This window comes from Taudactylus pleione, unplaced genomic scaffold (genome assembly GCF_031769625.1).
Source record: "Taudactylus pleione unplaced genomic scaffold, aTauple2 ptg000435l, whole genome shotgun sequence".
Taxonomy (NCBI): Eukaryota; Metazoa; Chordata; class Amphibia; order Anura; family Myobatrachidae; genus Taudactylus; species Taudactylus pleione.
Window position 1 is genome coordinate 2,057,240 of NW_028284837.1, and position 64,517 is coordinate 2,121,756.

The window sequence follows — 64,517 nt, forward strand, 5'->3', positions numbered from 1 at the left end:
ATGACTCATCAGTCTAAATAACATCACATGTCTGAGTAAATATTATTGGGGTATTCCATAAGAAGGTGACCCTGACCATAGTTTTTTCTGACTCATTATCAAGGTTTAATTTTTAATTATTTTGTTAGTAAATTCCCCAAATTTAACATTCTATGAAAGAAAAATATTTTTGCAGCACCTTTTATTGTCTTACTGAATAAGTCTTGTTCCCAAAATTGCGACCGTTACATATGCATCTGCTGTTTATGTTGTGTGTAAATTTTGATCAGATTCTTGCAGTGTTACCTACACCAGTTCTTTAAAAAGTGAAAGGCGGTATTTTCTATGAGTTTCCTGCTATGGTAGTTGTGTTTGAACTAGGGGTGTGCACCGGCCACTTTTCGTGTTTTGTGTTTTGGTTTTGGATCTGGATCTTTCTTTGTGTTTTGGATCTGGATTGGTTTTGCAAAACCACCCTTCCGTGTTTTGGGTTCTGGGTTTTGTGTTATGGATCTGTATTTTTTTTTTAAAAAGCATAAAAACAGCTAAAATCACAGAATTTGTGGGTTTTTCTGCTCCTATGCTATTATTAACCTCAATAACATTAATTTCCAGTCATTTCCAGTCTATTCTGAACACCTCACACCTCACAATATTGTTTTTATGTCCAAAAGGTTGCACCGAGGTAGCTGGATGACTATGCTAAGCGACACGAGTGGGCGGCACAAACACGTGGCCCATCTAGGAGTGACACTGCAGTGGCAGACAGGATGGCAGTTTGAAAAATTAGGCCCCAAACTGTACATAATGCAAAGAAAAAAAAGAGGTGTAAGATGGAATTGTCCTTGGGCCCTCCCACCCACCATTATGTTGTATAAACAGGACATGCACACTTTAACAAACCAATCATTTCAGCGTCAGGGTCTGCCACACGACTGTGGCTGAAATGATTGGTTCATTTGGGCCCCCACAAAACAAGCTGGCAATTAATCTGTCCCTGCACAAACTGGCTCTACGTAGACAAGATGTCGTCCTCGTCCTCCTCATCCACCGATTCTTCACCCTCTTCAGTGTTGTGTACATCCTCATCCTCACATAGTATTAATTCGTCCCCACTGGAATCCACCACCACAGGTCCCTCTGTACGGTCTGGAGGCTGGTCTCCCTGGAAGAGTTGTTAATTAATTTTTAAGAACATCATCTTCTCCACATTTTGTGGAAGCAACCTCCTACGCCTTTCGCTGACAAGGTTCCCGGCTGCACTAAACACTCTTTCGGAGTTCACACTGGAGGGGGGGCAACTCAGGTAAAATAGAGCCAGTTTGTACAGGGGCCTCCAAATTGCCTCTTTTTCCTGCCAGTACAGGTACGGACTGTCTGACATCCCTACTTGGATGCTGTCACCAATGTAATCCTCCACCATTCTGTCAATGGTGACAGTATCATATGCAGTGACAGTAGACATGTAAGAAATTGTTGGCACATCCATCAGTACGGACCAGATGTCCAAACCGGCCTTTGACTTATGACACAGGCGCACGTTACTGTGTTGATGCACGTGCGGCTACAGCGCACACAAGTCACAAACACAGAATTTTTTTTATTATTATTTTTTGGAGCACTTTGGGGGTTACACCATCCTTTAACAGACTTATGGGACACAGGCGCATGCTTGGCGCTGCTCCTTTGTTGATGCATGTGCAGCTATAGTGCACACAATTCACAAAGACAGAAAAAAAAAAGAATTTTTTATTTTTTGTGGAGCGCACTTTGGGGGTTACACCACCCTTTAACAGACTTATGGGACACAGGTGCATGCTTGGCGCTGCTCCTTTGTTGATGCACGTGCGGCTACTGTGCATACAGTTCGCAACGCACAAACACATCAAAAAAAGAATTGTTTATTTTTTGTGGAGCGCACTTTGGGGGTTACACCACCCTTTAACAGACTTATGGGACACAGGCGCACACTTGGCACTGCTCCTTTGTTGATGCACGTGCAGCTACAGTGCACACAATTCACAGAGACAGAAAAAAAAAAGATTTTTTTATTTTTTGTGGAGCGCACTTTGGGGGTTACACCCCCCTTTAACGGACAGACGCACGCTTGGCACTGCTGCTTTGAGGATGCACGTACAGTGCAGACAATTCACAAACACAGAAGAAAATGTTTTATTTTTGTTGGAGTGCACTTTGGGGGTTACACCACCCATTAACAGACAGACGCACGCTTGGAGCTGCTGCTTTGAGGATGCACGTACAGTGCAGACAATTCACAAACACTGAAAAAAAAATATTTTTTGGAGTGCACTTTGGGGGTTACAGCACCCTTTAACGGATGAGCCAGCCGGCCATTTACTTATGACACAGGCACACGCTTGGCACTACTTTGTTGATGCACGTGCGGCTACTGCGCACACATTCAAAAAACACAGAAAAAAAATATTTTTTTTTTGCACTTCGGGGGAACACCCCTGATGGACAGAGCACCCCATGGACAACACTACAGCACCCCTTTAGGACTGGGACACTGAACAACACAGCCCAGCCAGCCCCTATAGACTTTGGAGTGGACACAGCCCCTATGGACAACAAACTGCACAACACAGCCCAGCCAGCCCCTATGGACATTGGAGGAGTGGACACAGCCCCTATGGACAACAGCAGCACAGCACAACACAGCCACCCCCTATGGACTTTGGAGGAGTGGACACAGCCCCTATGGACAACAGCAGCACAGCGCAGCACAGCACAGCACAACACAGCACAGCACAACACTACACAGCCCAGCCAGCCCTAACTCCCACCCTCCCTCTTCACTTTCCACAGCCAAGTGAGAAAATGGCGCCGACGCGGGTACCTTTTATAGAATCCAAATCCCGCGAGATCCGTAAGGCGGGATGATGACGTTTTGCCTCGATTTCAGATCCGAGTCAGGCGGGAAAAGTCGAGTCTGACTCGGATACGACTCGGATTGGGGGGACATGGGGGGATTCGAATTTCAGAAATCCGAACCAGCTCACCCCTAGTTTGAACATGGTTAAAAGTGGAATGTAAAAAAAAAACTATACCCAAAATAATAATATTTTTAACAAGATTAACATGGTAAATGAAAAAAAAATGATTATATAGCAATAGAAGTACAATGTTTTTATTTTACATACATTAAAATGGTGTTACTGATAATTATTTTGTACTGTAATGTTTCCCATCCATGACAAAATAAGTCATTATTTTACATAAAACTAATAAGTTCTTCTTGTTTTTTTGTAACTTATTCTATGCTAAGTTCAAAAGGGGCCGAGTATGCAAATTTCGTGATCGCACTATCTGGTGTAAGGACGCTCTCTATGTCTAAAGATGACCACTTTTCTTTCTTAACTGATGTCATCTCCAGGAAGTGTATGATTAATCTGTAACATCAAGAGCCATCGGAGCAACACGCAGCGCTTGAGGTAGCTCCTAACCCACCACAAGCACTGTGATCACTGCAGGCTGATATACAACCAAATTACATGTACAATGATGCTTCCATCCTAATTATGCACACCCATAAAACTCAGTTTTGGTGCCCAGACACACCTGTGTCAGAAACACCACTCCCCCATTCACAAGCATCTTCCCCTGTCTCAGCACACATGCACACACCATGCAGTCTCAGCACACATGCACACACCATGCAGTCTCAGCACACATGCACACACCATGCAGTCTCAGCACACATGCACACATCATGCAGTCTCAGCACACATGCACACATCATGCAGTCTCAGCACACATGCACACACCATGCACTTTCAGCACACAGGCACACACCATGCAGTCTCAGCACACAGGCACACACTATGCAGTCTCAGCACACATGCACACACCATGCAGTCTCAGCACACATGCACACACCATGCAGTCTCAGCACACACGCACACACCATGCAGTCTCAGCACACACGCACACATCATGCAGTCTCAGCACACATGCACACACCATGCAGTCTCAGCACACATGCACACATCATGCAGTCTCAGCACACATGCACACATCATGCAGTCTCAGCACACATGCACACACCATGCAGTCTCAGCACACATGCACACACTATGCAGTCTCAGCACACATGCACACACCATGCAGTCTCAGCACACATGCACACACCATGCAGTCTCAGCACACATGCACACACCATGCAGTCTCGGCACACACGCACATACCATGCAGTCTCGGCACACACGCACATACCATGCAGTCTCAGCACACACGCACACACCATGCAGTCTCAGCACACACGCACACACCATGCAGTCTTGGCACATATGCACACACCATGCAGTCTCAGCACACATGCACACACCATGCAGTCTCAGCACACATGCACACACCATGCAGTCTTGGCACATATGCACATACACGCACACACCATGCAGTCTCAGCACACATGCACACACCATGTAGTCTTGGCACACATGCACACACCATGCAGTCTCGGCACACATGCACACACCATACAGTCTCAGCACACAGGCACACACCATGCAGTCTCAGCACACATGCACACACCATGCAGTCTTGGCACATATGCACATACCATGCAGTCTCGGCACACACGCACACTCCATGCAGTCTCGGCACACATGCACACACCATGCAGTCTCAGCACACATGCACACACCATGCAGTCTCAGCACACACATGCAAACACCATGCAGTCTCAGCACACATGCAAACACCATGCAGTCTCAGCACACATGCACACACCATGCAGTCTCAGCACACATGCACACACCATGCAGTCTCAGCACACATGCACACACCATGCAGTCTCAGCACACATGCAAACACCATGCAGTCTCAGCACACATGCACACACCATGCAGTCTCAGTACACATGCACACACCATGCAGTCTCAGCACACATGCACACACCATGCAGTCTCAGCACACATGCACACACCATGCAGTCTCAGCACACATGCACACACCATGCAGTCTCAGTAAACAAACATTAGACACATATGTACGAGGCTGAAGTTAGCTTTTATTCGGCCAGATTCTTAATCACTTCTTATTCGAGCTCGTACTTCTTATTCATTTTCCAGCCTCTTATTCAGAACATATTATATTAAAACATTTTAATCAAATAGAATCAATAATCTTACAATGAATAAACAAAATATGGTATCTATTACAAAAATGTATATTGTATTTTGCTTGGCCCACAAAACTTTTGGGCATGAAATTGGGTGGTAAAGTGGGCACAGGGACCAGATTTTCTATATTTGAATAAGTAGCTGTAGCTGTGAAAGGGTTAACTAGCCTTGGACAACAAATTTGACAAATGGAATACACAGAGGGGGGTCACTTACAAATTACCCACTTGCAATTGGCCATGCCCAACAAGCTTTTGAGTATGATATTGGGTGGTAAAGAGGGGACAGGGAACGGATTTCTTATTTTGAATAATAGCTGTAGTTGTGCAAGGGTTAACTAGCCTTGGGCAACAAATTTGACACTTGGAATCCACAGAGGGGGGTCACTTACATATGACCCAACAGATATTGGCCTTGCCCAATAAGGTTTTGGTCATGAACTATTTGGCACAGGCACCAAACCATACATTTCAATAGGTAGCTGTAGTTGTGCAAGGATTAACTAGCCATGGGCAAATAATTTGACACTTTGAATCCACACAGAGAGGTCACTTCCATATGACCCACTTGCAATTGACCTTGCCCAACAAGGTTTGCGGCCTGAAATAGGGCATTAGAGTGGGCACAGGCACCAATTAATACATTTGAATAAGTAGCTGAAGTTGTACAAGGGTTAAAGAGCCTTGGGCATCAAATTTAACAAATGGAATCCACAGAGAGGGATCACTTACATATGACCCACAAGCAATTGGCCTTGCCCAACAAGGTTTTGGCCATGACATAATGCATTAAACTGGGCACAGGCACCAATTAATACATTTTAATAAGTAGCTGTAGTTGTGCAAGGGTTAACTAGCCTTGGTCAACAAATTTGACACTTGGAATCAACAGCGGGGAGTCACTTACATATGACCCACTTGATATAGGCCTTGCCCAACAAGGTTTTGGGCATGAAATAGGGTACAAAATGGGCACAGGCACCAAAAAATACATTTGAATTAGTAGCTGTAGTTGTGCAAGGGTTAAAGAGATTTGGGCATCAAATTTAACACTTGGAATCCACAGTTGGGGGTCACTAATACGTGAACTACTTTCAGTTGGCCGTGCCCAACAAGTTTTTGGGCATAAAATTGGTTGGTAAACTGTGCACAAGGACCAGATTGTCTGTATATGAATAAGTAGCTGTACTTGTGCAAGTGTTAAATAGCTTTGGGCAACAAATTTGACAATTGGAATCCACAGAAAGTGGTCACTTACATATGAGCCACTTGCAATTTCCATACCCAACAAGGTTTTGGGCATGAAATAGGGCATTATATTGGGCACAGGCACCAATTAATACATTTGAATAAGTAGCTGTAGTTGTGCGAGGGTTAACTAGCCTTGGGCAACAAATTTGACATTTAGAATCCACAGAGGGGGTCACTTACATATGACCCATTTGTAATTGGCCATGCCCAACATGCTTTTGGGCATGAAATTTGGTGGCAAGTGGGACAGGGACCCGATTTTCAAAATTTGAATAATTAACTGTAGTTGTGCAAGGGTTAACTAGCCTTGGGCAACAAATTTGACACTTGGAATCCACAGAGGGGGGTCACTTACATATGACCCACTTGCAATTGGCCTTGCCCAACAAGATTTTGAGCATGAAATTTGGGTGGTAAAGGGGGCACAGGGACTAGACTTTCTAATTTTGAATAAGTAGCTGTAGTTGTGCAAGGGTTAACTAGCCTTGGGCAAATAATTTGACACTTTGAATCCACACAGAGAGGTCACTTCCATATGACCCACTTGCAATTGACCTTGCCCAACAAGGTTTGCGGCCTGAAATAGGGCATTAGAGTGGGCACAGGCACCAATTAATACATTTGAATAAGTAGCTGTAGTTGTACAAGGGTTAAAGAGCCTTGGGCAACAAATTTAACAAATGGAATCCACAGAGGGGGATCACTTACATATGACCCACTTGATATAGGCCTTGCCCAACAAGGTTTTGGGCATGAAATAGGGTAAAAAATGGGCACAGGCACCAAAAAATACATTTGAATTAGTAGCTGTAGTTGTGCAAGGGTTAAAGAGATTTGGGCATCAAATTTAACACTTGGAATCCACAGTTGGGGGTCACTAATATGTGAACTACTTTCAGTTGGCCGTGCCCAACAAGTTTTTGGGCATAAAATTGGTTGGTAAACTGTGCACAAGGACCAGATTGTCTGTATATGAATAAGTAGCTGTACTTGTGCAAGTGTTAAATAGCTTTGGGCAACAAATTTGACAATTGGAATCCACAGAAAGTGGTCACTTACATATGAGCCACTTGCAATTTGGCTTACCCAACAAGGTTTTGGGCATGAAATAGGGCATTAAAGTGGGCACAGGCACCAATTAATAAATTGTAATAAGAAGCTGTAGTTGTGCGAGGGTTATCTAGCCTTGGGCAACAAATTTGACACTTGGAATCCACAGAGGGGTTCACTTACATATGACCCACTTGCAATTGTCCTTGCCCAACAAGGTTTTGGGCATGAAATAGGGCATTAAAGTGGGCACAGGCATTAATTAAAACATTTGAATAAGTAGCTGTAGTTGTGCAAGGGTTAAAGAGCCTTGGGCATCAAATTTAACACTTGGAATCCACAGAGGGGGTCACTAACATGTGAACCACTTTCAATTTCTATATTTGAATAATTAGCTGTACTTGTGCAAGGGTTAACTAGCTTTGAGAAACAAATTTGACACATGGACCCACAGAAATGGGTCACTTACATATGACCCACTTGCAATTGGCCTTACCCATTAAGGTTTTGGGCATGAAATATGGCATTAAATTGGGCACAGGCACCAATTAATATATTTGAATAAGTAGCTGTAGTTCTGTATGGGTTAACTAGCCATGGGCAACTAATATGAAACTTGGAAACCACAGAAAGGGGTCACTTACATATGACCCATTTGCAATTAGCCTTGCCCAACAAGCTTTTGGGCATGACATTGGGTGGTAAAGTGGGTACAGGGACCAGATTTTCTAAATTTGAATAAGTAGCTTTAGTTGTGCAAGGGTTAACTAGCCTTGGGCATCAAATTTGACACTTGGAATCCATAAAGGGGGATTACTTACATATGACCCATTTGCAATTAGCCTTGCCCAACAAGCTTTCGGGTATGAAATTGGCTGGTAATGTGGGCATAGTGACCTGATTTTCTAAATTTGAATAAATAGCTTTAGTTGTGCAAGGGTTAACTAGCCTTGGGCAAATAATTTGACACTTGGAATCCACAGAGGGGGTCACTTATATATGACCCACTTGCAATTGGCCTTGCCCAACAAGATTTTGGGCATGAAATAGGGCATTAAAGTGGGCACAGGGACCAGATTTTCTAAATTTGAATAATAGCTGTAGTTGTGCAAGGGTTAACTAGCCTTGGGCAACAAATTTGACACTTGTAATCCACATAGAGGGGTCACTTACATCCACACTTGCACTTGGCCTTGCTCAACAAGTTTTTGGCCATTAAAGTTGGCCTAGGCGCCAATTAATAAATTTGAATAAGATCTGTTGCCCATGCCCATTTTACCACCCTATTTAATGCCCAAAACCTTGTTGGTTTTGTTGCCTAAAAATGTGTTGCCCAAAAATTTGTTGCCCAATTGTGTTTGGGTTGAATGCAAATGACCACCCTGTGTGAATTCCAAGTGTCACATTTGTTGCCCAAAGCTATTTAGCCCTTACACAACTACAGCTGCTTATTCAAATGTATTAATTGGTGCCTGTGCCCAGTTTAATGCATTATGTCATTGCCAAAACCTTGTTGGGCAAGGCCAATTGCAAGTGGGTCATATGTAAGTGACCCCCCTCTGTGGATTCCAAGTGTAAAATTTGTTGCTCTAGGCTAGTTAACCCTTGCACAACTACAACTACGTATTCAAATATTGAAAATCTGGTCCCTGTGCCCACTTTACCACCCAATTTCATGCCCAAAAGCTTTGTGGGCCCTGCAAAATACAATTGAAATTTGTGTAATAGATACCATATTTTGTTTATTCAATGTAAACCTATTGATTCTATATGATAATTTTTTTTTTAATATAGCCTGCTCTGAATAAGAAACTGGAGCTCAAATAAGAAGAGAATAAGAAGCTAACTTCAGCCTCATACATATGTAGGCTCAGCTCATATACATATATAAACACACGCACATTTAGTCTCAGCACATGCATATACACACAACATAATTTATCAACAGGGGGATACAGCAGCATTGAGCAGGAGGGGATGCAATCGGGACATCAGCTGCATTAATACTGACAGCCGGGTTCCCGACCTTTCATATCCCGGTGAGGGGGAAATGCCCGGCATCTAGATGTAGATGCCTGACATTTTCCTAATGCCGGCGGGGAGGGTTAGGTTTAGGGCACCCGGGGGGGACTTAGGGTTAGGCACACACCCGGGAGGGTTAGGGTTATGCTAGGTGGAGGGATGGTTAGGGTTAGGCACCCCCGGGGGGCACTTAGGGTTAGAAACCCCCCCCGGGGGACTTAGGTTTAGGCAACAGGGAAGGGGGTAGTTAGGGTTAGGCACTTAGGGGGGGATTTGGTTAGGCACCCCTAAGGAGGATTAGGGTTAGGGGGTTAGGTTAGGTTAGTTTATACTTATCTTAGGGACGATTGGGATTTCCAGCGCTGTCGGGCTTCCATTGCCGGGAACTCTGCTTCTGTCGGCCTGCCGATGCGGGGAATCGAACCGCCGGCCAAGCGGCCGGCGGTATTTCATATCGATTCCCTGGGGAGTTACTGTAGTCAGTACTTACCAACAGGGCAGATGCTAGATCCAAGTGGTCACAACCATGTGACCAGCTGGGGAGGAGTCAGTGTGTTAGTGCTGAAGCATGAGAAATATGGAGCTTTACAGTGACACATCAGGTACAGACTACAGTGTATACTTCTGCTGTGCTAGTGACAGGTGCAATGCTAGTGACAGGTGCTATACTGCTGATAGGTGCTGTGCTAGTGACAGGTGCAATGCTAGTGATAGGTGCTATACTGCTGATAGGTGCTGTGCTAGTGACAGGTGCTATACTAGTGATAGGTGCTGTGCTAGTGACAGGTGCTATACTAGTGATAGGTGCTGTGCTAGTGACAGCTGCTATACTAGTGATAGGTGCTGTACTAGTGACAGGTGCTATACTAGTGATAGGTGCTGTACTAGTAATAGGTGCTGTTTTAGTGACAGGTGCTGTGCTAGTGATAGGTGCTGTGCTAGTGACAGGTGCTATACTAGTGATAGGTGCTGTGCTAGTGACAGGTGCTGTGCTAGTGACTGGTGCTGGGCTAGTGACTGGTGCTGTGCTAGTGATAGGTACTGTGCTAGTGACTGGTGCTGTGCTAGTGATAGGTGCTGTGCTAGTGACAGGTGCTATACTAGTGATAGGTGCTGTGCTAGTGATAGGTGCTATACTAGTGACAGGTGCTGTGATAGTGATAGGTGCTGTGCTAGTGGTAGGTGCTGTGCTTGTGACAGGTGCTGAGCTAGTGACAGGTGCTGTGCTAGTGACTGGTGCTGTGCTAGTGACAGGTGATGTGCTAGTGACAGGAGCTGTGCTAGTGACAGGTGCTGTGCTAGTGACAGGTGCTGTGCTAGTGATAGGTGCTGTGCTAGTGACAGGTGCTGAGCTAGTGACAGATGCTGTACTAGTGACAGGTGCTGAGCTAGTGACAGGTGCTGTGCTAGTGACAGGTGCTGAGCTAGTGACTGGTGCTGCGCTAGTGACAGGTGATGCGCTAGTGACGGGTGCTGCGCTAGTGATGGGTGCTGCGCTAGTGACGGGTGCTGTGATAGTGGTAGGTGCTGTGCTAGTGACAGGAGCTGTGCTAGTGACAGGTGCTGTGCTAGTGACAGGTGCTGTGCTAGTGATAGGTGCTGTGCTAGTGACAGGTGCTGAGCTAGTGACAGATGCTGTACTAGTGACAGGTGCTGAGCTAGTGACAGGTGCTGTGCTAGTGACAGGTGCTGAGCTAGTGACTGGTGCTGCGCTAGTGACAGGTGCTGCGCTAGTGACAGGTGCTGTGCTAGTGACAGGTGCTGTGCTAGTGACAGGTGCTGTGATAGTGGTAGGTGCTGTGCTAGTGACTGGTGCTGTGCTAGTGACAGGTGATGTGCTAGTGACAGGTGCTGTGCTAGTGACAGGTGCTGTGATAGTGGTAGGTGCTGTGCTAGTGACAGGTGCTGAGCTAGTGACAGATGCTGTGCTAGTGACAGGTGCTGAGCTAGTGACAGGTGCTGTGCTAGTGACAGGTGCTGAGCTAGTGACTGGTGCTGTGCTAGTGACAGGTGATGTGCTAGTGACAGGTGATGTGCAGGTGATGTGCTAGTGATAGGTGCTGTGCTAGTGACAGGTGCCCTGCTAGTGACTGGTGATGTGCTAGTGACAGGTGATGTACTAGTGACAGGTGCTGAGCTAGAGACAGGTGATGTGCTAGTGACAGGTGATGTGCTAGTGACATGTGCTGTGCTAGTGACAGGTGCTGAGCTAGTGACAGGTGCTGAGCTAGTGACAGCTGATGTGCTAGTGACAGGTGCTGAGCTAGTGACAGGTGATGTGCAGGTGATGTGCTAGTGACAGGTGATGTGCAGGTGATGTGTTAGTGATAGGTGCTGTGCTAGTGACAGGTGCTGTGCTAGTGACTGGTGATGTGCTAGTGACAGGTGATGTGCTAGTGACAGGTGCTGAGCTAGTGACAGGTGATGTGCTAGTGCCATGTGCTGTGCTAGTGACAGGTGCTGAGCTAGTGACAGGTGCTGAGCTAGTGACAGGTGCTGTGCTAGTGACAGGTGCTGAGCTAGTGACAGGGGCTGTGCTAGTGACTGGTGCTGTGCTAGTGACAGGTGATGTGCTAGTGACAGGTGATGTGCTAGTGACAGCTGATATGCTAGTGACAGGTGATGTGCTAGTGACAGCTGATGTGCTAGTGAGAGGTGCTGTGCTAGTGACAGGTGATGTGCTAGTGACTGGTGCTCTTCTAGTGACATGTGCTGTACTAGTGACAGGTGCTGTGCTAGTGACAGGTGCTGAGCTAGTGACAGCTGATGTGCTAGTGACAGGTGATGTGCTAGCAACAGGTGCTGTGCTAGCGACAGGTGATGTGCTAGCGACAGGTGCTGAGCTAGTGATAGGTGATGTGCTAGTGACAGGTGATGTGCTAGTGACAGGTGCTGTGCTAGTGATAGGTGATGTGCTAGTGACTGGTGCTGTGCTAGTGACTGGTGCTGTACTAGTGACAGGTGCTGTGCTAGTGATAGGTGCTGTGCTAGTGACAGGTGCTGAGTTAGTGACTGATGCTAGTGACTGGTGCTTTGCTAGTGACAGGTGCTGTACTAGTGACTGGTGCTGTGCTAGTGATATGTGCTATGCTAGTGACAGGTGCTGAGTTAGTGACAGATGCTAGTGACTGGTGCTGTGCTAGTGATAGGTGCTGTGCTAGTGACAGGTGCTGTGCTAGTGATAGGTGCTGTGCTAGTGACTGGTGCTGTGCTAGTGACAGGTGCTGGGCTAGTGACTGGTGCTGTGCTAGTGACAGGTGCTGTGCTAGTGACAGGTGCTGAGCTAGTGACAGGTGCTGAGCTAGTGACAGCTGATGTGCTAGTGACAGGTGATGTGCTAGTGACAGGTGCTGTGCAAGTGACAGGTGATGTGCTAGTGACAGGTGCTGAGCTAGTGACAGGTGATGTGCTAGTGACATCTGATGTGCTAGTGACAGCTGATGTGCTAGTGACAGGTGATGTGCTAGTGACAGGTGCTGTGCTAGTAACAGGTGATGTGCTAGTGACTGGTGCTGTGCTAGTGACTGGTGCTGTACTAGTGACAGGTGCTGAGTTAGTGACAGGTGCTAGTGACTGGTGCTGTACTAGTGACAGGTGCTGTGCTAGTGATAGGTGCTGTGCTAGTGACAGGTGCTGAGTTAGTGACAGATGCTAGTGACTGGTGCTGTGCTAGTGACAGGTGCTGAGCTAGTGACAGGTGCTGTGCTAGTGACAGGTGCTGTGCTAGTGACAGGTGCTGAGCTAGTGACAGCTGATGTGCTAGTGACAGGTGATGTGCTAGTGACAGGTGATGTGCTAGTGACAGGTGCTGAGCTAGTGACAGGTGATGTGCTAGTGACATCTGATGTGCTAGTGACAGCTGATGTGCTAGTGACAGGTGATGTGCTAGTGACAGGTGCTGTGCTAGTAACAGGTGATGTGCTAGTGACTGGTGCTGTGCTAGTGACTGGTGCTGTGCTAGTGACTGGTGCTGTACTAGTGACAGGTGCTGAGTTAGTGACAGGTGCTGTACTAGTGACTGGTGCTGTGCTAGTGACTGGTGCTGTACTAGTGACAGGTGCTGTGCTAGTGATAGGTGCTGTGCTAGTGACAGGTGCTGAGTTAGTGACAGATGCTAGTGACTGGTGCTGTGCTAGTGACTGGTGCTGTGCTAGTGACAGGTGCTGTGCTAGTGACAGGAAAACTTATATGTAACTTATAATTCTATGTATTATCTCTGCCTACTTCTATTTCTTCTCTCTGTCTTTTTATCTCATTCTCTCTGCTCCTCTGCTTTTTCTCATCTGTTCTTATACCCTGTATTCTGCCTTTTTCTCTTTCCATTTATTTCTACATCTTCCTCATTTCTGCCCTGCCTTCCTTATTTCCATTGTGTATATATATATATATATATATATATATACTAGGGATGTGCAGGCTCGGATAGGTTCGAGTTTGCACGTTGAGTTCGGATTTTTCCCTCCAAAAAAACGGAACTCAGAAAGAGGCTAAACGTCATCTTACATGGACGAACATCATCATTCCTGGACAAAAGTCCAGTACTGAGTATAGACAGTGTATAGTTATAACGCTGAGGTGATCACTCTATAATAATACTGAGTATACACAGTGTATAGTTACTTATAACACTGAGGTGATCACTCTATAATAATACTGAGTATAGACAGTGTATAGTTATAACACTGAGGTGATCACTCTGTATAATAATACTAAGTATACACAGTTTATAGTTATAACACTGAGGTGAGCACTTATGCTGTTTAAAAACTTCTAAAAGCTTAATAAATTATGGGTTTAATATTCTAAAGTATGAAAAATTTGTTGAAAAAAGGAAACATAAAACTAAACTTTTGAGAAAGCCGCTGATCACGGTGAAACGCGTTAAGTATAAGCTGTTTTACTTCCATTTTCACATACCTGCACCCCCTGGAATTACCACCAGCCACCTCATGGTGACTGCACACATCAGGCGCTATCTTCTCGCCAAGCAATTTCACCTGGTGAGCCAGTTATGCGGCTATTACACTGCTGGATTTCCCCTCTGAATTGACAATCACCCAGCTGCTGGGCCGTGGCTTTAATTCAGTGCGGCTTCTCATTTTGGAGGCAGACAGATCACGCAGCTGACCAATAAGGAAACCATCCAGCTGGCAGGAACAGCAATCCCAATGTGCTGCAGGAGAGCTTATTGCTAACAGCACTCACAGATCCATTTATCCAAGGAGGTGATAACTTTTGGTATGTGAACTACATGTGGACATTTGTTTCAGGCTACAATATACTCTACTGGGGTCAGCGGCTACCACCTAACCAGGTGGGCCTCATGTCATGTCATTGGGGTGGGAGGTGGATACTTTGGGCGTGGTAATGGGCTGGCTGCTCGCCTCCCATTTAGAAGATCGGGGTAAGTATGCAGTTGGTGATCTTGCATTGTGGGGCCGTTCCTGCACCACTATACATTGTCTGTCTTACTTTCTTCTTCTATTAGTTAGTTCAGTTATATATTAGATAGTCTAATTAGCTTAAAAATAAATAAAACTGACCTTCCTTTCCCCTTATTCAAGTCTCTGTGTCGTTATTTCATTATGATTATGGTTTACACTGCACTGTTAGGAGGGGACACTCATCAGGTGATGGGGAGTTTACTAAAACACATCATACAGTAACTTACAGTACGAAACAATTGAATAAAACACAGAGACATGTTCTAAATACAATCCTTGGCATCTGCGACATTTGCATATTTTGCACAGCAGCTTCAAGCAGGATCGCAGTTTTCATGGCGTTAACATACATATCAGAATTAGGCCCCAACTATACTATTGAAAACTAAGACAGATTAGGGATGAACAATGTTTTTTTACTGTGGCTATGTACTTATAAGACCATATAGATATTAAGCTATTGCCTATTCTTAAGTTATATAAGCAAACAGCAATGTATGATGTGACCACACTGCTATACTGTACTGTACCAATTTTTAGAGATGTTTGTGGACACCTGTGTTTTGGTTTTTGTTCTATTCCTTAAGTGTTTTGGTTTTGGCTTTTGGATCTGGTTTATTTCTTTAAATTGTTAAGAACAGCTAAACTGATGTACTGTAATTTAATCCTGTTTTTGTTCCTTATTAACCTCAATAACATTAATTTCCAGTAATTTCCAGTCAATTTTGGCAACATCAGCTCACAATATTGTTCACCAATATTGGCCAAAAGATGGCTGGCTAAACTAAGTGACAGAGCAGCGGCACAAACATACTGCAGTTTAAAAGTTTATAGCACATCTATGGAACATTGCGACACAGCAGTGGCAGACAGTATGGCAGTTTAATAAACTATATGACCCCATAAAAACCAAGTATGTTTTCATTAATCAAGAACTAGATCAGAGGCCTGAGGGCAGTACAGGGAAATGGAGGTGGAGTATGTAGTGAAAGGCCTTTAAAAGATTGATTGATTGATTAAGAAAATTAAATTTGAATTGTAGATCAAACTATTAAAACACAAACATTCAAATGTGAGTTTACTATTAATTTATTGAAAAGGCAAACTGATTCATGTAGCAATTCACAGGCCTCATGAGTGAGGACTATATAATATATTCAAATAGCCTTGAGAGAGACAGAAGACTATTAACAATACCCCCAAAATATATGGTATTATACAATTACTATTACAATTTATTATATGCTGCCAGTAAAGCTCACAAAAGACAGGTTGATAAAAGCATTTATATAAGGTTTAGAAGAGTTAAAAAGAGTCAGTAAAGGTTTGATTTGTAAGAGACAGAAGACCATCCATCAATGCCGACAAAAAATTAATTCCAAAATGAAAAGAAAAATGGTGCATGATGGAATTGTCCTCATCCTTATATTGTATACTAAAATGGAAATACACAGTTTAACAAACCAAGCACTTCAGCGACAGGGACTTTCACTTTTGTGGCTAAAGTGCTTAGTTTGTTTGGGGCCCCACAAAACAAGCTACCAATGGGTTTAAGGCAACTAACAGTGTTGTTAATCACCTCTATAATTGGAATATGTAATTATCATTCTCACTCTCATCAGTGTTAATATCATCATTACACAACAATAGCTCATCCCCACTGGAATCCACCCTTAAATAAGTCTCTGTACTTTGATGAAATTGATGGCAAACATTCCTCATAGAATTTTTAGATGTTGAAGTACAGTACTATCATTACTGGCAGCAGCCACAGTACTAGTATTGGGTTGCTGTTCCTGCTTTTCTATCGACTGATCCATAATTGGTTTTGTTTTTTGACACCAGACAAAAAAATTGCTTTTTACACTTGAGAATTGTTTTGGAGTGTAGATGATGGAGGACACTACGGCACACAGAACAGTAATATATGCTGTGTCACTCATCTGAACACACTAATTAAATACACAATATAATTTTTTCATTCAATTAGATGAGACTGTAGGTTTTTTTTTGTTTCAGAAAACAACAGGAAAAAATATTTTGTTTTGCATTTGTTTTATATAAATGGAACTTGTCAAATTAAAGAGGTCTTCATGGGGTGCAGCGGCTTCAAACACAATAGAGTACACTATTTTTTTGCACAAATCAACAAGATATAGCAGTATACTGTACTGATAGATTTCCTAGAGAAAAAAAGGTGAACAATCACTTTAATGGAACCCTAATGGTGTTTTTTTAACAGTGCCTGAATGCACAAAACAGTGCCTCACAGCGCTCCTAGATATGGCACTCTAATGAATTTTCTTTAACACAGTGCCTGAACACACAACACTGTTTTATTTTAATTCTTAACACAGTGATTCACATAACTACTAGTAGTGACTCCCTAATGATGTTATTTTTTCAACACAGTGCCTCACAGTGATCATATGGCAGTAGCGGCCTAATGGAGTTTTTATTTAATAACATAGTCACCTTTAACACAGTGCTCCTAATGTCTTTATTTTCAACATAGTACCTAAACACACAACACAGTGTATCACGTTGTTCCTTTGGCAATGTAACCCTATAACAGTGCTACTAATCACTTTTCAACACAGTGCCTGAATACACAACACAGTGCCCCACAGTGCTCCAATGGCAGTGGTTGCATGGTATGGTTTTTTTTTTTAATAGTGCAGTGTCCATTTAACACAGTGATCCTAGTGGCATTTTTGCTGCTTTAAAGTGAACACACAACGCAGTGTTTTTTAACACAGTGCGTGTTAGTGCTGCAGCCCACAGTCCACACCCTCTCCCTCAGATTGCCTGTATGAAATGACACTGTATCATGAGAGTGGCACTTTTATATGCAATCCAAAACACATGAGATTGGTGCTGGGAAGACGATGTTTTGCCTCATTCTGGGATCTGAAATTATCGGAGAGACTAGAACCAGTGCACAGTTTGACTCCTAACCCTTAAGTTTAGGTGTGTTTGTTTTAAACCCTTTAATTTCTTATTATTATACAGTATCTGTGTTTGTATAATATATGGTGTGAGCATGCCAAGGAACCACACCTAGAAGTTAGTATATAAACTGGAGTGTAACAGCTCATCAACCTCAACTTTGAACCAATGGAATGACGGCATTCAACTAACTTCTACCTAAGCACACAGGCAGAGGCGGATTTTCCACAAGGCAACATAAGCAGCCACCTAGGGCCTGGCAGGTCCCCAGGGGCTTTAGGCCAGGTCCCACAAAACTAGATGGCAGGAATCCATACCTCTGTAAATATTTCCAGGAGGAGCACAGCGTGCACCATGTGACATCATGATGTCACGTGGATCCGCCCTGCACTCCCACAGTGTTTGCACTGTAGTCTACACTGCAGTGCATTGGAGGGAGTATGGGAGTGGCTGCCCAGCTCCAGCAAGCCCCACTGGGGGGCCTTGCACCTGCCTGCTGCCAGAGCCAGATTAGGGGAGGGAGAGGGGTGACTACCCCTGGGCCCTATCTCTCAGTGGGCCCCCCTGCCCAGAGCTCCCCTGACCAAACTGTGTATCTTACCGCAGCAGCACCAGTGCAGGGCCCTGGGTCAGTTGATGGGCAGCGCAGCTGAAGTGGAAGCAGGAGGAGGCAAGACTAGTCGGGAGAGCAGGAGGTCCCAGCACTGTTGCTGCTGAGGGGAGCCAATAAGAGGACAGAGGCTGCCTGCAGATGGTGATAGTGCCCACCAATGCACTGCCAGGCTGAGGAGCAGACAGACGAGCACACATACAAAGTAGACAACCCGCTGGAGGGAGGCGTGGGTTGGTTGATGCTTCCAGCACCCACCTGTTATAGGGTGGGACTGTGGGGGAGGTGTTGTGTGTCTTCTCATGCTGTGTGACTATCTAATTAATGAATAAGTCTTTGTCAGTAAGTGTGTGTGTGTGTGTGTCAGCACGTGGTGTCAGTGTCAGTAAGTGTGTGTGTCAGTAAGTGGTGTCAAAGACAGTGTGTGTGTCAATAAGTGTGTGTGTCAGCATGTGGTGTCAGTGTCAGTAAATGTGTGTGTCAGTAAGGGGTATCAATCAGTAAGTGGTGCCTGTCAGTAAGTGGTATCTGTGGCCCTGATTCAGCAAGGATCACAATTACAAAGCTGCACGCAGGCTATAGATATATGATATATGCACGCAGGCTATAGATATATGATGTATGCACGCAGGCTATAGATATATGATGCATGCACACAGGCTATAGATATATGATGTATACACACAGGCTATAGATATATGATGTATGCACGCAGGCTATAGATATATGATATATGCATGCAGGCTTTAGATATATGATGTATACACACAGGCTATAGATATATGATGTATACACGCAGGCTTTAGATATATGATGTATGCACGCAGGCTATAGATTTATGATGTATGCATGCAGACTATAGATATATGATGTATGCATGCAGGCTATTGATATATGATGTATACACGCAGACTATAGATATATGATGTATGCATGCAGGCTATAGATATATGATGTATGCACGCAGGCTATAGATATATGATGTATGCATGCAGGCTATAGATATATGATGTATGCACGCAGACTATAGATATATGATGTATGCATGCAGGCTATAGATTATGATGTATACACGCAGACTATAGATATATGATGTATGCACGCAGGCTATAGATATATGATGTATGCACGCAGGCTATAGATATATGATGTATGCATGCAGGCTATAGATATATGATGTATGCACGCAGACTATAGATATATGATGTATGCATGCAGGCTATAGATTATGATGTATACACGCAGACTATAGCTATATGATGTATGCACACAAGCTATAGATATATGATGTATGCATGCAGGCTATAGATATATGATGTATGCACGCAGGCTATAGATATATGATGTATGCACGTTGGCTATAGATATATGATGTGTACAGATAGGCTATAGATATATGATGTGTACACATAGGCTACAGACATATGATGTATACACGCAGACTATAGATATATGATGTATGCACGCAGGCTATAGATATATGATGTATGCACGCAGGCTATAGATATATGATGTATGCACGCAGGCAGTTGCGATCCTTGCAGTAGTGCAAATGCAGCAGGAGGTGTTTAATACCCCCTGTATAACACCCCCAGTATGACACCCCCTGTATACATCCCCTGTATAACACCCCCTGTATAACACACCATGTATGACACCCCCTGTATAACACCCCCTGTATACATCCCCTGTACGACACCCCCTGTATAACACCCCCTGTAAACATCCCCTGTATGACACCCCCTGTATGACACCCGCTGTATGACACCCCCTGTATTAAATCCCCTTTATAACACCCCCTGTATGACACCCCCTGTATAACACCCCCTGTATGACACCCCCTGTACGACACCCCCTGTATAACATCCGCTGTATGACATCCCCTGTATAACACCCCCTGTATGACACCCCCTGTATGACACCCCCTGTATACATCCCCTGTATAACACCCCCTGTATGACATCCCCTTTATAACACCCCCTGTATGACACCCCCTGTATACATCCCCTGTATTACACCCCCTGTACGACACCCCCTGCATGACACCCCCTGTATACATCCCCTGTATGACACCCCCTGTATGACACCCGCTGTATGACACCCCCTGTATTAAATCCCCTTTATAACACCCCCTGTATGACACCCCCTGTATAACACCCCCTGTATGACACCCCCTGTACGACACCCCCTGTATAACATCCGCTGTATGACATCCCCTGTATAACACCCCCTGTATGACACCCCCTGTATGACACCCCCTGTATACATCCCCTGTATAACACCCCCTGTATGACACCCCCTGTATACATCCCCTGTATGACACCCCCTGTATGACACCCCCTGTATACATCCCTTGTATGACACCCCCTGTATGACACCCCCTGTATACATCCCCTGTATAACTCCCCCTGTATACATCCCCTGTATGACACCCCCTGTATAACTCCCCCTGAATGACACCCCCCTGTATGACACCCACTGAATGACACCCCCTGTATGACACCCCCTGAATGACACCCCCTGTATGACACCCCCTGTATGACACCCCTGTATGACATCCCCTGTATAACTCCCCCTGTATGACACCTCCTGTGTGACACCCCCTGCTGCATTTGCGATCCCAGCACTGAGACGGAGGTTGCAGGCTTGGGTCACCATCGCGACCATCGGTGGTCAATGGTCAAAATGGTGGACGGCACCAGGCAGCCTCAGCTTACTCAGACTGGCTGGCTTGCGAGCCCAGCAGACTGCATACACCCACACAGTCCCTGGGCTAGCCACTCCCGGAAAACAGGATGGATACGCCCCATTTCTGGGAACGCTGACAGCCCCCACACCGCCCCTTAAATGCCAATGCCTGTCAATCAGGGAGAAGCATTCAAGGGCTTGGGTACACCTTAGCAGAACCCATTCTGCACACTCACAGAATAGGTCCTGCGCACACTCACAGAATAGGTCCTGCGCACACTCACAGAATAGGTCCTGCTCACACTCACAGAATAGGTCCTGCACACACTCACAGAATAGGTCCTGCAAACACTCACAGAATAGGTCCTGCGCACACTCACAGAATAGGTCCAGCGCACACTCAAAGAATAGGTCCTACGCACACTCACAGAATAGGTCCTGCGCACACTCACAGAATAGGTCCTGCACACACTCAAAGAATAGGTCCTGCGCACACTCACAGAATAGGTCCTGCGCACATGGGTCCTGCGCACATGGGTCCTGCACTTGTGTGCACAGCTGAATCAGGTCCTGTGTCAGTAAGTGTGTTTGTGTCAGTAAGTTGTGACTGTTAGAAAGTGGTGTCTGTGTCAGAAAGTGTTTGTGTCAGTAAGGTATGTCAGTAAGTGTGTTTGTATATGTCAGTAAGGAGTGTCCGTGTCAGTAAGGCAATGTGTGTATGCGTGCGTGCATTTAGTGTGTGAGGGCAATTTGTGTGCGGCTATAGGGAAGTGTTTGTGTGCGGCTATGGGGCAGTGTGTGTGCGGCTATAGGGAAGTGTTTGTGTGCGGCTATGGGGGAGTGTGTGCGACTATGGGGCAGTGTGTGTGCGGCTATGGGGCAGTGTGTGTGCGGCTATGGGGCAGTGTGTGCAGATATGGGGCAGTGTGTGTGTGGCTATGGGGCAGTGTGTGCGGCTATGGGGCAGTGTGTGCGGCTATGGGGCAGTGTGTGCGGCTATGGGGCAGTGTGTGCGGCTATGCGGCAGTGTGTGTGCGGCTATGGGGCAGTGTGTGCGGCTATGGGGCAGTGTGTGCGGCTATGCGGCAGTGTGTGTGCGGCTATGGGGCAGTGTGTGCGGCTATGGGGCAGTGTGTGCGCGGCTATGGGGCAGTGTGTGTGCAGCTATGGGGCAGTGTGTGTGCGGCTATGGGGCAGTGTGTGCGGCTATGGGGCAGTGTGTGTGCGGCTATGGGGCAGTGTGTGTGCGGCTATGGGGCAGTTTGTGTGTGTAAAATTGCAGTTTTGGAAGTGGGGCCCAAACTGATATCTTGCTTATGAGGTCTAAGGGCCTGATTCAGAGCCGGACGCTCTGAATCAGGGCATGTTTTTTTTAATTGCAAAGTAGGCTTTTGGACGCTCGCATAGCTGTGGGTTACCACCCACAGCTTATGCGAGCGTCCATGATGATGGTCACGATGGTCAAGACCATCGCGTCTATTGGGCTTGCGACGAGACCCCTGCGGTAGGGTGTCGTCTGCCGCAAGCCCTGGAGTGATTTTGGCTCGATCAGAGCCAAAATCACTCCCACTGATATCACTAGTGATGTCAGTGGGGCCGGACCCAGATGGTAGGCGTTCCCATGGGAACACCTCCATCTGGGCAGCCACGTCCCTGGCACGCCCACCAAAGGGGGCATGCTGTCACTCACCATCAACAGCATGCCTCCTTTGGTGCGAGACCTGGAGCGACGGCTTCCCCGTCGCTAGCCGGGTCTCGCGCATGCGCGCAACAGAGCTCCCTCCATCGTGCGCATGTGCACTTGGGCACCATCGACCCGCTTGCAAGCGGGTCTGAATGAGACCCAAAATCCAGCTCTGCACACATGTATTGAAATGACAGCAGAGCTCTGTGTATGTGGTCACTGACTGCTTGTCTTCATTTAACTGCGCTCCTGAAGCTAAGTATAATAAACTAATATATTCTCAAGCGACTGTTGGTGTCTCTTAGCTGTTCATATGTAAATTGCTTGAAATCTAAAAGAACATATTCCCACTGGGAACAGACATAACACAGTGTCAAGGTTAAAACAGTGCACAGCATATGGTGCAAAGGGATAGGTGCATCATACACATCTGTATATCACTTTTTGAGGAGAACCGTGGGGTTACTGGATTTTTTCAAACTTAGGGATTATGCATGCAGTTGGCCGATTGTTGCTCTCTGCGCATGCATCACAATGCACATTTGCGAAGGTCTCACTGCAATCGGCCTGCGATCGCAGTGACTATACAGACCCATCAAAGAGTGATTGACTGGAAGTTACCATTTGGGGGTGGTGACGGGGGATGTGGTCGGGGAAACGCAGACGCGTCAGTGCACTTGAACGCCGTTACATGGGCGTGCATAAATTGGCAATTGCGATGGCATACGCAGCCTGAGTACTCACTGCGTGCAATGAAGCTAGCAATTTCTAAGTAAGGTCAGGGCTGCTGTAAGTCTGCGTGAGGGACCGATTGTACTCGATGTTACCGATGGTTTTGCTATTTTGCAAAGTGTTTCGGATACGTGAAGGGGATGTGGGCGTCCTTATGTTAGGCAGCGACAGCATTTCGATTGCAAACAGTAGTATATTGTCGCAGTGGATCTACGTGCGATTACGGAGCTGTGATCACAATAGCGATCCTTACTGAATCAGGCCTTAATCTACGTTTCTATGTGTATGTAACTGTCCTACACATGGTAGTGTCCCAAGAATAAATATTTTCATGTAATAATAAAGGGCCTGATTCAGACCCACTCGCGAGCGGCTGTCCGCTCGCAAGTGGGTCGATGTTATGGACTGAGCATGCGCACGACGGAGGGAGCTCCGTCGTGCGCATGCGCCAGACGCGACGAGCGAAGGAAAGTCCTTCGCTCGTTGTGTCTGATCAAAGGGGGCGTGCTGTCGATGTTGATTGACAGCACGCCCCCTTTGGTAGGCGTGCCGGGGGCGTGCCTCCCTGACGGGGGCGTTCCCACGGGAACGCCTCCCGTCAGAAGCCGGCCCACTGACATTACTAGTGATGTCAGTGGGAGTGATTTTGGCTCTGATAGAGCCAAAATCACTCCGGAGCTTGCGGTTGAAAACCTCAACCGCAGGCTCCGGCTCGCAATTTCGATGGTCGCGATGGTCTCGACCATCGCGGCCATCAAAATGCACGCTCGTATAGCCTGTGGGTGGTGACCCACAGCTATACGAGCATCCAGAAGGACGCTCCATTTTCATGGAGGCCGGCCCTCATTCAGAGCGTGCGCTCTGCTCAGAGCGTACGGCTCTGAATGAGGTCCAAAATCTACTATGTAACATACTGGACTATTCCCTCTGAAATGAGCCATAATCAGCTGAAAGTGCAGATGAGATATTTTACAGTAACAAAAACAGCAACATGAATGTATTACAATGAGGCTTAACTGAAAATATTCAATTAGAAATATGATTTTTGCAGATGCTTCTATTATTTATATATTGATCACCTTGACTGATATCTGGGCCTGATTCAGAGCCGCTCGTAAGCGGCCGCTCGCTCACTCCGAGCGATGTTCGCACATCTGCGCATGCGTATGGGTCGTAAGGCGCATGCGGCAACCAGTCAGTGCGGTCGGAAATCGTGCGCTCGCAAAATAGCGAGGGGCTGGTAATTTGAGTGACAGGATGAGGCTTATGTGGGTGGTAACAGGGGAAGGTGCTTGAAAACGGGGAGTGGGGATCCGAACGCAGGCGTGCCTAATGGTAAAAACGGGCGTTTTAAGGGTGTGCATAATTAACAAAGCAGCGTCATCGACCACGTCACTTGGTTGTCTTTTAGCCTGAACTGCTCGCATGATTGCGGTAGGAAAATGCTACCACAAGAATTGCGAGCAGTTCATACGCCTTTCGATGTACTCGATTGATCTAATAAATAGCGGAGATGACGTATGATGCGAGCGGCCAAGGGGCGTCTTTACAAAATAGCGAGCGCATGTTTCAGACACTCGCTCAGACATAGAGGCGTCAACAGACCGTAAAGAGCCAGCGCTCAATTTAAATAGCCAGCCCCTTTTTCTGATGAGCGAGCGGAAATAGCATCCGGCTCTAAATGAGGTCCTCTGTCTCTTCTCATGAGATTCTCTCTTTCACTAATTTGTCATAGAATGGGGAAAGGAAGTAGCACATAGCTTGGATATGCCGGCGGCTGAAATACCGACAGTGGAAGCCCGCCTGGTGCCAAATCCCGACACTGGTAGGTAAGTACCCTAACCTCCCCATTGGTGGTGCCTAACCTTAACCTCCCTAAGGGGTGCCTAACCCTAACCTCCCCTCAGTGGTGCCTAACTCTAACTCTAACCCCCCCTTCCCCTAGCCTAAACCTAACCCTCCCTGGGAAGGGGGGGTGCCTAACCCTAATCTCCCATCGTTGGTGGCTAAACCGAACTAGAGATGTGCACCGACCCCCGTGTTTTGGTTTTGGATCTTTATCTCCTTGTGTTTTGGATCTGGATCTGGTTTGGGATCTTTTTCCTTGGTGTTTTGTTTTTAGGTTTTATTTTGGTTTTGGATCTGTATTTTTTAAAAAAATATATATAAACAGCTAAAACCACATAATTTGGGCCTGTTTTTGTTCCTACAGTATTATTAAGCTTAATAACAATCATTTTCAGGCATCTCCATGCATTTTCTAACCACCTCACACTTTAGCGACTAGAACTGACACTTTCGTGGCTGAACTCCTTTGTTTTGTTAAGGCTCAGGTAAGACAGTAGGGTATTAGTCCTGCAACAGCCTTGAGGGCTGGTATATCTTGGCTAGATGTGGCTGTGTAGCAGCCTTGAGGGCTGGAAGTGACTTGGATGGCTGTTGCCTGGTGGCCAGTAAGATGAAATATGGCCTTTGGGCCAGAAGCAGCCCTAGCTGGCTGTGGCATGTGAGCCAGTAAGGGGAGATGCAGCCTTTGGGCTGATTGAGGGCTGGAAGTGACTTGGTTGGCAATGGCCTGTGGGCCAGTGAGATGAGATGCAGCCTTTGGGATGATAACAGCCCTGGCTGGCTGTGACCTGTGGGCCTGTAAGAAATGGTTTGGCCTCTGGGCCTGTAGCAGCCTCTGGGCTGAGTAGCAGCCTTGAGGGCTGGAAAACATTGGCTTCATATGGCTTTTGGGCCAAAATATCAGTCTCTGGGCAGAGTAGCAGCCTTGATGGCTGAAAGACTTGGCAAGATGATGCTCAGATGCGCTTAGTGCCTCCAGGATGACACTAGCAGTAGTACACAAGATTGCATACACAGGACACTGAGGTGCGCTTAGTGCCGCCAGGATGACACTATCGGCAGTTCACAAGATCACATATTCTGGTGTGCAACCTATGCTGCCGAGTTGCCACAAGCCACTGGACGCTGGGTATCACACTCTGGACACTGAGTGCGGTCTATGCCGCCTGGATGACACAAACAGCAAAGGGCATGAATGTAGACTGTGCCGCCAAGGTGACATGAGCGGCAGGTAGTACAAATGTGGATCGTTCCGCCTAGATGACACAAATGGCAGGAACAATAAAGCTGACTGGATACTGGAAACTCGACTGGATACAAGAGACCATTCTTTGAACTGGAAACACATGAAATGCTATCACTGGCATTGGAGCAGCATTCACAGGAGAAGGTCATGGATGCAGGAGCCAATCCAGGCTGATCCCAGAAGGATGGACTTGAGGTAGGCGAATGCTGTCCCGGCATCGCTTTGCACAGCATTAGCAGTGTGGTGGCTCTTGACAGTACCCCCCCTCTTGACAAGTGGTTACAGACCCTGGTTTGTGTGGAAAATCCAAGAAGAATCTACTCCTCAGGATAGGAGCATGCAAAGAGTTTTCCAAGACCCAGGAATGCTCCTCTTGTCCATACCCTTTCCAGTGGACCAGAAACTGAAGACATCCATGGGAAATTCTGGAGTCTGTGATCTTCCCCACAACAAATTCCTGGCACCCTTGGACAAGCACAGGTGGAGGTCTGATCGGACGTCTAGGAGAAAACTTGGAGGAAAGAAACACCAGCTTCAGAAGGGAGCAATGAAAGGTATTATTGATCCTAAGAGTCCTCAGTAATCTCAGATGAAAAGCCACATGATTTACTTGAGCAATAATACAAAATGGACCAATGAACTTGGGCCCCAACTTTTGTGACCTCTGACGTAGATTAATATTTCTACTTGACAGCCAGACCAAGTCTCCTATTTTGAAATTACAGGGCCTCCAATGCTTATCAGCCCACACTTTGGACTGGCCTGATGCCTGAAGGAAAGACTGATGCACCTTCCTCCAAACTGACCACAGCCTAGAAACAGATGAAGAAGAAGGTGTTCTGGTTGTCAAAGATTCAAAAGAATTGTTCTTAGGATGGGGCGTGAGGAAGGGAGAGATGGTGGAAACAGAATGGCAGGAGTTGTTAAAAGCGAATTCTGCAAAGGGCAAAAGTGAAGCCCAATTATCTTGGCATTTTGAGATGAAACAGTGGAGGTACTGTTCCAGGGACTGATTGGACCACTCTGTCTGCCCATTCGACTGTGGGTGGTGACCTGATGACAGGCTGGCATTGATGCCTAAATCAGCACAAAAGCACTTCCAGAACCAAGCAACAAATTGCATCCTCCGATCTGAGATGATATCCACTGGGAGCCCTTGGAACCTGAAGACATGTTGTAGGAACAATGCAGACAACTCCTTGGCAGATGGTAACTTGACAAGAGGGATGCAATGTACCATTTTGGAAATATGGTCTACAATGGTCTAGATGACTGTACAAAGAGAGAACACAGGATGGTCAACAACAAAGTCCATCACAATGTGGGTCCATGGTTTAGCGGGTGTTGGAAGAGGACATAACAGACCTTGCAGAGTAGTCCAGAGGTTCTTATTTCTAGAACATACAGTACATCACAGGCCAGGACAAACTCACAAGTGTCTCCAGACATGGACTGCCACCACACAGATCGAGACAGAAGATCAACAGTTCTTGAAATGCCAGGATAACCCACTGCCTTGGAGGAATGAAATTCCTTCAAAACAACTTTATGAAGTCTCTCAGGGACAAACAGTACACCAGATGGCTTGCTAAGAGGAGCTTCAGCTTGACTAGCCCTGAAAGAATCTGCCAGGGTCTTCATGAGTGCTCAATGGATCCGGGAAGCTGGAATGATGGTCTCTTCCGAAGCCCTGGGAGGTTGACTGACAGAGAAGCTTCGAGACAGGGCATCCGCTTTAATATTCTTGGACCCAGGTCAGAACAAAATCACATACTTAAAGCAGATGAAGAAAATGGCCCATCATGCCTGCCTCGCATTCAACTTTTTTGCTGTCTCAATGTAGGCCAGATTTTTGTGATCCGTGAGTATTGTCACTACATGGTTAGCCCCCTCTAATCAATGCCTCCAGTCCTCAAAGGCCCATTTAATTGCCAATAGCTCTCGGTTGCAGCTCTCGGTTGCCCACATCATAGTTCTTCTCTGCCAAACCAAATTTCCTGGAGAAGAAAGCACACGGGTGCACCTTACCGTCCTTGATATCTTTCTGAAAAAGGATAGTGCCCACTCCAATCTCAGATGCATTGACCTCTAGGATGAATGGGAGCTCTGGATTCGGATGCCAAAGAACAGGAGCAGACACAAAAGCCGCCTTCAAAGTGTCAAAAGCTCAAATAGTCCCAGGTGACCAATTTGTGACCTCAGCTCCTTTTTTGGTTAACTCCATGATGTGGGAGACTATGACAGAAAAGGACTTGATGAACCTGCGATAATAATTCGCAAACCCTGAATGGCCTTCAATGTAGCGGGTGGCTCCCACTCCAGGATGGTCTTCACCTTGCCAGGATCCATGGAGAAACCTTGCAAATAAATAATGTAGCCCAAGAATGACACCTCCTTAACATCAAACTCGCACTTCTCCAGTTTGGCATACAGGCTGTAATCCAGTAACCTCGCAAGATCTGTCTGACATGTCTCCGATGTTCCTCCAAAGGCTTAGAATAGATGAGGATGTCATATAAATAAACCACTGTGAACACTCCTAAGAAATCCCTTAACACTTCATTAATAAACTCTTGAAAAACTTCTGGGGTGTTGGAGAGGCCAAATGGCATAACCAGATACTCAAAATGTCCTGAATGGGTGTTAAAGGCTGTCTTCCACTCATCTTCTTCTCTGATGCAAATGAGGTTGTATGCACCTCTGAGATCAATCTTAGAGAAAATGTATGCCTCACACAGTTGGTCAAAGAGCACCGAGATGAGCATCAAGGGATATACATTCCTGACCATGATGTTGTTCAGTCCTCGGAAGTCAATGCAGGGTCAGAGGGATCCATCCTTCTCCTGGATAAGGAAGAACCCTGCTCCCACTGGGGATTTGGATGGACAAATGAAGCCTTTATCCAGAGACTCCTGAATATAGTCCTGTATGGCTTTATCCTCCAGAATGGACAAGGCATATAATCGGCCCTTAGGAAACCTGGTACTGGGCAATAAATTGATGGCACAGTTGAAGGGACAGTGAGGTGGCAGGACATCTGCATTTTTCTTAGAGAAAACTTCAGCTAGGTCACGATATGGAGCCGGAACTGATGAGGTGACAACAGCAGAAGCCAGACTAATAGGTCGGGACAGACATTGAGAGAAGCATGATGTACACCATTCCAGAATTTCACCGGTCTGCCACTGGATTACAGTGTTATGCTTCTTCAGCCAGGGTAACCCCAAGACCACTGCGGCCAAAGAACACTGCAGGAGAAGAAACAACAGTTCCTCACAATGTAGGACACCAACCGACAGCTGCAAAGGAGGAGTCCGGAACAGCACTGGGGCCTCTGAAAGAATGGTCTTGTCCAGTCCAATCACCGACACAGGAGTGGATAATGACAGTGGGGTTAGACCCAAAGTTTGGAGATGTTCATGAAATTATCCGCTTCTCCACTATCAACAAATGCAGGAACAGAGATCTGCATGTTGGAAAGATGAATAACTGAGGTTATCAGGACTGAATTTTCCAGGGAGATGGATGCAAGGCCTAGATGTACCTCCCCTAATTCACCTAGACCTTACCTTTTCCTGATTTTAGAGGACAGAGCTGGGCCACATAACCTCTACCACTGCAGTAGAGACATAAACCCAATGAACATCTCCTATGTTTCTCTTCGGGTGGAAGATGAAATGCTCCCAACTGCATAGGTTTGTCTGAGTTGGACAGAGCTGTCCACAATGGAGATGGAAGGGGTTGAGAAGGTAACTTCTTCTCCACTCTGAGTTCCCGGAGCCGTCGGTCAACACAAATTGCCAAGTTCTTGAGGTTGTCCAGGGAACTAGGGGCAGGATACTGGACCAGGATATCCTTATTTTTGTCTGATAAACCAAAACAAAACTGGCTTTGCAAGGCTGGATTGTTCCATCAACAGCCCACTTACGGAACTCCATACAATAATCTTCCGTAGCTCTATTCTCCTGCTTCAGTGACCTAAGACTAGCCTTTGCCATGGCTGCCTGGATCATCATAGACCAACCCTAAATTAGTAAAAAATGCCCGACTGACTGCAAGGCTGTACTGGATGAGGGAAGACCAAACGCCCAAGTTTGTGGATAGCCCTGAAGTAGAGAAATTATTATGCCTACTTGTTGGGTCTCAGAAACTGAGAACCTGGGTCGGAATCTGAAGTAAAGCTTACAGCTCTCTCTAAAGTTCAGAAAATCTTTCCAGTTTCCGGTCAGGCAAATTTAATTTTGGTTCCACAATAGTAGGAGCAGTGGCACAACGAGTCTCCTCCACACAGAGGGAGAGTTCCTGCACATTTTGTGTCAGTATCTGGATCTGGCCAGCCAGAATTTGATCCAGGTTCTGACCAGGGTCCATGATAGAGGACAACAATACCCTGAAATCTATATATGAGGCCGGTGATTATGTTAAGGCTCAGGTAAGACAGTAGTATATTAGGCCTGCAACAGCTTTGAGGGCTGGTAAACCTTGGCTAGATGCTGCCATGTAGCAGCCTTGAGGGCTTAAATTGACTTGGCTGGCTATGGCCTGTGAGTCAGCAGGATGAGATGCGGTCTTTGGAATGATAACAGCCCTGGCTGGCTGTGGCCTGTGGGTCAGTAAGAAGAGGTGCAGTCTCTGGGCTGAGTAGCAGCCTTGAGGGCTGGAAAACCTTGGCTTGATATGGCCTTTTGGCTGTGTAGCAGCCTTGAGGGCTGAAAGACTTGGCAAGATGACACTGAGATGCGCTTTGTGCTGCCGGGATGACACTAGTGGTAGTGCACAATATTGCATACACAGGACACTGAGATGCGCTTAGAGCCGCCGGGATGACACTATCGGTAGTACACAAGATTGAGTACACAGGACGCTGAGGTGCGCTTAGTGCTGCCGGGATGACAATAGCAGCAGTACACAAGATCGTATACTCTGGTTTGTGACCTGCGCTGCCAAGTTGACACAAGCCGCTGGATGCTGGGTTGTGCACTCTGGACACTGAGTGCGGTCTATGCTGCCTGGATGACACATACGGCAGAGGGCAGGAATGTAGACTGTACCGCCAAGATGACATGAGCAGCAGGTAGTACAAATGCAGACTGTGCCTCCTAGATAACACAAGCGGCAGGAACAATAAAGCTGACTGGATACTGGAAACTCGACTGGATACAGAAGATCATGCTTAGAACCGGAAACACCTGAAACGCTATCACCGCATCGGAGCAGCATTCACAGGAGAAGGTTATAGATGCAGGAGCCAATCCAGGCTGATCCCAGAATGATGGACAGGAGGTAGGTGGAGTTTAAGTGAATGCTGGCCTGGCGTTTGCTTTGCACAGCATTAGCAGGATGGCGGCTTGTGACAGGTTTGTATGGGCCCCCACAAAATATTTTTTGGAAGTACTACCTTTAATTATTAAGGAGGAGGTTGATGATGAGGGTGTTGGTGGTGGAGATTGCATGTGCTCGTCTAAACTGCTGGTAGCTGATACTGGACTGCTTGTTATTAATTTACAAATTATTATAATTTTGTTACACAAATTGCATGAACTCGCTGCAAATGATGTAACAGAGAGGAGGTGCCTAGTCCCTTCCTCTGCTAAATTTGGCTTTACAAATGGAACAGATGCCTTCACAACTGTTAGAATTTAGTTTAAAATAATTCCACACCCAACACATGGCTTTTCTGGCTTTCTTTTTATCAGGAGCATGAACTGCTGCCACTGGTGGCTGATTTACACAAAAAACATCCTCATCATCAACATCCTCATTAGCATCAGATAGGACACAAATTTCCCCCTCATCCTCCTTTTGCACTTCCTCCACACTATCTTCCTCATTTTCTATTTTTTCACCATCTAATACTAGGACAGCCATCATGGTGTCAGTGAACCCTTGTGAAACTGGGTGACAGCTTTTATACTTACATCCTCTATCAAAATACTGTTTAATAGTCAATTGTTTTTTTTTTAATTACTACTAGTTGTAGTCTTCTTGGTCCCTTTCTGGGATGAAGATCCACCCCCAGCAGCAGCAACAGGTGTTACACTCAAGGATCCTTCTGAGGAATCACGTATAGGATAGGAGTCAGTCATGCTTATGAAATTGGATGCAGGACTACTTCCGATCACGAATGAGGATGTTGATGATGATGCAGGTGTTAGTGGTAGAACTTGCAGGCGCTTGGATACAGATAGAAGGGAGCAGCTAAGTGACACTGGACTGATTGTTGTTCAGTTTTTTGTCCCCAAAGTTTCAGAATTTGAAATATCCTTTTCTATTTGATGAATGCGCTGCAAGTGATGTAACAGGGAGGAGGTTACTAGATTGTTAAGGTCCTTACCTCTACTCACTGCTACATGGCAATGGTTCCAAATGGCCTGGCAAAGGTTGTCTGTATTTGGGTGGAAATAATTCCACACATGAGATGTGGATTTTTTGGTACTTTTCCCAGGCATGGTAACAATGGGATATTTCCCACCATGGGCAACAACTGTTGCCTGATTTACAGTTTTTACACAACCATCCTCACCATTAACATGTTCTTCATCATCAACATCTTCATCATCCTTGTTGTAATCGCCAATTATGTAAATATCCTTCTCATTCTCCTGGTGCAATATCACTGTTGAGCAGGGGTAGTCCACCCCTTGGCTGCTGGTGGCACTGCCAGATGGCACCCCCCCTTATGTCAGCGCCTCTAGCGAGTGCCATACTGGCCAATGGGTAGATATGCCCCTGGTGCGGGGAAATTGATGTTTTGCCTTGTTCTGGGATCTGAACTTAGTGGGAAGACTGGGGCCAGTGCTCACTTTGACTCATAACCCCTAATTTTAGGTGTGTTTGTTTTTCAGGAAACCAAACCCCTCATTTCTTCCCATTATATGTGTGTATGTATAATATATGGTGCGAGCATTCCAAGGAGCCACAACTGGAAGTTAGTACTGTATTTAAACTTATGGAGTGGGACAGCTCATCAACCTCATCCTGTCACTGACCATTTGACTTCATTTAACTGAGGGCCTGATTCAGAGCCGAATGCTCTGATCAGAGCGCTCGCTCTGAATCAGGGCCCTCCTCCCTAAAAATGGAGCGGCCTCTTGGACGCTCGCATAGCTGTGGGTTACCACCGACAGCATATGCGAGCGTCCATGATGATGGTCACGATGGTTGCGGCCTCCTGGCTGCTTGCAAAGCTGTGGGTGACCAACCACAGCTTTTGCGGGTGGCCAGGTTATGGTCGCGATGGTCATGACCATCGTGACCATCGGGGCTTGCGACGAGACCCTTGTGGTAGGGTCTCATCCATCACAAGCCCCAAAGAGCTTTCTGCTCTAACAGAGCAGGAAGCTCTCCACTGACATCACTGGTGATGTCAGTGGTGCCTCCCACAAACGGCAAGCATTTCTTCGGGAACACCTCTGTTTGTGTAGCTACCCCACTGCCCCGCCTACAAAACGGGGCAAGCTGTTGATCAACATCGACAGCCACCCCTTTTGTAGTGAGACACGGAGCGAGAGAATTTCTCTCTCGCTCTGGGGCTTGCACATGCGCGTGGCACGCAGCGTGCATGCGCAGTATCCCACCACCAGGCCCTGTGTTCCAAATATAAATGTTTTCATGTTGTAATAATAAAATCTACTATGCAACAAACTGGACTATTCCCTCTGAAATGAGCCATAATCAGCTGAAAGTGCAGATGAGATATTTTACAGTAACAAAAACAGCAACATTAATGTATTACAATGAGGCTTAACTGAAAATATTAAATTAGAAATATGATTTTTGCAGATGCTTTTATTTATTTATATATTGATCACCTTGACTGATCCCTGTCTCTTCTCATGAGATGTTCCCTGGAATTCATGTCAGGTCTGAACAATATGATGAAACATTTAGGAAGAAACATACAGATCACCAGAGCCCAACTGGATGCCAGGATGGCAAATATTTCCATGGCCACAGTGTATTTTCCCTGAGCACTGAGGGAGGCTGGGATAAAGGAGACCCAGACACTGAGGAAGGCCAACATGCTGAAAGTGATAAACTGGGCCTCATTGAAGCTGTCAGGGAGTCTCCGAGCCAAGAAGGCTACAATGAAGCTAATGGTAGCCAGAAGAAACAGGTAACCTAACATGGTCCAGAATGCAATGGGTGATCCCTCATTACCCTCAACAATAATGAGTCCTGGTTTTATTTGTGTGTTGTATTGTGGGAAAGGAGGGGTGAGTGACAGCCAAGTGACACACAAGAGGAACTGTAAAAGAAAACAAGTAAAAATGATCATGTAGGACACTTGAGGTGTGGTCCATCTTCTCAGGCTGCTGCCCGGTCTGGTGGCCATGAATGCAAATACCACCATGATATTTTTTGCCAAAATACATGAGATACAAAGGGCAAAAACCAGTCCAAAAGCAGCTTGGCGTAGGAGACAACTCTCAGGTTGAGGATAACCAATGAAAACTAAAGAGCAGAGGAAACACATAGACAGAGACACCAGCAGAATGCAGCTTAAAGAGTAATTGTTAGCTTTCACTATGGGTGTGTCCTTAGAGTAGATGAAAAGCATTAAAATAGAAACAGGAATGACTGAGGACAGTATGCTTGAAGTTGACAATACTGCTCCTAGTGGATCCTCATAGTGCAGGTACTCTACAGTCTTCTGTAGACATTTGTTTTTGTTGAGATTTGACCACTGGTCCCACGGACACTTCAGACAATCAACAGAATCTGAGAGACAGAATAGTTAAATTATGACATGTAACTTTTAAAAAAAATGTAATTGAAGACATTTAATTATATTATTATAGCAAGAAACAAAGGACTTGAGGACATCTACATTCAGTCATTCTGAATATGTGTATTTACTGTATCTCCTAATGTTTTACTCACTAAAAATAGTACAAATCGATGTGGATAACATTAATGGTTTTTTTTTTTAAAGAACTGTCCAAACAATTTATAGTTGGTTGTTTTCCAATAGCACGTTGGACAAATGATTTTGAATTATAACAGCGATGACCTCCTGGTAATGACTTTACCCAACATCTTATGGGATTTATGTTGCTGTACCTCGTCTTTCAGGTATATTATTCTCCTGTCTATTCACATTGTTTTCAAAAACAAAATATCATATTGACCCAATATCTAATTTCACTTTATTTTAAAAGACAGGAAAAATCACATTAACAAATTATTATTGGACAAGTGATCTTAGACAATGAGGGAAACAATATTGAACTTTATCATAGATCTACTTTGGTATAAAAAGAAAAAAATACAAACATATTTCAAACAAATACTGTATAGAATTGCCAAGATAAATTTCTGGCACGGGTACAGCCAATAACCCCCTTCCCCCTTACATTTGCTTATTACTGAGTTTGTGTGCCATCGTGCTTCTGAATGGGGCATGGCCACATTGTGTTAGGGGAAAGACTGTGCGTCTGACTGTTGTTTGATGTGTTAGAAGCAACAGACCACCACTACAAAGTTGTCATGAATTTCCATGTCCCTGCCACATCATGCCTACCTCATCCACATTATGCCAACCCCAGCAAATCATATCTCTCTTGACCTTATGCCACCTCAGCCAATCATACCACCCCCAGCTACATCATGTTAAGTTTTCTTCTCCCAATAGTGATGTTTCTATTTACCAAAGGTGCTCCTTGCCTTCCTAAATTTGTCAAAGCAGCAGTGAGAGCTGCCAGGCGTCACCACCCTGGACAAGACAGATACAGTATCACAAGATAATAATTGTATGATCTTGCTATAGCAATAGCTCTGTGGCCAATGCTCTCTATCACTAATTTGTCATAGAATGTGGAATACAAGTAGCACATAGCTTAGTCCAAAGGCTCCCAAACTCTGCCATTACAGTCCAGGTTTCAAAGATATCCCTGCTTGAGTCCAGATAGTTAATCCAAATTGACTGAGGTACTATTTAAGTCACCAGTGCTCACACATGGATATCCTGAAAACATGGGCTGTAAGGGCAGAGTTTGGAAACCTCTGTATTAGTCATCATAACTTGTAAAGAATACAGTGACAGGTGGTGGTGTGCGCACCTACACAGGTAAATCATGAATCTTTTTTTTTAATGAAAGATTCAGAAAAAAAACAAATAAAAAAAACAAACAATTGAGGTGGGTTTCAGCAGGTTCTGGGTCATAGTGTCTTATAACTGCCCATGTTCCTCTGGAAACTGCTGTTCTTTCTACAGTGGCTGGTTATTGATTTAGTTTCCTTCTGTAAAAGTTCTAGTTCAACCGATTTGATAAAAAATAATTATAATACTGTGAATGTTCTGTTGTTTCAAATTGTTGAAGGCTATTCTGCAGGTTGATAATGTTTGGTTGATTGCACAAAGTTGATTAAGTTATAAGAGCAGCATAAGATTTATATTAATCCAGAACAAGAGTTTAACTTCTTGTAATGTCTCTTAATATTTCAGGACGTATCAGCAGGTCCATCACTCACCTGTCTGGTTAGATATTTCTCCTTGTAGACAGGGGACACATTCAAAGCAACACACAGGTTGTCCTCTTATAGTCGCCTTCCTGGTACCTGGGAGACAGCTCTCACTGCAGACTGAGCGAGGGACCTGGTGATAGGACACAAGGTTTTGATTTTTGTTTTTGAAAACCAAAGGTTCACAAATTAATAAATCTTCTTAGTGTGCCATGCAATTCAACAAACCTAGATTAACACTAGTGTTCATGATGCCAGTACACAAACTAATTTGCTGAAGTATTGGCTCCTGTGCCCACTTCCTCTGTAACTATATTGTCAGCAGCTGAACGTTTTGGCTGTTGCAGTGCATTTACTGTAGTTGCCACTCTAGGTAATTGTCTCAACTCATCGTAAGACAAGCTCTGTACCAGGGTATTGATATGATTTATCTGACAGCGGCAGCCCAACATGGGTGAAAATCCCAAACGGCGATTAAGGTAAGTAACCCTAATCTCCCCACCCACTAACCCTAACCCTCCCTTAGGGGTGCCTAACCCTAACCTCCCCCCCAGTGCCTAGCTCTAATGCCCCCTCTAAGCGCCTAAACCTAACACCCCCCTTCCCTGCTGCCTAAACCTGTTTTCCTGGGGGGTGCCTAACCCTAACCTCCCCCCGGGGGTGCCTAACTCTAAACCCTCTTCTCCTAGCCTAAACCTAACCCTCTCGGGTATGTGCCAAACCCTAAATACCCCCAGGAGTCCCTAACCTAACCCTCCCCTCCCGCGGCTGTCCGCGCCCGGTGCCCTGCTTACCATCGATCGGGATTACCGGGCGTTGGGCTCCCAGCGTAGGTAAAATAAAAGGCATCAGGATTTTGATGCCTGTCATTTAACCCTTGCCAGGATTAGACAGTCGAAAAGTATTACAGTACAGTATATAGGTAGAGTAAAAGGAGGACCTTCATTCAAATCATGACTTTCCTGCAGATCAGTCAACAGATGACTAGCAACAAAGAGTCACACTGAATGGATTTTCAGATGTGGGAAAAAACAAATATCCAATAATTTTTTTTGCACTGTTGTCAAACATGCTTGTGGCCACAAATGTGGGAAATTGAGACAATTTGCATCAAATTTTCATTGTGGCTGAAACATGCAAGGCCTGGATATCCACAGGACAACACAACTCTGCCTAGAAACATACTGTACTCTCTCTAACCTTCCTTCTCTGCCACTCTAAAAGGACAAACCCAAAAAATAAATGTTGTAGATCCAATGATCACTTTAGACTGACAATTGTGATTCAAATACAAGTAAATCAATTAAATCAAATCAAATACAAGTGAATCAATGCTAGAGAAGATGGATCTGAGGGTATTTCAAAGCCTTGGTAAACCACATATGTACTGAGGGCCTGATCAGCACGGTTCGCAAGGCTGCGTTCGCACGCACACACCCAACAGCTGCAAATCTATGCAAATGAGTGCAATGGCAATACGATCGCAGCACTATACAAGGCCGCCCACCACAGTTTCCAGTTGCCCACTTCCCTTTACTTACATCCGCAATGCCTTTCGCAAGTGTTCGAAAACATCGGTAACATCGGACCCATATGCACAGTTGTGGTTGACCATGACTTCACTCTCAAACTGCTAAACTTCATGTCAGTATCCACAGCACAGGGTGCGTATGCCACTCCTGAGACTTAATTATGCACGGTGTCCCAACACAAAGGCATGCCTGCGTTCTACCAAACCCCCCCAATTACCACCCTCAAACAGCACTTCCTGTCAGTCACTATAGGAAGGCTCTGCGTACACTCTGCCATCCCTTACCCGATCGCAATAGCTATTATGCACGTGCGCAGAGCGACTCATATGCATTCACAGAACGCAAACATTGACCAGGTGCATGTAAACACGGCCTCGCGATCCAAGCTGAATCAGGCCCTGAACTTACTCTTCTAGTCATCGCAAAGGCCATTCCCTTGATTTTGTTTAGTTTTTGATTTCTTTAATGACTCTTTACACCCCTCGGACCATCACTGTCACAGGCTTCCCCACCACTGTAACCCATCTGCTGCTCTACTCTACCTACCAGATCTCCTCTTAGTTACATGCAGAAACATAACCTCTTTCAATTTTATTAACTTTCCAGATTAAATTATCTTCCCAACTTCTACATTATCCTCTCCTGATCTGGTAGTTACATTGACTTAACGGAATCAGTATGTAATATCGACAGCCGTGGACAGCAGCAGCATGGCAGGGGTGAAGATCCCGATCGTCCATTTCAGTAAGCAATGCTAACCCTACTACACCCCTAACCCTCCATTAAGGGTGCCTAACCCTAACCACCCCCCAAGTGCCTAACCCTAACCCCCCTCTAAGTGCCTAAACCTAACCCCCCCTTCCTCACAGCCTAACCCTAAGTATCCCAGGGGGGTGCCTAACCCCTAACCCTAAACTCCCCTGGGGTGCCTAACCCCCCCTTCCCCTAGCCTAAACCTAACACTGCCGGGGGGGTGCCTAATCCTCAATCCCACTGGGAGCCCTAAAACCTAACCCTCCCCCCACACAGCTGTCCGCGTCCTTCGCCCGGCTTACCTTCATTCGTTATGCCAGGCATCGGGCTCCCGGCATAGGTCTAATGACAGGCATCAGGATTTTGACATCTGTCATTAGTACGTTGCTGGGATTAGACAGTCGGGAAGCCGGCAGTCGGCATTGCGACCGTTGGCTTCCTGACTGCATCCCGACTTAACCAACCCTTAGCAAAATTCCTTGATTACAGTACAGGTTCCAGCTACTCTATAGTCTATTTGTCATCCATGGTCCATGCTATGGCAAACTAGATAAATGTAATGCCATGAAAAACTTTCTTGCACAGTACAATGATGTCAGGGGAAGTCATGTACCTGTAATAACTCTCTCAAATATACTTCTATCAACAGCTTTGTAACATTTCTGTAGAAACTGAAAAAAATTATATATTTCTAGCCCCATGCTTTCTAATGATAACTTTCTCTGTTGAACTATAAGGCAGAGTAGAGCACTTTCACAAGGGCAATAAATGGGCTCAGGATATTTTTTTAGACATCCTTAATGTCGACATGAGGTTGTCGACATGTTGCCTGATTCAGATCCTCGAGCTAATGCCATCGCAGCTGCAAATTCTCATGGGACCCAATAGCGAAATGCTAATAACTTACTCGCTATCCGGTGCTTAGAGATCCCCACTGAAAGCATCTCACATCCGCTGCTCACGCACAAAACTGGCAACATCAGAAATATTGAACACAGGTCCGGCGGCCATCAGCCTTCTGGGTAATGCTAAGCTGCTGCAGACACAGCGGGTCTCCAGAAACACAGAGGGCTCTCCTGCTGCCAGCAAGGATGCAGTAACTAATTTATTGACACCAAGAAATTAGTGTTGAAAAAGTGCGACACGCCTACATTTCTCTAGCCACACCCCATTACCTCAATCACCATGCACGTGCACAGTGTGACTTACATGAATGCGCTATGACCAGCATGTGCTCCATCTGCGCAAATATCGGAACTGGATGCAGAACTGAATCAGACCCTTGGTCGTAATGTTGACATGCAGCATATGGATATCAACCATCAACATGTCGACGCTGATGAAATGTCAACATAATCAGAATGTTGACAAAGCATTCCTATTGGTCTAGTGATGACGTACCTGGTACAGTGGGTCTGACAGGTCAGCTGAAGTGACTTCCAGTTAAATTTAAATGGAATGAAAGTCCATTGGCCGGTGCATGTGCATTAGGACTCCTGGGTCAAAAACCCGGAATTCAAGTCAACGCTGGGACAGCTGTATTCTGGAAGAGCCATCCCAGCAGCTAAGTGTACCTTAAGTATGGGCAGGATATATCTCAATCTAATTGTGATAAATAATATATCCCACCCTTACTGGTATGTCAAGAACAATGGTTGGTAAAAAAAAGCAGTTTGGTGGATCAACACCAACTCCAGAAGCTTTAGAGCCATGTACTCTGAGAGCTTAATTTCTGAACTGTTCCTGGTGCTGGAGGATGCCGACTGTATGGTAGATTTTGATTTATGCTATTTCTCTCTATACAGTAGGTTGAGTTTTGTATCCAGTATCTCCCCTATACCCATATATTGTATTTAAGATCCTCCAAACTCTGATTGTACTGTACACCCCCATTAATGATAAAATAAGACCTCTATTATGTCAGACCCATCTCTATTGTTAGACCATGAGCATGGATATAGATAGGTTATATGAGAAATATCACATAAGTAGGAAAAGATGATCAATTAATTGTGGAAATAACATAATAATCACTCTTCAGAAAGTGCTAAGCTCTAATAAAATCAGAAAACCTGTTCATACACTGATATTTATTTAATAATTGAGAACACGTGATCGATGTGAGGTGATAGGGATTATTAATACTCTATGAATAACAGTTAAAGCAGTATGTATAATAGCTCACATGCCGTTATAATATTGTTCTCTTTTATATATTTGGGTTTTTAGGCTGAGCCTCTTTTTCCTGATTTGGCATTTTCTAATACTGGGAGGTACAGTATGTCTTATCCACTCTACATTTCCACCACTTAGCAGAACAAAATGTCTTACTGAAAATTACACATTTTATTAAATAGCCTATAAACAATTTCTTATAGCACACTAGATAAAAAAAACTGCATGAAACTTCTCCTATACATGGTCCCACCTCTTTTTCCCCCATAGACCACAACAACCGACTTTTGTTAATGTTGAGAAAATGACCAGAAGATGCGGTGGTGTCATAACTGCCGACCTTGACCAGTCTGATAGTCCCTTCCTGGGTCAGCTGTAAGTTCACAATGTCATAGACGGCAGGAATTGCTCCACTATCATCAAAATAAATGTCAATTCCGCTGCCCAGAGTAACCCTCACATTCCTTATATAGTGCAGGAGCTGTAATGTAGATTATACATTATTATTATTATTATTATTATTATTATTATTATTAGGCAATTGACTATGGCAATAAATTTAGGAGACTCCACTGTTGCTCAATGATAGCAGATCTGACACATTTTGTTTTACCAAAGGACTCTTTTTAAAGACTATTTATTTGTCATAATGAATGGATTAAAACCATCAGAATTGGAATCATTAAGCTAAACACATGTAATCTCCACCATAAAAGGAACTTATTCTGTAAGGGGTGGGTACCGGGATGTTGGCGCTCGGGATCCCAGGGGTCAGAATCCCGGTGCTGGCATCCCGTCAGGGTTAAGGTACCGACACCTGTCAGGAGGTATCCAAACCTTTCCCCACCTCCTAACCCTCCCTCCCTGGTGCCTGAACCTAACTTCCCCCCTAGTGCCTAAACCTAATTTCCCCCTCCCTGCACCCTAAACCAAACCCACCCACCTAATGCCTAACCCTCAACCTAGTGCCTAACCCTAACCCTAATGGTAACCCCCCCGCTAATCCTGCTACTTACCTTTGGGATGCTAACAGTCAGGATGCCGATGCCGGGACACCTGACCAGTGTCGGGATTCTGGCACCGGCATTCTGACCATCAGAATCACCGCGGACGAGATATTGATGGCATCCCTTCTGTAAGGCTACCCTTATTTTGGAAAAGGAGCAGTTGAGCAAGCAAGGGAGTGAATGAAACCTTCCATAGATGATACCTTATAATGAAATGACCACTTACAGTACACCAGATAAGTAAGTGACTATCCAATATCTATAGATGCAGGTGTATATATAATTACATCTGGATTTAACAGATTTGTCAGAGGTTTTGTGTTCTAGTGACCTACTGTATATATAATACAGGTACCATTTTAGTGACCGTTATACAATACAGGCACCATTTTAGTGACCGTTATACTATACACGCACCATTTTAGTGACCATTATACAATACATGCACCATTTTAGTGACCGTTATACAATACAGGCACCATTTTAGTGACCGTTATACAATACAGTGACCATTTTACTGACTGATAAACAACAAAGGGAGAATTTTAGTGGTTGATGTACAACAAAGTGAACATTAGAGTGACCTATATACAATAGAGACCTTTCTAGTGCCTTATGTAAAATACAGACAGAATTATTGTAGCTTTTGGTGACATGTTTCCAATGATATGGATTTGGTTAACAATTCTTATCAGACACCATGGTATTCATTTACATAGGATGACCCTGGTCGCAAACCATAAAAAAACCATCCCTGCATCCTCCCCAAGTGTCTGCAGTGCTGCCGATCACTGCTGGTTGAGCAGCACAGCCGAAACCCTAACCCGGCAGCTGTTAAAGTAATTTTGTTAAAGTAAGTAAATATGATTTAATGCAATTTCCCCAGTTTAGTCTCATATTTCCCAGTATATTCTGATTTAAATTTAGATCCATTTCTACGTATCATGCTTCCTCATGCTGCCCAGATTGCCTCCCCTCCGGCCCTCCCTCCACTGTGATCATCTTGTCCTCTGTATTTAGCACAACCAGTACTGGGTCTCCAAAGCCCGGTGATGTTTATTTTTTATGGGGGGGGTTCCACACAATTTTTTTTATCACAGGTTTTTTTTTTAAACACAGAAGTACAGATGTGTCTCATTGATCCTATCCCTGCTTGTTCTTCAGCCTTTGTTTTTTGTGCACTGATATGAATATTTTAGAGGTGACACATTTAGCCTCAGAGCAAGGAGGATTTGGCAGGCAAGGATACAGAAGATGTCTTACTGTTTTTGGTCCTAGCAGGACCACTACTGACAAATGGTCTGTAGCTGAATCTCTAATTGCCACTATGTGTAGTATATGGCATTTTGGCAATGTTAAGTTTTTTGGCAGTAACTTTTCCCTTCATAGTTAGAGGAGATGTTGACTTTTTAATTGTGAAATACATTTTAGATTTAATGTGCCCTTTATTACACCTTCTTTACTCTTTGACCTCCATTTAAAGTAGATGTCGAAGTACTATGGCAGCCAGCACTAGTCTGTGATTGCTCTTCTTTTGACTAATCCATGATTGATTTAATAAAAAGAAAAGAAAATAAATAAAGATAGCCATTGTAGTTGGACGTCACTGCCAACACACCAAGTAAATGTACAATGAGACAGGTAAATGAGAGATGGTTACCTTATCCATGCAGTTTTATGAAAATTGGAGATTTTGGGGTGCAGCTAATGGGGACATGAAAACACCCTGTAAGTATAGTAATATAAGATGCCTCTCCTAGACACACACTCTTAAGATACTTTTTAAAGTGAATTATATAAGACTGCAGTGTTCATTTACACCAGAATTGTTTTTATCCATTTTAAATATATTGGGGTGCATGTAACAGGACAACAAAACACTCAGCAAGTACAGTAATATATATTGCCTCTCTAAGACACACACTCTGGAAATACTATTTAAATTGAATTATAAAGATTACAGATTATTTTGACAATAAGAAGAAAATGCATTTTTTTCTACTCTGATTATTTAGGTCTGCAGCTAATTAGGTCATGTAAACTCACAATAAGTACAGTAATATATGCTGGATATTTAATAATGAAGGAGAATGGGAGGATCAAGTGTGAGGGGTATTGCCAACACCACTGTGACAGAGGTCTGCCTTGGTTGCAGAGATTTGAGCATTGCTGGAATACTGAAGTCATTGGACCAGACCAGACACATCACAGGATCACTACATCAAAGTTAAACATTATATCTTAGTGAACTCAAGCAAAAGATAAATATAAAGAACTGTATTGGCTAGAATTATCTTTTAACACAATATTGCAGAGTATTTGTGTAATAGTACGTTCGTAGCTTTACCTGCCATGGCTTAAAATTTACATTTTCTTTACAGCTCGTAGAAGATAATGCTCCTTCTCTTGATTTGCAGTTTATCAGTTCTTCCAAAGCTTTGGCCACAACATGAACAGCAGCATAGTAGCCATGATTAAATGATAAACTGTTGATGTACATGAAGCTGTTCTTGATGCTGTCTATACTCTCTGCTCCTGTGCACTCTTTCACTGTGGGATCCAAAGACCTGGTCATGTTTTTCTGATACAAAAACTTACAATTAAAGAGTTTCTCCCAATATAAGTTCACCCAGGACTCTATCAAAGATGGTTGGATGTCATTAAGATAGTTGCTGTATCCTGGAATCACTATGTTGGTGATGCGTAAACCAATGGACCCTGATAAAATCTGATCAAAGACTCCAGATGAGAACAAAGTAGACATTGACCAACCAGCATTGGAGACTAAAATCTTCCCTTTGATTTTCTATCTCAACATCTCATTCATGATAGGAACCAAATCAACATCAACAGAAAAGATAATGACAACCTTTACTGATGACTCTTTGATGACCTTGATTATGTGAGGAGCATTGCGGTCTGGTTGAGATAAATGAATATATTCAGGGAAGGCCACACATGCCCCAGCCTTTATTATCTCTTCCCTGATTGGCTGAATTCCCTGTAGGCCATAATCATTATCTGCAGCCAACAGCCCAACCCAGGTCCAACCGAAGTGCAGAATGAGTTTAGCCAGTCCCTTAGACTGTTCCTTATCACTGGGAACACTCCTGAAAAAGGAGGGAAACTTAATGCGATCACTTAGGAGAGAGATACTCGATGATGCACTAATCTGGAAAAGAGAAAGGAAATTGCATATTTGTATATAAATTTACTAAAGTGAGAGATTCTACTTAACATTTAACTTGCACCTTCTAGAAGATAAAAGCTATAATCTGATTGGTTCCTATGGGCAACATATCCACTTCTAAAAACTCTCACTTTAGTAAATATATCCCCCATGATTTCAAATTCTTCATGTACTTGGTCCATTTGTAAATGCATATCTTATTTCAGTCAACAAAATATGCGTTTTATGGTGTATCACAAATTGAAACCTTTAGTCAATGTTTAGAAATAAAATAAAATACAGAATCGGAATAAACAAAACTTACAGCGCTAAAGAAATAATATATGTTAATACAGTAGTACATCCCTTAAATGTAGGCAATGTTGTCTTATAATAGAATGGAGTCGAGCAGAGTTTTTCCTTCTGGGTAGAGTCCTGGATTTAACAGTCGCTTGGTCAAATCATAAGGGGAGACATCAAAAAAATAGAGACCAATGTGTAGTAATGTTTAAAGCCACCAAAAAGAAATTATCATTCAGGGTAGGATGACTATTATAGAATAATGTATCATAGCGTACCCCACTCACATCATAAGTGGGGGGTAAGTGTGGTAAAAGGTATCTTTGTACAGGAAATCTTCTTTAGAGAGTTAGCGTACCCAACTCACTTCTCACTATTATAGGCAAAGATATATAAAGGAATCTTTTTTATTGTTCTATCCCACTGGACAAAAGCCATGATCTGATGTGTATTAGCCTTCCCAGTATGGTTTTAATGGCTAATTTGAGTGAGACACTAGATGGCGTACCCCAACTCACACCGTGTCGTCGATATTTAATCATATATGGGTATCTTTATGTAGAAAGTGTGGATTCATACCCCAACACACGTGAGATAGAGTGACAGAACTCCCATAAAGGTATCTTTTCCCAGCATTCAATCCTTCAATATGGGTCCTCAAAAATGTAGCTCCATTATGTATATGAGCAAACAGGAGCATTTTCAACCCAAAAGGTTTTAATAATTTAAAAACATGTTTATCCCAAAGCATATAATAGCATCAAAAACAAGTAAAATAGTGCATAGAAAAACGAAATAAAAAAATCATAAAACAATATACAATAAATATTCAGAGTAAGAACATGTAGGAAAAATGGGTAATCCAAAAAAAAGTTCAAGTATTGAGCTACACACACACTTAGTATGTTTTGGGATAAACATGTTTTTTTAATATACACAAAAAGAAATACAAGTGTTCAACTCCAAATTAACTGATTATATATAACTAAACACATTCTTGCAGTAAATAGAGGTTTTTGGCATAATCTTGGCCATGGTTATGGGCCTACCCACCACATCTGGGTAACCTCTGTAGGGTAAGTCCCTAACATACTAGGGTTTAAATCCAGAGCACAGGATGCCCCCAAACTAGCCCAGCTAAGCCACCCCAAGGTACTGCTCTAATAAGAAAAATGAAGTGTTTTCTTAATAGAGCATTGCCCTATAGAGGTTACCTGGATGTGATGGGTAGGCCCGTAACCTTGAGCAAGATTATGTAAAAAATCTATATTTACTGCAAATATGTATTGTCATGACCAAGGTTTCTCGGCATGGTGGTCGACGGGTAATACCTGTGAGGTCGCTGTGGCGGGGGGTGTCTGGAGGTGGTGCTGGTGTTTGGCGAGGGGCATTGGCTGTGCATGGTTCTGTGCGGGCACAATGTCACTCTGGGCTGGTGAGGCCTGGTGGTGCTTACGTTCTGCCCGGGATGGGTGCCACCATCTTGTCTCTGGCCATGGGATTCAGTTGCCCATTCCTGGTGGCTCACGTGCTCTCTCTCCGGCCAGTCATGGTACGGCACTTGGTATTTAGAGAGGTCCAGAGCCTCCCTTCACTGCCAGTGCAATGTGTTTCTCAGCGACAGCTGAGAGAGAGTTCCTGTGCTCATTACCTGCCTCCTTGGAAATGCTACTAGCCTGTTTACCTTGCCTGCTCCAACCGCTGGACTTCCCTGCACCCTCCATTTACCTTCTTCCTGCCTGAGTACCTGAGTCTGCTGTCACCTTGCACCTTGCCTCCACTTACACTCTGCTGGATTATATCTCCTCTGCCTGCAAATCATTTCAGCTCACCATACCTGCATACTGGACTATTCCCTGCCTGTCACTATCTGGACATTCTCCCATTTGCTTCACTACAGTTCCCAAGTGCACTTCAGTGCTTTGCCTGGACTTTTTCTTTTACCATATTCATGTCTACTAAACCATTCATTAAAAGTTCCACATTTTCATTTAAATCTGCTTCTGTGTCCACTCCTATCACCACCCGGGGTCCCCAACAAAACCAGAACCTCACAGTTTGAATTGGCCATGGAACAGGAGTCTGGAGTGGATTTATTTCGGTGTATTGCAGGCCGTTTGGAAGACCTGGAAGATATGCAGCACCAAATGGCTCAGTTTCTACAGGAGATGTCTAAATTACAAGATAATCTGCAAACCTCGTTATCCACCCCTGGGGTATCAGCAAAAACACCTGTTCCAGTGCCTGGAAATACGGGGAACAGGGTATCCTCCCTGTTTACACCTTCCTATGCCAAGCAAATTTGACGGCAACTCTAAGCTCTGTCTTGGGTTTCTGAATCAGTGTGATATACATTTCACCTTACAGCCTGATAACTTTCCCACTGCAAGAGCTAAAGTGACATACATCATGTCTCTGTTGTCCAGCCCGGCCCTGGATTGGGCTTCCCCACTCTGGGAGTGTTCAGATTCTTTGCTGGATAACTATGCAGACTTTGAATCATCATTCAGGAGGATTTTTGATGAACCTGGATGCACTGTATCAGCATTGTCCAGTATCGTGACCCTGAGAAAAGGAATACATCCTGTCAGCCAATATGCCATACAGTTTAAAATGTTGGCATCAGAGCTCAAGTGGAATGAGGAACCCCTTACCTTAGCCTTTTGGCATGGACTTTTGGACCGACTAAAGGATAATCTGGTCACCCGTGAGCGTCCCACTAACTTAAATGAGATGATTTCACTCTGCAACAAGATTGGCCTACGCTTCAGAGAACATCAGGCTGAAAAGCATAGAACTGACCGGCAAAGGTCATCTACTCCTCCCTTGCCTACCTGTCCATCCCCTTCCCCTATGGATGAAGAGCCTATGCAGGTGAACCATACAAATCTTTCCAAAGAATAACGTCAGAGAAGGATATTAAAAAACTCTGCCTTTACTGTGGAGATTTACATCACCTGGTGGCCTCCTGCTCCCATAAATCGGGAAATGCATGTTCCTAACTGACGCTGGGGACATCAAGTTAGGAGTTATGAGCCCATCCCCAAATACTAAAGATTTATTAATTATCTTAGCTATAGATCTCAAGCCTAAAACTGTCTTTGTTACTGCTCTACTAGATTCTGGAGCAGCCGGAAATTTCATGATCTCCAGCTTAGTTGACAAACTACAGATTCCTTGTTCATCTCTCAATCACTTGATTTCCCTGACTGCTGTAGATGGACAGCCTCTAGCTAATGGAGTGGTCACCAAAGAAACTCAACCAGTACTAGTCCGTATTGGAGCACTCCATTCTGAGTCTTTAAAGTTCTTTGTGATACCTGAGGCTTCCCAAGAAATCATTTTAAGACTACCCTGGTTACACCAGCATAATCCCAGGATAGACTGGTGTTCAATGCAAATTCTTTTCATGGGGGGCTGACTGTCAGAAATCCTGTCTTCCCAAGATACGACCTGTAAGGAAAACAGTTTAATTAATATCTCCAGCAATTCCTAAGGAGTACCAGATGTTCGCTGATGTTGTTTCCAAACAACAGGCAAATGTCTTACCTCTTCATAGAGAATGGGATTGTCCAATCGATCTGTTGCCTGACAAGATGCCACCTCGTGGTCGCACCTATCCTCTATCCTTGCCTGAAACCAAAGCTATGTCTGAATACATCCAGGAGAACCTAGCAAAAGGATTTATTCATCTCTCCAACTCTCCTGCCAGAGCTGGGTTCTTTTTTGTCGGCAAGAAGCATGGTGGCTTAAGACCTTGTATAGACTACCGGGGCCTTAATGATATAACGGTCAAGAATCGATATCCACTTCCATTGATCACAGAGTTGTTCGACAGAGTTAAGGGGTCCATCATATTCTCAAAGTTAGATCTGAGAGGGGCCTATAATCTCATCCGTATTTGCGCAGGTGATGAATGGAAGACTACCTTTAATACCAGAGATGGAGATTTTGAAAACCTTGTGATGACCTTTGGGTTATGCAATGCCCCTGCTGTCTTTCAGGGCTTTGTTAATGAAATTTTCTGGTACTTGTTATATGTCTCAGTTGTTGTCTACCTGGATGATATACTGATTTTTTCGTCTACTTTAGTGGAACATCATAAACAAGTGAAGGAAGTATTAACCCATCTGAGGAAGAACCACCTCTATTGCAAATTGGAGAAATGTGTCTTTAGCGTACCCAGTGTGTCATTCCTTGGTTACTTCATCTCTGGCTCCAGTCTAGAAATGGACCCCAAGAAGGTGCAGGCGATTTTGGATTGGTCCCGGCCTCAAACCTTGAAAGCCATCCAGAAACTTCTTGGGTTTGCCAACTACTATAGACACTTTATCAAGGGATTTTCATCAGTGATTGCTCCCATTACAGCCCTCACCCATAAAGGCGCTAATCCTGCCCTATGGTCACCTGAGGCAGAAACAGCCTTCCAGCTTTAAAAACAAGCCTTTATTTGTGCTCCTGTTCTTTGACAACCAGATCTGGATAGGCCTTTATTATTGGAAGTGGATGTGTCATCAGAAGCTGTGGGTGCAGTCCAATCCCAGCATTATGAAGACAATTGAGTTCATCCCTGTGGGTTTTTTTCCAAGAAATTTTCTCCTGCCAAAAGAAATTATGCTATAAGTGAACAAGAAATCTTGGCAGTGAAGTTGGCATTAAAAGAGTGGAGATACCTTCTGGAAGGGGCTAAATTTCACTTGATTGTCTTCACTGACCAAAGGAACCTCCTCTTCCTCAAGAATATCCAGTGTGTGAGCCCTCGTATGGCCAGATGGGCAATATTATTTGCTCGTTTCCAGTTCCAACAATTTGGAGATCCAATGTAATGCCCCTGTCTTGGAGTCAAGAGTGTTCACCACCATACAGTTACAGACTTCTACTGGGAAGAATAGAAATATGGAAAAGAAACACCGAGTGCAGGTGTCAGCAGCAGGCGTGGAAATCAGCTTAATGAAGGTATTCCCAAACCTTCCAATAACCAAGCATGCAAAAAAAAGTAAAGCAATCTAATACACTTGCGCTAAATATACTTAGCATCCCCAAATTCAGATGGTACAGTATGTATTCAATTGTCCTGGAGTATTTCCCTCAAGGGACATCCGTCCATAGAAAACAGGAGAAGGAAAATATATTGAAGTACAATTTTAATATGTGAACAACAATGAATAAAAACAGATCATGGGGAATCCTCTAGTGGCTGCAAATGAAACAATTACAGAATGAAAGTGAGAACTGATAACGGACAGTTCTTAAGAGCATAAGTTGTAAATATCACCGATATTCGACAATGGTCCATTATGTACCTCTAAAGAAACTGCCTACTGCTCCTGGCTTGGCTCATCTGGTCATCCAACACATATTCCGTCTCCATGGTTTCCATAGTTTCAGATCGTGGTGCTCAATTTGTAGCAAGATTTTGGAGAGCCCTATATTCTGTTCTACAAGTAAAACTAAACTTCTCCACGGCTTTTCGTACCCAAAGTAATGGATCCACAGAGAGGGTTAATCAAGACCTTGACACCTTCCTGATAATTTTTATGTCATCTTTTCAAGACAATTGGTCTGTATTGCTGCCATGGGCTGAATTTGCACATAATGCCTCCTATCATTCGTCTACAAACCAAACTCCATTCCAAGTCATTTACAGCCTTCACCCTCGGGTTCCTGCATTTCAAAGCCTGCCTGTCTTTGATGTACCAGCCGTGGAGGATACTGTATGGAGATTTGCAACTATTTGTACTCAAGTACGTACTGACTTGGAGAAGGCGTCCTCTCGCTACAAACTTCAGGCAGATAAAAAGCATAGGAAGGTGCCATGCATGCAAGTTGGAGACCAAGTCTGGTTGTCCACCCAAAACCTACGGCTCAGAGTACCATTGATGACGTTTGCTCCACGTTTCATTGGACCCTTCTCCATCATTGAAATAATCAACCCTGTGGCTTATCCCCTTCAGTTGCCCTCTTATCTGAAAATCCCCAATTCTTTTCATACTTCCCTACTTAAACCCCTGGTGCTGAACAAATTCACAGAGTTCTCCCTGTTCCCTCTCGTATCCAGGCTGAAAGAGGCATGGAGTTTGAGGTCTCCCAGGTCCTGGATTCTCATGTACGCAGAGGGCGATTGCAATACCTGTTGGACTGGAGGGGTTATGGCCTGGAGGAGAGCTGTTGGACCAATGCCCAAGACATCCATGCTCCCGTACTCATCAAGAAGTTCCATGCTGCCCATCCTGAGAAGCCTGTGAGTGTCCTGAGGCCACCTATAAGGGGGGGCGGTACTGTCATGACCAAGGTTTCTTGGCATGGTGGTTGACGGGTAATACCTGTGAGGTTGCTGCGGCAGGGGGCATCTGGCAGTGGCACTGGTGTTTGGCAAGGGGCATTGGTTGTGCGTGGTTCTGTGCAGGCACATTGTCACTCTGGGCTGGTGAGGCCTGGTGGTGCTTCCATTCCACGCTGCTATCTTGCCTCCGGCCATGTGATTCAGTTGTCCAATCCTGGTGGATCACGTGCTCTCTCTGGCCAGTCACGGTGTGGTACTTGGTATTTAGAGAGGTCCAGAGCCTCCCTTCATTGCCAGTGCAATGTGTTTCTCAGCGACAGCTGAGAGAGAGTTCCTGTGCTCATTACCTACCTCCTTGGAAACGTCACTAGCCTGTTTACCTTGCCTGCTCCAACCGCTGGACTTCCCTGCACCCTCCATTTACCTTCCTCCTGCCTGAGTACCTGAGTACCTGAGTCTGCTGTCACCCTGCACCTTGCCTCCACTTACACTCTGCTGGATTATATCTCCTCTGCCTGCATATAATTTCAGCTCACCATACCTGCATACTGGACTGTTCCCTGCCTGTCACTATCTTGACATTCTCCCATTTGCTTCACTACAGTTCCCAAGTGCACTTCAGTGCTTTGCCTGGACTTTTACTTTTGCCATATTCATGTCTATTAAACCACTTATTAAAAGTTCCACATTTTTATTTAAATCTGCTTCTGTGTCTGCTCCTATCACCACCCCGGGTCCACAACAAAACCAGAACCTCATATGTATTTATTTATATATATAATCAGTTAATTTGGAGTTGAGAACTTGCATTCCTTTTTGTGTATATATCAATTGTCTCCACAGGTAGCACCTCCAGTTATATATATATATATATATATATATATATTGCAATAGAAGCACTGGTAAAGTGGTCACTGGCAGGTACATTTGTCCTAGGTTTTGGCCTATGTGTTCTAAAAAACCCCAGGAGAAGTCTGTTTTGCAATCAGACCAGATTATCGGCTTTTGGAAAAGCTGGTTTGGGTCCTTGGGGTGTGGATGTGAGGTGAGGGAGGGCTCCATCCACAGGCCACTCCAGGTTTTGGGCCTTTCAGCCTGGTAACAGGCTCATTAGGGCTTGCAGTTGGAAATGGCTAAGATAAGCATGCTTTGTTTGTGGCTGAGTGTCTCACACCTGGGGAAGTAGGCATGCAGGCTAGCATGTCCACTGACACTGTGTGATTACCCTGTAAGTACTGTGCACATGCAGGTATTGATGGTGAGGGCAGTAGGCCCAACCGTTCTGGTAGTGAGGGTACCCACTGTTTAGTTAGTGCCCAGATGGGCTATGGTTTTGTTTACGGTTTTATCTTGTTTTTGCATTTGGTACAATAAAGACTGGCACTGACCAGTTTGTACAAGAACCCCAAACTTGTGTCCTGTTTCCTCAGCTGCTGTGTGCATAAAGAGGGAGTCCATCTACCCCAGGAGAGGGACCCCTATCCTGACTGTGTCACAATTGGTGGAGAATGTGGGTAAATGCACACTGGAATTTGCAGCAAGAGGAAAAGTTCTACATGAAAATTTAAAGTGACAGACACCAATTTTTTGTATTGGGTATCAACTCGTGTTCTGTGAAGTCCATGAAGGTGGCATCGACAGATGCTTAGAAAAGACAGGGTTTGCTACAAACCTACACTGAAAGACAACATGGAAGACATTGTTAAGGCCTTGCTCCAAGCTAACAAAACTCAGCAGGAAACTAACAAAGCCTTGCAAAAAGCTACCAGACCTCAGCAGGAAAATACCAAAGCTCAGCAGGAATCTGCCAAAGCAGCCCAGAGGCAACAACAAGTCACCATGGAGGAAGCCCTGAGGCAACAACAAGTTGCCATAGAGGAAACCCACCAGGCCTTAAAAGACATGGTACAACAGTTAGTAGTCCGGTAAAGAGATGCTTCCAATGGACTTCCAAACAACACTTGCTCCATACGGGCTAGTCACTTTCTGCAAAAGAAGACCAAAAGTGATGATGTGGAAGCATATCTTATGGCATTTGAGAGAACCGCAGAAAGGGAGAGTTGGCCTAAGGAACAGTGGGCAAGTCTTGTGGCACCCTTCCTGTCTGGAGAACCACAAAAGGCCTACTATGATTTGTGCCTGGCTGATGCAAAGGACTATGAAAAGCTAAAATGGGAGATCCTAACTCGCTTGGGGGTCACCTCGTTTGTTCGTGCCCAACGAGTCCACCACTGGGAATTCCAAATGGAATAACCAATCAGAATGAACTCTATTTGCATACAACCAATCCATGAGAAGAATCCCTCCCATAATAACCCACAGAACATGACTTCCAATATTCACACAAACCTCCTTGAAAAAGGCCAAACCTGGCTGAAATGCGTTGGAGACATTGAGACTCTATCATTACCATTTGGAGATCTTTATACTTAAATCACTGCTGTATAAGGATCCACCAAACCACGGCTCGATCACCACCATGTGATCACAACCTGGAAGTAATAGACCGAGGAATAGACTGCTGCACGTAACCAAGCCAGTGCAACTACACGAGGAGAAGGAAGGACGCGGACTACAAGCAAGAATAACCAGCTGGAGGAAGGAGTGGACAGCAGCGAAACACAGGAAGGTAAGTCTCAAGTGTGGAGGGGGTATATGGTAATCGGCTTCATACAGCCCAAACCATAACATCCCTCCCCATCAACGTAGCAGTCACTCCGTGGGGCGGTGCTGGCAGGCACCAGGGTCCACGCGTACTGCTAGCAGTTGCACTAGGAGTGCCAAGCCATTTGAGAATAACCCCTCACTTGCCGACCAGTCCGTTCTCCCTTCCTCAAGAAACCTATCCCGGGCATCTCAGTACCAGCAACAGAACTGTATTGTCAGGTATCAGCGGGACGCCGCTGGTACCATCATCATTCTGCATACAAGACTTTTCCTTTATTTCCCCTGCATTTTCCACATATCAGGAATTCCCTCCTTGTGACTTTTTCCGGATTTTTGACCCATACATACAAATCATTAACTAAGTACTCTTTTCATTTCTACAATCAGCAGATTTTGATACTGATCTCCTCTGTATTTATTCATATAATTGTGTGCCAAACTGACAATTGATATTCAATTAATTTCGCTATATGTGTGTTACATGGTTTTTGGATATTTCTATTCATTTAGATTTAGATGTGCTACGTGTATTAATTCATTTAATCATTAGTCCAATTTTGTCTAATTTTCATTAAAGTATTTATTTATCTACATATTTATTTATTAGCAAGGCAAGTGTATATTGGATTAGGTTCCCAATTGAGAACATTAGAGCTGAGTGCAGTATAAAACTCTATTTATTTAATGCTATTATTGATGGTGAGGGCAGTAGGCCCTACCGTTCTGGTAGTGAGGGTACCCACTGTTTAGTTAGTGCCCAGATGGGCTAGGGTTTTGTTTACTGTTTTATTTTGTTTATGTGTTTGGTACAATAAAGACTGGTGCCGACCAGTTTGTACAAGAAACCCAGACTTATGTCCTGCTTCCTCAGCTGCTGTGTGTGTAAAGAGGGAGTCCATCTACCCCAGGAGAGGGAGCCCTATCCCGACTGTGTCACAATTTATATATATATATATATGTTCAGGGTGTGCAGTCTGAGGCCCATTTTCTATATAAATCCAATCAGTGCAATGTTTTTTTAATTATTAAACCTTTTGGATTGAAAATACTCCTGTATGCTCATATACATAATGGAGCTACATTTTTGAGGACCCATAATGAAGGATTGAACTCTTCTGGGAAAAAATACCTTTATGGGAGTTCTGTCGCTCTATCTCACGTGAGTTAGGGTACGAATCCACACATTCTACATAAATATACCCATATATGATTAAATATCGATGACACAGTGTGAGTTGGGGTATGCCACCTAGTGTCTCAGTCAAATTAGCCATTAAAACCATACTGGGAAGGCTTATGCACATCAGATCATGGCTTTTGTCCACTGGGATAGAACAATAAAAAAAGATTCCTTTATATATCTTCGCCTAGAATAGCGAGAAGTGAGTTGGGTACGCTAATTCTCTAAAGAAGATTCGCTGTACAAAGATGCCTTTTACTTATGATGTGAGTGGGGTACGCTATGATACATTATTCTATGATAGTCATCCTACCCTGAATGATAATTTCTTGTTGGTGGCTTTAAACATTACTACACATTGGTCTCTATTTGTTTAATGTCTCCCCTTATGATTTGACCAAGCGACTGTTAAATCCAGGACCCTACCCAGAAGGAAAAACTATGTTCTGCTCCATTCTATTATAAGTCAACATCGCCTACATTTAAGGGATGTATTATTAACATATATTATTTCTTTAGCGCCGTAGGTTTTGTTTACTCCGATTCTGTATTTTATGTCATTGTTGTGAATTGTGGTGAAATTCTTGCTGGAATATTTACAGAACTAGTGGCAGCTTGTTGGTACGGCCCTATTAGTTTTCTCCTTGTTCTTTTATTTGCATACAATGTTTAGAAATAACAGTTTAATTGTAATAAGAGACATAAGTCATTTATATTGTAAATTGTAAAAATAAACTTGGCTAAAATCATGGATACATAGGGCCTCATTCAGAGGCGGTCGTAGGATGCAAGCGGTCGCTCAGAAACATCACGTTCTCAGATGAAACAAAAGGTTATTTCTGTTATTCTACAGTTATAGCATTGACATTCTCTTGTCTTTATACCAAACTACAACCAGCATGATTTAACCCTTACATAATTTGAAGCATGGCTGGCAGGTTGCATTAGATACTTACAATGATCTAACTAAAGATAACTCCTTCCCTTTTTGGAATTTAACCCAAAATTTACATTCCCAAAAACAATATCTTCAGCTCAGACACTTTAACAATAAGATTAAGTAATTGAAGAATGAGCACTGTGGTCTTGGAGAAATCAGACTCTAGGATATTTATAAACTACTGTATTGATCGTTATATGGTCTGAATTGGCTACAAAAGAATACATCTGATCACTTCACATAGCTGTTGGAGGCACTGGCCATTAGAGGACACAAATCTCCACATTTAGTGGAGCTCCCCAAACCCTATGTTTTTTGGCTAGATAATATCAACTTAATTTCCTCATTCCCTCAAATTTCCAATGACTCCCAAATTCTTTAAGAGCCAAATCAAAACAGACGAATTCACCAAATTCTCTCTCCTGCTGCCTATTAGATAGTTGTCAATGAATAACCTTCATTCCAATCTGTCATTAACAGGAAATGGCATGTCCATAGTATGGAGTGCATGACTGGTACTGTACATAACTAGTGGAAATGTAAATTCTTCCAGAGCATTTATCAAAGCATGGGGACCACAGACATCATTATGGAACTGAGGACCTCATTCAGAGTCGGTCGAAGCGGCCGCACGGTTGTACGGAAAAAGGGGCCGGATATTCAAATGATTCCCTCGCAAGTTGCGTCCCTAAGTTCGGATCGGTAGTTGGCCGACCAAGGGGAGGAAGCGGTCGGAAGACAAAAAAATACGCCCCCTTCTCGTACACATTGCATGTCATCTCCGGGCATATAAGGATTAATCGAGACCATCGGGAACCATCGACACTGGTCGTAGAGCTTAAGGTTGACCATACCCTCTCTTAAGCTCTACTATCATGTCAGTGTAAAAACCTCCCATGTCACATGTGCCATGACGCTACTTTGTTAATTATGCACTCCCATAATCCATATGCACTCCCATAAAACGCCGTTCGCATAATGAGGCACGCCTGCGTTTGGATCTCCACTCCCCCGTTTTCAAGCACCTTCCCCTGTTACCACCCACAAACGCCTCAATCTGTCACTCAAACGACCGACCTGGCGGTGTTCAAGGAGAGAGAAATTTCTGATCGTAGCGGCTAGTTTGCGCACGTGCATTGCGAACTTTACACATGCGCAGTATAGCAAACATCGGTGGCGTACGACCGTGCGGCCGCTTCGACCGACTCTGAATGAGGTCCTGATTCTCATCGTCCATGTAACCATAGAGTTGCCCCATGGTGTTCTTGATACACAACCTCTTTTCTTCACATCTCCTTTCTCTTTATTTTATACTAGTAAATAAAATAACCTTGTGTTTTGCCTGGGTCACTTCAACCACTCCGCCTCCTCCCATCCCTGCCTCTTCCCATACCATTATACTTACCTCTTATTCCCAAGCCGCTTCTGTTCTGTCACTGTGGCTTGCATGAACATCACACCTAATGTGCATGTCACCTGCAGCAGGAACTGGGGATTGCCCCTTGCACATAAGGTGTGGTGTGCATGCACACCATAGCTGTGATTAGGTCACCATGCATAAGTGATGACCTACAGTCATTTTGATCAGGCTCCAATTTTATAATTCCAGATGGTATTTCATGATGTTCTTTTCTCCCTTCACTCATTCCTCCACCCCCGCACACACTTAAAATAGGTCAATTGAGAAGGCATCTCATACTAGTTTCTAAATGACTTTGACTGGGCCTAAAGTAAGCTTTCCTTGTGCTTTGTTCCATGTACATTGACCATTAATAAATATTTGATTAAAAAAAATGTAGGAAAGTTACATAGGGTATCATTCACCTTGGATCACAAGTCTGCAATCACACGTACCCGCAAGTTGTGATAATATGCAAGTGAATGCGATCGTCGCACTATACCAAGACACCCACAGCTTATAAATCCTCCCACTTCCCATTACATACATCTGCAAGTCAGAAAAAACATTGGTAACATCGAGTAACATCGGACCCATATGCAGAGTTGTGGTTGAGCTTGACATGTCTCACAACCTGCAAAGTTTCCTGTCACCGTGTAGAGCTCTGGCTGCGTATACCATCACTGAGGCCTAATTATGCACGCCTCTGTAATGGTGTTCAAATGCATATTCACGCCTGCGTTCCTTCAACCACCCCCCTCTCCACCCCCAAATGGCACTTCCTGTCAGTCATTTGTCCGTGCCACTACATTTCTGCTGCTTTTGAATTTGTGATTGCAGCGGCCGGTTTGCACACACAGACCTGCAGAACTGCGATCCAAGCTGAATGAGGCCCGTAGTCCATATTATTAAATGTTTGCTGCTAGAGGATAGATAAACAAAATATTCTTACCTGAGGGTATCTGAAGACCCCCAACATATTTGCCACTATAATTGAGTTGGTGGAAAAGTAAGATCCTATGACAGCACTGAAGACTGATTGCCCACGGCACCTGTAGTTGGGGATTACTTTGCTGGATTCAGATAATAAGTGCAAAGCTCCTTGTAATTCATAGTGAGGCACATTACACGTCGGATACACCTGTAATCCTAATGTCATGTTACCGAGAATACTGGGGTTCATGTTAATCACCTCTAAAGCAAACTGTGTGGCCAGAGTTTGATGATAGTAATCCAACCTGATTCTTCAGGACAGAAATAAAAACACTGTAAGTGAAAAAAGTTCATTATGCAGAAAAAAAGTTATAAAATTCTAAAACAGTGGCTTAGTAGAAATGGTGTAAATAAACTTAGAAAGATAGATGGTACAGTAAGCAGAGAAACAAATTGGAATCAGCCATTTTCACTGGAATCTGGATACTATAGGATCTACGTATATTCTAAGGTAGATAGAGAAGACATTCTGGGGAATTGACACTCTTTCCTTCATATTTGCCACCTCCATGCTTGCTCATCTGACCTTTCCAGCAGAGGACCAGAAGGACGAGTCCAGGTAGTTACAGTTTGTACACGTAGGGACTGAGGACCTCATTCAGAGTCGGTCGTTGCGGCCGCATGGTCGTACGCCACCGATGTTCGCTAAACAGCGCATGCGTAAAGTTTGCAATGCGCGTGCGCAAACTAGCTGCTGCGATCAGAAATTTCTCTCTCCTTGAACACAGCCAGGTCGGTAGTTTGAGTGACAGATTGAGGCGTTTGTGGGTGGTAACAGGGGAAGGTGCTTGAAAACGGGGGAGTGGAGATCCGAACGCAGGCGTGCCTAATTATGCAAACGGCATTTTATGGGAGTGCATAATTAACAAAGTAGTGTCATGGCACACGTGACATGGGTGGTTTGTACACTGACTTGATCGTAGTGCTTAAGAGAGGGTATGGTCAACCTTAAGCACTACGATCAGTTCCGATGGTTCCCGATGCTCGCGATTAATCCTTACATCCCAGGAGATGACGTGTGTGGTGAACGAGAAGATGCAGTTGCACTGACGCAGATGACCATGTTCAGATGGAGATCCTTTGCCGTCATGGGACTGGTGCAATCGCTGATGGACGGTGATGTGAGAGAAATGGTGTATCTTAATATGCTCAGGGGCAGCTTACAGCCACAGTCAGTGGACATATAAATACCATCGGCTGCAGCATAGAGATTAAATTGTGCTGTAGCAAAGGTCATAGTAGCTGATATATAAGTCCTCAAATATTCTCCCAGAGACCCATGCATGCGCAGTAAATTCTGGTAGTAGATTCTGGCACTGCCAAAGAGAGGAGGGGGCCCACACCGGGTCTGCACACTGGCCCCCTCCTCTTTTAAAACACCCATGGAGGGGTACTTATCAAATATATCTGTTAGGGAAATAGGCTCCAATAAGAACCTGTGGAGTAGATTTCTAAACATCGGTTTTGAGTCTTTTTCATAGCCGAAAGTCAACAAAAACAGTCTACAAATACAGCTTTTACTAGGCATCAATTTTCAATGCCACTTTTAAAACTGATGTCAATACCCATTGGACTGCAAACTTCTATATTACAGCAGATCAGATGGCAACTGTCAATCTGCTGTGGAGGTGAAGCACAGCACAGATCACTATGATCTGTGCAGGCTTTGTTAGGTGTACAAGCTAATAAATAGTTTAAAAAAGTGTGTGGGGTCCCCCCTATTATCCACTTTTTAAGGAATTCCAGTCCTGGGCTGACAAATTTTGGGCATGCTAATGTTATGGCAGGGGAACCCCTGCTATGGCATTACTTCCTTGGCTGGTTCAGCCTAATGCTTGTTATTTGAAAATAGAGGGAGCCCCACGCTGTTTTACCTACGTTTCTCCAATACCATCGCTAGCTGAGATGTCCAGGTGCTGGTGATTGATTTGGGGGACCCCACAATTAGTTTTTTTTACTTTTAACCCTTTTTTAACTTTTTAACCGAATGAAGCCTGCACAGATCAAAGTGATCTGTGCAGTGCTTCTCCTAGTCTCACCTCTACTGCTTTGGAGGTTTTCTGTAGTTTTACGATCGGGTTTTGGTTGGTTTTAAAACTGACCAATAGTAAATCTGCGGATTCTATTCTGGTCTATGTTAATCAATTCTTGGTCTGATGTTCTAAAGTGTTCTAAACTCTGGTTATTGGTCAGTATTCCATTGGTTTTAACTAGTAAAAAGTCGGTTTGTCAGTAAATTGGACAAAACCCAAAACCGACCTTTAGTAAATACACCCCTGTGAGTGCAAAGACGAAAAAGTAAAGTGAGAATTACTATGCAAGTGCAAGCACTATTTAGCAAATGTGCATACTTTCTGTCTCTCCCTCTCCCCATTAATAATTCTGTCACTCATCTAATCAATTTCTCTTTCCAATGTCAAATTTCCTTCCTTTCCTAAAATATTCATATATCACCTGAGTATGAAATAAAGGCAGGTACTCAGAACCGCAAATACATGCAAAATATAAAAGTAGACATGCAATTGCAGATGTTAGTGTGAAAACCTGCTTTTTGCTGTTTTGGAAAGGTGTATTCATAGGTGTGCACAGGTGCCGGCACAGGGGGTGCCCCTTCGGCACGTCCCCCTCCACCGGGTCATGGACTACCCATCCCCCCTCCCTCCGGGACATACACTTCTCACCTGGACTCACCTGGCCATCCAGGTGAGTAGTCTATGTCCAGTTGGTAGGTGTGGACAGGGAAGTGCCGAAGTGGCACCTCCTGTGCCAGCGTCTGCGCACGCCTATGGGTGTATTAATGCCAAAGCTAGAATCACAATGTATTTCTTGGTGGTCTTTCTAAAAAAAAAAGCAATGACATGGGAGAATCCACGACAAATGCAACATAAAAGGATTAATGATGTATGAGAGCGAAGTCCTGCATAAGTATAGCAGAAAATTGTTCCAGTGGTTTTAAACCGTTTAGAGCTCTTGATATAAATTTGCGATATACACAACTAGGGTAGTAATGAGCCTGATCTGAGGGGACACCCAGAGGGGGATATAAATTGTGTTCAACTCCTAAGAAATAAAACATTTGCTAAAATATAGCTCCACAAAATAGTAATAATGTGGTGTATCCATATTCATTTATAAAATGTGTATGCAGCTAATCCACTCATTATTCTTTAGACTAACATAACTATCTATGGATTTAAAAATATTTCCAGTACATCTGGGATCGGGATCGGCAAGATCCTGGGATTTTGGCATAAAATTGGCAGGATTTGAATCCCGGGATTGGATCTTCAAATCCCAGGATTTCAGGACTAGTGATTGCATGCGCTGTGTAGTTTTTTTTCTATGCTGGACAGTGTAGAGCAACTTCACCACTTGCTCAGATGCTGCCCTGGCTATTTGGATGTGCACAGCGTGACATGACATCAGAGCAGCCCCAAGCCGGCCGGCGCCTTCATCCTCAACCGCACCATTGTCCAACTCAATCCCAGGTATCCCGAGAATCCCGAGATTGAGCATTTTTCAATTCAATTGAAAAAAATGACCCATGTTTGGCTTCCCTAATTTCCTGTGAGAACTGTATGTAAATAATAAAACAATTATTTTACACCTGTGACACAATCACTGTAGCAGCTACACAACATTAATCATCACTTACGGGTCACATTTGATTCTTGGAGGTGGATCAGTGAATAAAATATTTTGGTAAACTTTATTCATGAAAATCGGCATCAAAACTCCTATCATGATATCTCCGGGTTGTGTTAACCCCTCAAGGCCAGGTAAATCAAGTTTACATCTCTGATACATGGAACAAATCATATGAAGAAGAAAAATCATTGTCATGGTCCAGGTCACAGGAGAGGATCTGATCATTTTTACAATTTTTTGGAAGATCACCTGTAGACAAAGATGACATGTCACGTGACATTTGCTGTATGACATCAATGCAGAGAGGAAACTAAATATACATGTATACAGTGGGCCTAAATTCAGAGTTGCATGCAAGTCGCAATGCGCACAGATATCGCAGATTTTAGCATATTGCACATGCTCCAAAGACAGAAATCGGCCTCTACGCATGCCCCAGATCAGTTATGTACTGTATACGCACGTGGACTTTGCTAGTGGTTCTCAAATTCGGTCATCAAGGCACCCTAGCGGCCCAGGATTTAAGGATATCCATGTCTTAGCACAGTGTTATAATACAATCTGTGCACAAACATGGTTATCCCTAAAACCTGGACTGTTAGGGTGCTTTGACTGAGTTTGGTAAACCCTGGCATATGGATTGATGCACCCAATGTCGGAGCACACTATCAGGGAAATGGGCATTTTTTGGCCGGTTATTGCGCGGTGACCATACAAGCTCACGGAACTCTTCTGTCTCCTGGGTGTGTTGTAGGATGTCATGGGCATGTAAGATGGTATTCCATGCTTGATTGTAGCTTGCAGGCAGAGAGCCTTATTTACTATGAGTTTTATAATTCACAACGAGTAATAAAACATGTTCCATATGATAATGGTGCTTCAGCCAATCAGCTCATCTGTTTGAAAAATGAAAGTTGGGAGCTGATTGGCTGGAGAACTATTTATCATAAGTGACAAGTTTCATCACTCTTTGTGAATGATAAAACTCGTTGGAAAATGTGGCCCAGAAATTGGAGACTTTAGATGGATCTTTTGCACTTAGCATGAGGTGGGTGCAAATCCAGATACGAATGTTGACATCAGCGCCCATGGATATGAAAACAGTGGGAGAGAGAGACTTCCACATGCAAGTGCATTTTATTATTAAATATTAAATTGTATTAAAATAATTAGAACACATGAGAGGATGCTAGCATTAGTATAAGGATGTAAGTAGGCTGCTGGGGCTGAACGTAAAAAGTAGCCATGGATACGTCCACATGAGAATCGAGAACAGAATGAGAAAATATGCACATTATTCTATGGGGAATATTGGACTCATTCTGACATGCACACAAGTCCAAAAGCAAAGACACATATAG

The 64,517-nt window shown here is 44.3% G+C and overlaps 1 protein-coding gene across 1 annotated transcript; it reads right to left on the bottom strand.

The window, feature by feature from the left end:
* Nucleotides 1-34,453: 34,453 nt before the first annotated feature.
* LOC148505892 (extracellular calcium-sensing receptor-like) lies at nt 34,454-59,749 on the bottom strand. Its single transcript, XM_088447615.1, has 5 exons — nt 59,468-59,749; nt 44,925-45,749; nt 41,824-42,051; nt 37,120-37,243; nt 34,454-35,367 (listed from the first exon to the last, which is right to left on the bottom strand). Exons 2-5 carry the CDS (start codon nt 45,339-45,341, stop codon nt 34,454-34,456), a joined length of 1,683 nt encoding a protein of 560 aa, XP_088303741.1. The 5' UTR covers nt 45,342-45,749; nt 59,468-59,749.
* Between the last annotated feature and the right edge of the window lie 4,768 nt (nt 59,750-64,517).

Coding starts and splice junctions, on each gene's coding strand:
- LOC148505892 (XM_088447615.1), bottom strand. CDS start 45,341: ATGTCTACTTTGTTCTCATCTGGAGTCTTTGATCAGATTTTATCAGGG. Junction 42,052..44,924: donor TAAATTTTAAGCCATGGCAG/GTAAAGCTACGA, acceptor TCTACATTACAG/CTCCTGCACTATATAAGGAA. Junction 35,368..37,119: donor AGAAATATCTAACCAGACAG/GTGAGTGATGGA, acceptor TCTGTCTCTCAG/ATTCTGTTGATTGTCTGAAG.